Source organism: Peromyscus maniculatus, chromosome 3 (assembly GCF_049852395.1).
Source record: "Peromyscus maniculatus bairdii isolate BWxNUB_F1_BW_parent chromosome 3, HU_Pman_BW_mat_3.1, whole genome shotgun sequence".
NCBI classification, from domain to species: Eukaryota; Metazoa; Chordata; class Mammalia; order Rodentia; family Cricetidae; genus Peromyscus; species Peromyscus maniculatus.
This window is the reverse complement of record NC_134854.1, coordinates 51,747,176-51,819,264: the sequence shown is the minus strand read 5'-3', so window position 1 is coordinate 51,819,264 and position 72,089 is coordinate 51,747,176. Positions and strand designations below refer to the sequence as shown.

The 72,089-nt window shown below is 47.3% G+C and overlaps 2 pseudogenes across 1 annotated transcript; both read left to right on the top strand.

The window, feature by feature from the left end:
- Positions 1 to 30,281: 30,281 nt before the first annotated feature.
- LOC102907974 (splicing factor YJU2 pseudogene) lies at positions 30,282 to 66,412 on the top strand (annotated as a pseudogene).
- Positions 66,413 to 66,541: 129 nt separating this feature from the next.
- LOC143266823 (splicing factor YJU2 pseudogene) lies at positions 66,542 to 68,098 on the top strand (annotated as a pseudogene). Its single transcript, XR_013049589.1, has one exon. The product of XR_013049589.1 is annotated as a splicing factor YJU2 pseudogene (transcript).
- Positions 68,099 to 72,089: the final 3,991 nt, after the last annotated feature.

Sequence of the window (72,089 nt, the reverse complement as noted above, 5' to 3'; positions counted from 1 at the left end):
ACACACACAAGAGAAAAAGGACGAGGAGCAGGAGGAGGAGGAGGAGGGAGAGGGAGTGTTGATAGAAAGAGGAACAGGAGTGGTGCCCAGCTGTAGAGTGGAGGGTGCTGGGCCACAGTGCCCATCCATGAAGAGGAAGCTAATTCTTCCCAATAGTAGTGGGTCGGAGACATCTGAGATAATCCCTCAGTCACATTTTCTACACAAATCATTTTCTACGTTCTATAAGACTCAGAGCCGGGGCTGGAGAGATGGCTTAGAGGGTAGAGCATTCGCTGCTCTTCCAGTGGACCTGGGTTCAATTCCCAGCACCACATGGCAGCTCACAACCATCTGTAACTCCAGTTCCAGGGGATCTGGCTCCCTCACATGGACATACCTGCAGACCAACACCAATGTACATAAAATAATAATAAATTGAAGTCAGGAGCCACTGCTTACAAAAACTTGCATGTGTATGCATGTGCATGTTCACACAAGTGCACATTGGGATTTTACACACACAGGCATGTGTTTGTGTAGGCCAGAAGTCAACTTTGGGTATTGTGTCTCAGGACACCAGCCACCTTAATTTTTGAGATAAGGTCCCCTCAGTGGCTTGGAACTTGCCAAGTAGGCTTGGCTGACTGGTGCTGAGCCCTTTCCAGCTCTGAAGTTACAAGTGACAGCGTGTCACCACGCCCACATTTTCACATGTGGTGGTCTGAATAGTAATGGCCCCACAGGCTCATCTATTTGAATGCGTGGTCACCAGAGAGTGGAGCTGTTTGAAAGGATTAGAAGGATTAGGAGGTGTGGTCTTTCTGAAGAGTGTGTCACTGGGGTGGGGTGGGGTCTTGGAGGTTTCAAAAGCCCATGCTAGGCTCAGTCTCTCTATCTTGTCTCACTGCCTACAGATCAGGATGTAGAATATGCTGCGTCTCCAGTACCATGTCTGCCTGCTCTCTACCATGCTCCCCACCAAGACAATAATGGACTGACCTCTAAAACTGTAAGCCAGCCCCAGTTAAATGCTGTCTTTTATAAGAGTGGCCATGGTCATGGAGTCTCTTCACAGCAATACAACAGTGATTAAGACATATGTGTTCTGGAGATCAAACCTAGGCCCTCAAGCTCATTATACAATTATTATACAGTGATCATGTTCCCAACTGAGCTGTGTCCCCAACTTGTGTGTGATTCTATTTTTAATTCAATTTTATTATTATGATGATGATGCATACGTGACAGGGATGTACATGCATACCATGGTGGAGGTCAAAGGACAATTTTGTGGACTTGACTCTCCTTCCAGATTTATGGGGTTCCCAGGCATTGAACTCGGGTTGTCAGGCTTTCTTTCACCTGCTGAGACAGTTTACTGGTTCTTGGGGAGTTTGGGGGGGTGGAAGTGGGTTTTTTGTTTGTTGAGATAGGGGTCTTCCTATACAGCTCTGGCTGTCCTGGAACTCACTATGTAGACCAGGATAGCTTTGAACTCACAGAGCTCTGCTTCCTGCGTGCTACCACACACCATATAATCTCTTCCTGAGGATATCTACCCAAGTGGCTTTTTAGGGGATGACCAAAGATCACAACAAAGAGCTTAGCTCCAATAAAGCAGGCTGTGAAGAAGAAGGACACCGAGCAGAGGCTGGGGCCACAAGTGGACTCAAGATTACAGAGCAGGAAGCCAGTGAGGAGAGAGAGTGGGAACAAGAAGTCAGACCCCTCACTGTCAGGACTCTTCCCCCTCCTTGAACTCCTGAAGCACCGACAATCTACTACAATTTGTCCCCAAATTTAGGGACAAATACATACCTCAGATTCTCAAAGGAACTAGACTCTGAGACAGAGACTGGCGCTCTGGGACTGTCAGGAGCGGTTACTGTCCCGATGGAAGGAAGCAGCCAGGGCCAGTGGGAGGAGCTTCAACTGGCCCTGCAGAGATTCAAAGCTGGAAAGGGCCCTCAAAGCTGTTCCACATGGCAGGGAAAGAGGCCTGTATCCATCTGCTGACCAGCCATTGGGGGGTCCTGGAGAAAAGAGATGACCTTGATCAAGGGCATGATTCCTGGAAGACTCAAGTAAGAGCTGTCGGCCAACAAAGGTCCCAGCATCCTAAGTACACTGAGGACTTGACCAAACAGTATGATTGCATACTAAAGGACCAACCACTATCTGTTCTTCTCATGTTTCGTGTTAGCGACGAAACACACTGAGACACGGACTTGAACTTCCAGCCTCTCAGGGTAAAGTCTGTATTTACCCAGCCAGGCAGCCAGGGTACCAGCAAGGAGGAGTCCAGGTGTGACGTCACATACCTGTAATCTGAGCACATGAGAAGCTGAGGCAGCGGTTACAAGCTCAAGGCCAGTTTGGGTGAGTGAATTCGAGAACAGCCTGTGCTTCATATTGTACATCACTCAAAATCAGGTCATCAGACTTGGTGTCAAGTACCTTGATGCCCTGGGCCATCTGGCTGGCCCCTTCCATTCATTGTTTGAAATTCAAATTTAGTTGGGCATCTTGAATACTGGATGCTGCTTCCTTGGCCGGGAAAAGATACCCCATTACCAAACTGTCTTAAATAGACAAATTCTTTCCTCCTGGTGAGCTGGCAGCATTACAGTGGAGGCACAGAAGACGGCTTCCTGCCCTGGGAAGTGCAGTGTACAGTGTGACAGCTGAGGGCAAGTGTCTCCTGAACCCCAACTCCCTACTGACCCAGAAACTTCATCACAGCAGCTGTGGGGGGGATGTCCTTAGGCCAATGGCCTCAGTACCATCCAGAAAGGTGACAGACATGCCAATCCTGTCACACACACACCCTCTCTGCCAGCCCCACGTGATGAAATCTTCCTGGTAGGGACCATTTGTATTCTCTCAAGCTCTCTAAGACTCTTGTCTCCCAGGTTTGAAAGCGTGGCTCTGGAAATGGGGTGAGCTGGTGGGCAGTGGGAGGATAGCTCTAGGGTCACCAAAGGCACCCCCCTGCTCAGGGGAAAAGGACAAGGGCAGAAGGACAGACTATTAGAGGCCAGTGTGTTCCTCAGGGACTCACCCTGGTGGAGGGATGGGCTCTGATGTTCAGCCCTTGATTCCTCTTGAGATGAGGTTGAAGATGTACATTGAGGTAGACACTGTCATCCCTCCAAGCTCTGGTTGCCCTCCCCTCATTATAGTTGAAGGAAGGTGCAGTCTCTTGCATTCTGGGAAAAACAACTTCAGGCCCAAGCTACCCCTGTGTGGAAAAGAGAAGTGAAAAGTCTGGGGCTTGGAAAACTCGGGCCTTTGAGGGCAGGCCTGGGGAGTGGGGAAGGCCTGGGGCATGGTTGGGCGGGTGAGGAACAAGGGTAGGAACAGGAGCAAGGGTCTGGGAGTGTCGAGGGGCTGACTAGACAAGAAACTGGGGGACTGAAGACCCAAGAGGAGAGGTGTCAGGGGAGATGGGGCTGAGAGGATGAGAGTCTGGTGGGCTGAGGACCTGGAGGGGCATGGGCATGGCCAGGGTAAGAGGCTGTGGTAAGGCCAACCACAGGCAGGCTGCCCCGGACAAAGAAGGTGGCGGCTCCTCAGCTACAAGACAGTCTTTTGATTTCTCCACCCACGCATCCAGCTGAAACCCACCATCCCTGCTGGAAAATTCTAGAGCCTAGTCAGGAGGGCAGATGGGCTGATATGAAAATAAGCAAATGGTCCCGATGTGTATGACTGACATGTTTTTGGGCTCTGTGAGTTGCCTGCCTGCCTGCTTGTCTTCCATGAAGACTGAGGAAGAACACGCCATGAAGATGACAGAAATCTGGAGCAAAAGGCAGGAAGGAGGAAAGGCCAGGAAGGAACAAGAGGGCAGGGGATGCACTGCTCTAGGAGCTGAAGGCTGGAGGCAGGATGGACAGGGAGGCAGCAGATAGACTTCCTGAGAGCAAAGAGCTCTACAGCCGAGCCCAGTGTGGCCTCAAGGTATCTAGCACAGCAGCTTCAATGGGGTGATAGATGAGCACAGGATGCACCGTCAAATTAATTTCAATTTCAGCTAAACAACGAATAGCGGTTAGTTTAAGCATGTCCCGAATAGTGCAAGATGTGGCTGGGCATCTGCATTGGTAGGGCACTTGCCAATTAGTACAAGACTTGTTATTCTAAAATGTTATCTACTGATTATTTGGATTAAAAAAAACCATTTCTACATTTATCTATGTATTTTGTTGAGTTTGGGTGCATGCCAGGGTGTCCATGTGGAAGTCTGAGGTCAACTTGTGCGGGTTGGTTCTCTCCTTCACCCTGTGGACCAGGGTTTGAACTCAGGTCATCGGGCTTGGTAGAAAGCACCCTTACCTACTGAGCCATCTCATTGGGCCTATCATTTAATCATGTAAAATTCAAATTTAACCTGGCATCTTGAACTACATTTGCTAAATCAGACAACAACCAACATTTCCCCTGAAATCAGTGCATCCTATAGTTTCCCATTCCACCCTCAGTTCCTCCTTATGACCTAGGTTTCTTACCTCCATCTCCCCATTTTGCAAGTTAAATTTTAAAACAAAGTCATAGAGTTGCCCATTGCCACACAAGTACTGAATACCTCTCTACAGTCTGCCCCTAACCCAGGATAGGAGCAAAAGTTTAGCTCTACCATTCCTAGGCATGCGACCTTCAGCAAGTCACTGAGCATCTCTGATACCTGGTGCCCTTTGCAGGGTAACAATTCCTAACTTACAGCATTTTGTGAGGAGTAAGTAAGGTGATTGAACAGATTAAAAGTGATCGATACACAGTGATTTGGTGGTGATAATGGTGGTGGTGGTAACGGTGATGATGATAGTGATAGATGTCATGGGATGATAATAGTGCTGACAGGAATGATGATGGCTGCTGTGGTGGTTTGGAATAAAATGGACCCCATCAACTCACAGGGAGTGACTCTATTAGGAGGTGTGGCCTTTCTGGAGGAAGTGTGTCACTGGGGGCGGGCTCTGAAGTCTCAAATGCTCAAGTTGGGTTTGTGGCTCAGTCTCTTCCTGCTGCCTTTGGATCTGGACATAGAACTCTCAGCTACCTCTGCAGCACCATGTCTGCCTGCATGCCACCATGTGTCCCACGGTGATGACAATGGACTAAACCTCTGAACTGTAAGCCAGCCTGTGGTGGTTTGAATAGGTATGGCCCCATAGACTCATGTGTTTGAATGTGATGGTGCCTATCAGGAGGGGCACTATTAGGAGGTGTGGCTTTACTGAAGTAGGTGTGGCTTTATTAGAGTAGGTGTGGCCTCGTTGGAGGAAGGGTGTCACTGTGGGGGGCCTTGAGGTCTCCTATGCTCAAGCCATGCCCAGGGTGAGACACAGTTCACTTCCTCTTGCATGTGGATCCAGATGTAGAACTCTCAGCTCCTCCAGCACCGTGTCTGCCTGCATGCTGCCATGCTTCTCACCATGATAATAATGGACTAAACCTCTGAAACTATAAGCCAGCCTCAATTCAATATTTTCCTTGATAAAAGTTGCCATGGTCGTGGTGTCTCGTCACAGCAACAGAAACCCTAAGACAGAAACTGGTACCAGGAGTTGGGTATTGTTGTGATAGGTCTGATCATGCTTTTGTTTGGAGGAATGTGGACTTTGGGACCTTGAATTAGAAAAGCAGTTGAATGCTTTAAGTGGAACTTACTGGGCCACCCTAGTAGGAACATGGAGGACAGTGGTGCTGAGGGTGATTTGAACTGTGGAGGCCTGGCTCAAGAGGTTTCAGAGAAGTGGCCTAGAGACTGTTCTTGTGATATTTTGGCAAAGAATGTGGCTGCTTTTGCCCTTATCCAGAAAGTCTGCCTGAGGCTAAAGTGAAGAAATTTGGATTAATTACATTGGCAGAGGGAATCTCAAAACAGCCTAGTATAGACTCTGTCATATGGTTATTAGTGCTCACTCTACAAAGTGCTCACTCCACACTATAAATCTACAAAGACTTATAGTGAAAAGGAGCAAACTAAGCAAGGAAAAATAAAATCATACAGTTCAAAGAGAAAGGGGCACCAGGAACTGGAATGGAGCGAACTCCTGTGTTCAAGGAGATAAACAGATTGAAGAGAATCTTGATGTTAAATGGAATAAAGGGAGTGGTGACCTCAGGGCAAGGTCCCACCCAGCTAAGCTTCCAACTTGTGAGAAGGAATTAAAGAACAGCTTAGAGTGGCAGTGGTGGCGCACGCCTTTAATCCCAGCATTCTGGAAGCAGAGGCAGGCAGATCTCTGAGTTTGAGGCCAGCCTGGGCTACAGATCAAGTTTCAGTGCAGCCAAGCCTAGGCAGTGAAGGAAACCATCAAAAACAGAAAGCTGGGGAAGATGTCATTGAATGAGGGAACCATGTTCCACCCCCAGCAAGCAGCAGAACTTGGCAGTTTCAGCCACATGGTTCCGGCTTTAGAGTCAGGATAGAAGAAAGGTGCCTTGGTACTCCTAAGATGTTAGAGATGCCGGAGCTGTGGGATACCTGCTGAGGAGAGCTGCTAACAGGGAGTGGAACCAGCCCAAGAGAAAGAAGTGTGTTGCAGTCAACAAAGATGAAAGGAGTTGGAGAACTGGAGTGCTTCGGCATTAGATGTGAAGAGGCAGAGTTTGGAGTTTGCCCAGCTGGTTTTCAGTCTTGTTTTGGTCCAGTATTTCCTCACTATGCTCCCTTCCCTGTGTTTTGGAATGGTAATGCATATCCTGTGCCATTATATGTAGGAAGTATGTGATCTGCTTTTTGATTTTGATTTTACAGATGATTACAAGTAAGAGATTGCATGGCTGGGCGGCGGCGCACGCCTTTAAGCCCAGCACTTAGGAGGCAGATCCAGGCAGATCTCTGTGAGTTTAAGGCCAGCCTGGGCTACAGAGTGAGGACCAGGATAGGCTCCAAAGCTACACAAAGAAACCCTGTCTCAAAAAAACCAAAAGAGAGAGAGAAAGAGTGTGTGTGTGTGTGTGTGTGTGTGTGTGTGTGTGTGTGTGTGAGAGAGAGAGAGAGAGAGAGAGAGAGAGAGAGAGAGAGAGAGAGAGAGAGAGAGAGATTGCATGAATCTCAGAAGACACTTTGGACTTTGGCCTTTTACAGGGTTGATACTACAGGGACTTTTAAAATAGGAATTGATGCATTTCTGCAGTATGACATGGCTACACACCTATGGGGCCAGAGAGTGGAATGCAGTGGTTTGAAAGAAAATGGCTCCCATAGGCTCACAAGGAGTGGCACTATTAGTAAGTGTGGCCTTGCTGGAGTAGATGTGTCTTTGTTGGAGGAAGTGTGTTACTGAGGGCGGGCTTTGATGTCTCAGATGCTCAAGTCAGGTTAGTGGCTCACAGTCTCTTCCTGCTGCCTTTGGATCTGGAGGTAGAACTCTCAGCTACCTCTCCAACACCATGTATGCCTGCGTGCTACCATTGTCCCATGGTGATGACAAAGGCCTAAACCTCTGAACCGTAAGCCAGCCCTAATTAACTGTTTTTCTTTATAAGTGTTGTTGCCATGGTCATGGTGTCTCTTCACAGTCATAGAAACCCTAATTAAAGACAGGTACTTTAAATCCATAAGACACACTCATTCATGACACTATAGAAGCAGAGGAACCCTGGGCATGCTGGACTGGCTTCTTCCACCATCACACGCCTGCCTCCAACCTAGTACGCTGTCTGCACCTGCCCCCTCCCCCAACCCCTGCGTCAGCCACCTCTCTCTCTCCTTTGAGACAAGGTCTTACTATGTATCCATGGCTGGCCTGGACTTACAGAGATCTGCCTGCCTCAGCCTTCCATGTGATGGGATTAAAGGTTTGTGCCACCCTGCCTGACGGCTCCTTTCTCTAATTTATCTCCTGTTCCTCTCCACAGGCACTGAGCTGGCATCAGCCCACTGCGTCAGAGGCCCCGTGCCTGAACTATAGGAACCTCTGAGTCCCAGGTTTCTTACTGTTGACATCTAGAGTGGGCTGCCCAGACCTCCAGCTTAGGGTCCTGCCAGTAAGCCATCAAGGACTTTCCACTTGGCTGACAGTCCCTGAAATCACTGCCCAGATGTTCCTTCTCCCTAATTCTTGCTACCATCAGGAAACGAAATCCAACACACTGAGCAGTTTGTACCAATCTACAACTATGTGTGACAAATGGTTTCCCTTCCCTGTTACATAACAGCCTAATTCTGACTGCCAGTATGCACGCTCTGAATTACTTTAAACTACGCATCCACTGAGTAAGATCAAGACAGAAAACATGAGTTAATTAAGTTCCATTTTAGTCATTTCCTGCCTTCTCAGGAAACTCAACTCTAGAGACTTCTTGCTGGTCCCTCAGCTTCCCAGTGCAGCTCTCTCTTCGACCCAGAGCTATACAGCAGTGGGGTGTCCCTGACTAGTTCCCTCTGAGTTAGGGTGTCCAAGAAACTATGACGCAACTGGGAAAGATTACTTTCTATTTAAGTCCTGAAATAGTTTAGGTTTGTTTTGTTTTGTTTTTAAGACAGGGTCTCATGTATCCTGGGCTGACCTTGAACTCACTATGTAGCTGAGGATGACCTTGAACCTTTGATCCCCCTTTCCTCAACCTAGGATTACAAGGCTGTTCTACCATGCCAAGTTTTAGTTTGTGCTAGGGATTGGACCCAGAGTCTCAAGCATACAAAGCAAGGCAAACACTTCCCCGGCTGAGCTACAGTCATAGCCCCTAAATATTTATTCTTTATGATTTTTTTTTTACCACCAGAGGTATAAATTCTGGCAAGCAAACTGAAGAAAAATACATGATGGTTCTCCTACTGGAATTACCTTCATTCCCAGAACAGAAAGAGTTCATTTCATTTTCCTATGCGCACAGCCAGTCTTTCCAGTATCCTTCTGGGTGCCTGACCCTTGATCTCATCTCTGCAAACCTCGTCTTGGACAGTGTGGTATGCAGTATGGATGTAATAGAGAAAGCAGCAGAAGCAGCAGGCTCTAAATCTTAATACCCTTGATCCAGATTCCAACCATGTGGTGTCCCCTCCTCTCTCCACTCTCAGGCATTCTCTCTCTCTCTCTCTCTCTCTCTCTCTCTCTCTCTCTCTCTCTCTCTCTCTCTCTCTCTCTCTCTCTCATCATTCTGTGGGGATATGTGCATGTGAATGCAGGTGTTCACTGAGGCCAGAAGAGGAAGCTGGATCCTCTGGTGCTGGAGTTAAGGGTGGTTGTGAGCTGTCTGATGTGGATGCTGGGAATTGAACTTGAGTCTTCTGTGAGAACAGTACATGCTCTTAACTGCTGAGCCATCGCTTCAGCTCTGGTCCGTTTTCAGTTCATGTCTTATCTCGACTTCCAGAGTCAACCAATTTGGTGTTGGACTTGCCGCCAGGCTGTGGCTCATGCTCTCACAAATCTGTACCCGCTTATCCCTCCGCCGTGGCCCACACAAGATCCCGCCTTTCTCAGACTCTCCCAGCCCGGGTGCTGAGTCCTGCCCCAAGACCCTCAGCTGCCTTCCCCGCAACACTGACAACGTGCGGAGTCCGGCCATCTGGCCCTCATAAAATGTCCCAGGCTGCGTGCCAAGCTGCACTGTAGATTATGTGGCCCTTGGTTCCCTAGGAAACCGAAGGGTGGACTGGCTGCCAAGTCAATGGAGGATTTCGGCCGTGTGTTCGGCCACCTGGGCAGAAGCCTGGCTTTCTTATCTGGCATGTCGCCCTCTTAAGCCTGGGAGCCCAACCCTATCTGAGTCACCTAGGCTGTGGAAAACCTGTTCCTGCCGAGCCTTAGCCCTTCTGGGTCACAGGCACCTTGGCTATAGATGATGTCCTGCCTTTAATTTTTCTTTTCTGTTCTTCCTGGTGTTGCTCTTGGGGCTGGTAGGCCTGTGAGAGTGGACTCTAAACCGATCATCGTGTCCTCATAACCCAAGTCTCTGAGTCACCAGAATCTTGGCCACCTTTTCCGGATCAACAGAACCCCACAGTTGTATCAAAGTCCTGCTTTCGCTGCTGCTGCTGCCGCTGCCGCCGCCGCTGCCCTCTCACCTACTTTTTCAACAAATATTTGTGGAGTGTGTTTGGGAACCATAATGTGTCAGCTGGTTCCCAGCGAGGAATGTGCGAGGTTGGCCTGAAAGAGGTCACAGCTCAAGTGGAAGGCACCACAGGAAAGAATTTGTTTCCAAGTGTGAAGGGCCACAGCAGGGTGGAGGCAAGGTCAGGGTTCCAGGGAAACACCTAGGGAGGGCATCTGAACCATGCCCCATGGTTCAGGAAATGCCATCCATGGTGGGTGACCTGAAGGGTAAGGTACAGATACAAATTAGCACCACCAAGAGTTGTCAGTGGTTGTGGCAGGGACGTAGTCCACGCAAGGGAAACCCAAAGAGAAGAAAGAGCAAGGTGGAAGCCATAAACTGGACATGATGGACCGTGGAGAAGTGGGCAGGGCCTTCATAAAGAAAGGATTACTGGGATCTAAGAGACCATTTGCCTCACCTGCTCTATTCTGGTGACGTCTACACCCCAGGAAACTCATTCTGCCAGAGGATGGAGAATGACTCAGAGGGAAGGGCACAAGCAGCAGGAGGGACAGTGGCCGGGGTCCAAGATGTTAATGCCTGAAGCAAGGGATGGGGAAACTGGGAATGTGAAATGATAGGTCCTGGTACAGATCTTACAGGAAGTTCAAGAGGAAAGGAAAAGTCTGGGCTGATGGACAGCCTGGAGCACACTGGTATCAGGAGCTGTCTGTCAGGAACGGAATGGTAAGGAGGGCAAGTTTATAGTAGACAGGGGCAAGGCCTTGAACGGAAGGGCAATATTAAATGGCTATGGGTCGTCCTCTGAGGGAAATGTCATCCAGAGCAATCATGGCTGGGAATAGGTCTGAGAGGCACCAGAGAAGCCAAGGCTGATGATGCAGTCCAGGGAACATTAGCATTAAGAGACAGAAATTTGGGCAGTGGATATTGCAGTAGGTAATGTGCCCGTTGCACAAACAAGAGCAAGAGCCAGGAGTGCTTTCCTGAGTCTGTAACCCAGCACAGGGGAACTGTAGACAGGGAGGTCCCCGGAGCTGTCTGGCCAGGCGTCCGAGCCAATCAGTGAGTGTTTGGTTCCTGAGAGACCCTGTCTCTAAACAGAAAACAGTAGCTGTCCCTGTGGCCTCCACATATATGCACACACATGCAGATATTTCATATATGCACACACATGCAGATATTTCATATATGCAGCACAACCTTTTAGAAAAGAGACAGAAATGTGTAAAACCTCAGTGTACCTCCCATTCATGACACCATTCATCCTGAAGAAGGAAGTAGCCATATGGTGGAGAGAGCCGGCAGACACCATTCCTGGGTCATCAAAGTCACACTCAGCAGTCAGGCGCTGGGCAACATCAAGTGTCCCCTGATAGGGTCCACTGGGGCCACACAGCATTTCTGTAGTATTTCCTCCCAAAGGGTATAATCTGAATCTAATCCTGGGGAGCGTGAAACAAACCCACCTGGACAAGCCCCCAAATGACTGTCCTGTGCTCTTCCAAATGCCAAGGCCAAGAAGGGCAGAGTGACAGACAGAGGAGACTACAGGACAAATGTACCTGTGTACTTCAGCATGTGGTCCTAGATTAGATTCTGAACCAGAAAAGGGACAGCAAAACAATTAACAACCAAACCGTTCTCTCTTCCTACTAGAACAGCATCATTGGTAAGCACGGAAATAGAGTTTCCGGTTCAAACAACCATGCTTCATCGGTGTTGCTTTCCTCAATTTGGCCATTGTACTAACTTTAAAAAAAATGTGCTTTTGAGGAAATATGAATTCAAGTATTTGGGGGTGAAAGAAAATTAAGTCTGGAGCCAGTGAGCTGCTAAGTGGATAAACGCACCTGTCACCAAGGATGACAGCCTGGGTTCAGCTCCAGAACCTGCATGATGGAGGTTCCTGACTCCTGAAAGTTGTTCTCTGTCTTCCATACATGTGCCATAGTGCATATGCTGCCCCCAGCATGAGTAAGTAAATAAACACATGATAAAAATATGTAAAAGTGCACCAGGGTGTACACACACATAGATAAATAATAACAGATTTTATATTTATCATATATGATAAATGTATCTGTTATGTCTGTAATTTATTGTCTACAGTTTATAAAAAACATGCATGATAGGAGGGTGGTAACAAAATAGACATGACAAATGTTAACATTGGCAGAATCCGAGGACAGAAATATTGGAAGTCTTTCTAGCATTTTTTTCCAGTTTTCTACATGTCTATAATTATTTTTGAGGTGTGTATATATCCTAAATATTTACTAAGTAGATTGAAAAACAACCTGTCAGCTGTTCCTTTAAGATTTCAACGCCCACCTCTGCTCCTGCCTCAGACCATAATTGTGCCTTCAAGCATTTTCTCCTTTTGTTAATTTTTTAATTAATGTATGATATACATGCAGGTAAAACACACATACACATTTTAAAAAATCTTTTTTTAAGGTTAAAAAGGAAGAGGTCACCTAGAAGGCAACAGAAAGGACAGGCCCAGAGGTGGGAGCGGAGTCAGAACCTGGGTGGGAGGATGACTAAGGGGACAGGTTATCCCTGAGGGCCACTGCACCCAAGAAGTCACAGCCTCCAACCTGTCCCCACCTCAGAGAAACCACAGAAGTGCAAGAAGACAGACACCACCATGGGGGGACTGCCCTCGAAAGCATCCCCTCAGTCCTCCCACTCGTGCTCCTGAGGGAGGGGCCTAGAGAGTTCTTTAAACCACCGGCACCACAGAAGAGCTGACTTTGGGTGTGAGCTGCTGGGCAGGTGTGTCATGCCAGTAGGGTGTGTCCAGGGAGGCTCCCCTGCCTGAGTCGTCTTGGGTATGAAATGGAGGAAGTGAGTTTACATCTGATATGATGCAAATCAGACAGCTCAGCAAACCATGCGTGACTCAGAAATGAGGCCATCTCCCCGAGTTCAGAGGGAAGACAAATGTCTGCCCGTATTCCCTCTGGGGAAGGGGGTGGTCCACAGATACACAGGGGTGGTATATGTGTGCTTACACTTGTACACTGATCTCCACCGTGTTACAGGATGAACCAGGCACATTCGGCCCACATGTGAACTGAAATTGCTGACTGGGGTTGCCTGTGACCACGACGGGGAGTGGTTGTGGTCGGAGACTCGGCACAGCCCAGTTCACAGTTCCTCACAGGTGGGTGGGAAGGAGAGGCCACTGGGGAACGAGACAGCTTGGCCAGTCTTCTTGGCTGTGAAGAGGGAAGTCATCTGCCCAGAGATGAAAAGGAATTTATTTTGAAATAGCCAAGACTTCAGAACCTGAGGCTGGCCAGGCAATGGTGGCGCATTTAAACCTAGCGTGGAGGCAGAGCCAGGCAGATCTCTGTAAGTTTGAGGCCAGCCTGGTCTACAGAGCAAGTTCCAGGATAGGCTCCAAAGATTCACAGAGAAATCCTGTCTCAAAACAAACAAACAGACAAACAAACAAAAACAACCGGAATCTGAGGCTCATGGAGTGGGGACCAGTGAAGAGGCTGCAATACTTGGGGACCATTAACGTCAGTGAGATCTGCCTAGCTCTTTTCACCTGCACATTGCCAAGAACACCAGCCCATCCCTCCCACCCTACCTTCTGACCCCACCCTACCCTCCTGCCCAGCCCTGTAGTAAGTACTATTTGCTCTGCCCATGACTCTGGGCTATACAACCCAAAGAAGACAGTGCTTCCTGCCGGTTGTACATGAAGAGACCAGTTCCTAATCAGAGGTCACATTCAAGGGCGGGAAGCACCACCCGCTGTGGGCCTATAGGCCAGGGTCATGGGCGGAGCAAATACCACTACATTTCCCCTTTTTGTCTATTTTTTTTTTTTTTTTTTTTTTGGTTTTTTGAGACAGGGTTTCTCTATGTAGTTTTGTGCCTTTCCTGGAACTCACTCTGTAGCCCAGGCTGGCCTCGAACTCACAGAGATCCGCCTGCCTCTGCCTCCCGAGTGCTGGGGTTAAAGGCATGCACCCCCCCCAGCAAAGGTTCTAATCTTAATGCAAACTATATACAATAAGAGTAATTATCAAGTATTATCCAGGAAAAACAAAGGGTAAAAACATAAGCAAAAATGAAACTACAACCAACAAGAATAACATCAAACAAGAGACACTTACTAAAATCCAGAGAAGTCTGGAGCATAGATAAATGGCACATTACAGAGATCATTCCAAAAGGTGTCTTCTACTGAAGAACCTGAATATGTTCTAGCTAAGATACAAGAAGATTGTAACTGTAATTGTTAGTCTTTAATCCCATCAAGACCTGAGAAGGAATATAATAATACCTGAGAAACAGGAGAAGGACTGAAGCAACTTTCGGGAGTCTTGCAAGAGTAGACAGAGACAGCCGGCAGCCTGGACAGTCACCTAGAGTTTCTCAGTATCGTTGGCACATTCAAATTTGCTATAGGCCTAGAGTATCTGACAGATCACTTTCAGAAGCAGGTATTTTGAAAGACTATCTTACCCTATCTTGGCAGAGTTCAGTAGTCGCTTTTCCTTGTGTCCCACTCACTCAGAAGGAACAGTATTCACACTGTCAACAGTCAAGGCAAGGGCAGTTCTTTGCTTGGTAGGCCATTTTGTGCCAAAAGAAGACAAACTTCCAAACAGAAATGTCTCAGGAGCCCAACATTCTCTCGGGATCAGATCAGTGCTGCCAGGAGCAATCAAGTCTCACGCCAACAGAATTCTAAGTTATCAAAACATTTAAATGTCTGGCTGGGCAGTGGTGGTGGACACCTTTAATCCCAGCACTCAGGAGGCAGAGGCAGGCGGATCTTTGTGAGTTCGAGGCCAGCCTGGTCTACAGAGCCAAGATCCAGGAAAGGCGCAAAGCTACACAGAGAAACCCTGTCTAGAAAACCAAAAAAAAAAAAAAAATTAAATGTCATATTCTCTAGGTCTATGAAGTTTTTGAAGATTACCTATCCATCTGACATATGTTTTTGTGAGTCTGGAGAACCTAACTAACATAACTATTGACATGACAAGCATAGGTGACTATAAATCTGTAAGTCTTGTTTACCTAAATAACCTAAGGACTAAGGCTTCATGTAAACAAGGTAAACGGTCTGTAAGCAAATATACTGTATAAGGACAATCAACAAAATAGCTTAAGCAGAGGTAGGAATGTATAGTGCAATATGCAATATTGACAATAATCCTAAATATGTATTGATATACAAAATATCCTAAACGGAGGTAGAACATACACACAGTATGACAAATATAATTTTACATTTGTAACAATATACAAAATATTTCAAACAGGAGTAGGAATATTGATACAAATACAACACCTCCACCTTCACCATCATTTGTCCTCTAGAGCCCAAAATGTGTCCAGGTTAGCTGCAGAGTCAGAATGCTAACAATTTTTAATAAAATTGCTTATTTTATTTTATTTTTGAGACAGGATCTCATTTACCCCTAGCTGGTCTTATTAGGTAGCCAAGAATAACTTTGAACTTCTGATCTTCCTACCTCCAGCATGTGCCACCATGTCTGGTGTATGTGATGCTGGGGACCAAACCCAGGGCTTTGTGCATGCTAAGCAAACACTACCAAGTGAGCTATGTCTGCAGCCCCAATTTTATTCTGAGCCTCAAGAACAAATTGACCAAATCCCTAAGACTGGACTTTCTAACCTACCTTAACCTCCTCTATGGTATAGGATGCCAAGATAAACAGGTAACATTTTTTTTAAGTTATTATTGTCATTGTGTGTATGTACATGATATGTATATGGCAAGGGGTGCATGCCATGGCACAGCATGGAGGTCAGAGGACAATTTTGTGAAGTAGGTTCGCTTCTTCCACCTTTACATGGGTTCAAACCCATATCACCAGACCTGCACGGGAAGTATCTTTATCCATGGAACCGTCTTATGACCCTGAAGATAATGCTTACTCAAAGTCGATAAGCCAGACAGATGTGGTGGTCCATGCATATGATACTAGCACTTGGGTGGGAGAGGAAGATCAGAAGTTCAAGGCTGGACAGGGCTACAATAGCAGTCTGGGACCAGCTTCAACTACAAGAGACCCTGCCTCCTGCTAAGCCTGTGTACCCGATTCCATGTCAGTCTCACAGCAGCCCTCAGAAGAGGCATTCTGATTCTTGTTTCATAGACGAGGAAGCTGGGGCTCAGAGTAGTACCAGGTACATCGCCAACAAGGAAACCGGCCTGGATTTTATTCCGAAGTTCTCTGGCCTTTTCATCTGCTGGTGTGCCCAACCCACTGCCCATGCTCCAGGACATGAATGTAGATCAACACAAAGTTCTAATGAGTCATTAAAACTCATTTAATATATTACCAGGGCTGGAGAGATGACCCCATCAGAATCCACATAAAAAAACAAACAAAACAAAACAACCCCCACCCCCCCCCAGTGTGCTGGGGAGGTGGAGACTTTGGCAGGTCCCTGGCAGGGGTGGAGGTGTCAATGGCCAGACCAGTTAAGACTGCCTCAAAAAATAAAGTGGAGAGCAACTGATAAGGACACCTGGTGTTGACCTCTGGACTACACACACACACACACACACACACACACACACACACACACTCAAGATTTGGGGGCGGATTGTGTTTGTTTGTTTTGTATATCACCAGTTTATTATAAAAGGGAGGCGTGCAGATTATTTACAGGAAACATTTCACAGAACTTTAGTGGAACAGGCAGCTTCACAAGATGCATTTCAATGGTGATTTCAGTCTACCTACTTCCCAAGAATACCATACTCTCCAGAGAAGTAATCTCTGTGGGCTAGACCAGCCTTGGTGCCTCCATCTCCAGGGAGAACAAGTTCTCTCAGTTTCCAGAAAACTGGTTGTCTCTCTTCACTCATTCTTGATCCTGCAGCTGCTACTGTTTCCTTGAGATTTTTCTGGAAGCGTAAAGCCACGTTTGGTTACAGTATTAGACTTGCACCAACACTTCATCCAAGGGCAGAAGGGTCTTTCTAAATGATTGTCCGGCTATGGCGCTCACTGCTGGAGCTAGGACTGTGTTCTGGAGCCATAGCGCAAAAGGAGAACCTCAGTCTGGCCTCAGGACACAGGAAAGGGCATTTTGGGGGGTTTGCTTTTGTTTTCTGGGGCGGGTTGTACGATATCGGGAAATCGATTGCACAGTTCTCTGGTGTGAGCTTTGTAAATGACAACATCATGTTGCGGTGTCAAAATGTTGGGACACCTCCTGGGCCTTGGGAGATATAACGCTGCCGAGTGAAGACATGAGACGGCTGAATTATGAAAGTCTGACCAAGCATTTGTCAGCCGCCTACCTGGATTTTCACAACTGAAGAAGTGTGTCCCTTAAGACGAACCGACTTAACCTGCCCAGCTCGCTTCTCCCGCTTCTCCCGAGACCCAGACCTTCCCACAACAGTTCCAGCACCCTGGCCAGCTCTCCCAGACTCACTGCCCTGTGGCTCCTCCCAGCACTTCTCACCCCGCCCTCTGCCCTGTGGCTCCTCCCAGCACTTCTAACCCCGCCCTCTGCCCTGTGGCTCCTCCCAGCACTTCTAACCCTGCCCTCTGCCCTGTGGCTCCTCCCAGAGCTTCTCACCCCGCCCTCTGCCCTGTGGCTCCTCCCAGCACTTCTCACCCCGCCCTCTGCCCTGTGGCTCCTCCCAGCACTTCTAACCCCGCCCTCTGCCCTGTGGCTCCTCCCAGCACTTCTCACCCCGCCCTCTGCCCTGTGGCTCCTCCCAGCACTTCTAACCCCGCCCTCTGCCGTAAACCACTCTCTCCCGGGGCTGGGCTTCCGCTTCCCCTTTCCCTAGTCAAGATCCATCAGCCATTTTGGCTGCACAGCTCTCATGGTCCCCTGGCCCGAGCGGCCTCCCTCAGTTGGCTGCACCTCTCTTGGTCTCCCTCCTGCTCTCCTCGAATGGTCTGGTTTAATCTGCTGGCCGTGTTCAGCCTGGACTCTTCCCTGTCTGTTTCCCCCTTATATCTATAATAAAATCATACATTAGTAGGCATGTACTCCATTTTTTTAATTCACATCTAATTTTATACTCAAAAATCTGCCTACAAGTGAACTGGGTGTTCTTATTTATTTCACATAAAGAATTAAATCGTGCCTGAATATTCGATTCAGCAAGATATAGAACAGCTTCAACATTTTTTAGAGTCGATTGATATTTTCATTTTATAACAATCAATGTGGAGAATGATGCTTTGCATAAACATGAAGTGAAAAATGGCAGGGCTGGAGAGATGGCTCAGCCCTTAAGAGCATTGGCTGTTCTTTCAGAGGACTTGGGTTCCATTCTCAGTGTCCACGTGGCAGCTCACAACTTTGAAACTCCAATTTCAGGGGATCTGATGCCCTCTTCTGGCCTCCATGGGCACCAGGCACATGTGTGGTACACAAATATACATTCAGGCAAAATGATCATACATGTAAAACAAATTAATATTTAAACATTTTAAATGGCAGAAGTATGTTTCAGGCCATTTCAGAAATTGTTAGAAATACTGTGCTAATCATAAACCAAAATCATAATCCATTTAACTCTTTTTTATGAATCTTAAGTCTAAAATCCAACTTTTTTGTTTTGTTTTGTTTTCATTTATGTTTTTAGAGACAGGGTTTCTCTGTGTAGTCCTGGCTGTCCTGGAACTTGCTCTGTAGACTAAGCTGGCCTCAAACTCAGAGATCTGCTTGTCTCTGCCTCCCAAGTGCTGAAATTAAAGGCGTGCGCCACCACATCTGGCTAAAATCCAACTTCTAATATTCAACATTCTAACATAATACAACACAAAAGATACACTAACTTGATACTTATTTGAGTGACAGTATGACAGTAGAAAAATACTGAAAGTCCTTGTTTCCTGTATTAAACCATTTTGTTTCTATAAGAGCAGAAATATTTATGTCAGTAAAAATACTACACTCATACAATAATTTTTTGTTTTGTTGCGACATGCTCTCATGTATTCTAGTATGGCCTCTACCTTCCTACATAGCCCAGGATGACCTGGAATTTCTGGTCCTCCTGTGTACAGAGACTACGGGCATGTATCATCATGCCCAATTTTATACAGTGCTGGAGATCAAATCCAGGCTTCTGTGTGTGCTAGGCAAACAGTCTACCAAGAGTGCTAAACCACAGGCCCCACGCAAGTCTCAAATCTAAGTAGAGATGTTTCGGTCCCTGACCACCGGCATCACGTGACCTGATAGCATTCATAGTGCGAAGTGCTCGTGTCCTATGCTCAGAACCAAGGCTGCAGTGAGGACACAGGATGCAGTAAGGGTGTGAGCACTGCCGGAAACACCATGGATGCATTACATATTTACTTTTAAATTAATTTTAAACAGCCGGGTGGTGGTGGCGCACGCCTTTAATCCCAGCACTCGGGAGGCAGAGGCAGGCGGATCTCTGTGAGTTCGAGGCCAGCCTGGTCTACCAAGTGAGTTCCAGGAAAGGCGCAAAGCTACACAGAGAAACCCTGTCTCGAAAAACCAAAAAAAAAAAAAAAAAAAAAAAAAAAAAATTAATTTTAAACAAATTTTTCATGACTTTCCACATTTTGTGATGCAACCCCATAAAGGTTGGCAACTCTCAGTTTAAAAAACAGGGTTTTAGCCATGCGGTAGTGGCGCATGCCTTTAATCCCAGCACTTGGGAGCCAGAGACAGGTGGATCTCTAAGATCAAGGCCAGCCTGGGCTACAGTGTGATTTCCAGGACATCTAGGGCTCTTATACAGAGAAACTTTGTCTCAAATAAACACACACACACACATACACACACACACACACAAAAAAAAAAAAAAAAAAGGAAACTGGGCTCTAAAGTCCTCATCCACCCGCTGGCCCTAAGCATGGACTCAGTTTGGGTTAAAAAAAAAAATTTCTCTCTAACTACTGTAAGCAAAGTCCAGCAACACCCCACCTTGCCAAGTCAATCAAACAGACATCAATTTCTATAAGAATAAATTCAGAATTGCTGCTCCTGCAGCTACTCACAACCAGATACATAACCCTGAGGTCAAGTCATCCTGGACCTGTGATGAAAGAAGGCATCCATCGGTGCCCAGGGCCTATGTGTCATGAGCAAGAAATGGCCTATCAAAGATCAGACATAAGGATACGGGGTGGAGGATGCCAGAAGACTAACTCTCCTTTTACTATGTGGGAAGTAATGTCCCCAACTAAAAATCCCTGGGCCTGGTGGCCATATTCTGGAGGCTGAGGCAGAGGGTTTGAAAATCCAATTCCCACCTAGGCAACTTAATGAGACGCGGTCTAAAAACGAAGAGCAGGTGAGGAAGGAAAGGTGTAACTACAGCTCAGCGACAGAGTACTTGCAAGTCACCGAAGGCCCGGGTTAATTTCCAGCACTGCAATCAAAATGAAAAGAATCTAGAATTTAATATTAGCATATTATTAGCATAGTAATATTAACATATTATTTACAAAAATAATAGCACATATCAGAAAAAAGTTACAGAGTTGAGAAACCAAGAACAACTCTAATTTTTTATGCTGTTATGTATTTAGTCTATTTCATTTTCTAAATTATGTGCATATACCATTCCATTAGAAAAGGAGATAAAGTAATTTTACACAGAACTGGTCATCTTAGCCTCTGTAAGACAATGTTTCTAAAACCTTAAGACCCTATCCCAGACTTCCTTCCTCAGACTATGGTCCCTGTGTAGTGAGTGTATGGATGGTCTACCACAACACAGACCCAAAACTGACTGGCTCTAGAACCAGAACTCCAGGATCCTGGTGTCAGCAGATAGTTGACTTCTGTGCTGTGAAGATGAATCTGTCCGAGGCTCTCTGTCTGCTTCTGAGGTCTGCTGTCAACCATCCCCAGCTCGTGGACACATATTCCTGTCTGTATCTGTTTTCACACTCACACGATATTCTCCCTGCACATTCTCTCTGTGTGGTCTGTGCTCAAACATCTCCTTTTTGTAAGGAAACAAGTCAAAATGGATTAGGGACCCGACCAACTCCATCTGGTATGACCTCATCTTAACTAGTTACATCTGTGATGATCTAAATTCCAATTCACATCTGAAGAGGTTAGGGCTCCAGTATACAAATGGGGGGGGGGCAATCAACTCATAACACTGTTGAAAGTGTAAGGTATCAGCCAGGTGGGGTGTTTGTTGTGGGAATGTAATCCCAGCACATGGCAAGTAGAAGTCGGAGGAGCAGAAGTTCAAGGCCGTCCTAGGCTGTATATTGAGTTCAAAGCCAGCCTGAGTTACATGAGACACCCACCCCTCCCCTTCAGGAGGTGGGGGCAGAGAAGAGCCTGACAGGGTGGCAGGTGCCTTTAATCCCAGGACTCAGGAGGCAGAGGCAGGTAGGTCTCTGAATTGGAGGCCAGCCTGGTCTACATACTCTTTTTTTGCCTCTGGCTGCTGTGACCAACACCATGACCGAAAGCAACTTGGGGAGGAAAGGGTTTATTCAGATTCCACTCCTCCAGGAAACAAGCCGTCCACCACAGAGAAAAGTCAGGGCCTGGGCTCAGGCAGTAACTGAAGCAGAAACTACCTTTCTTTCTTTAAAGGTTCATTGTTTATTTCTTTCTTTTTTTTCTTTTTTTTTTTTTTTTTTTTTTGGTTTTTCGAGACAGGGTTTCTCTGTGTAGCTTTGCGCCTTTCCTGGGACTCACTTGGTAGCCCAGGCTGGCCTCGAACTCACAGAGATCCTCCTGGCTCTGCCTCCCAAGTGCTGGGATTAAAGGTGTGTGCCACCACCGCCCAGCTCATTGTTTATTTCTTAACTGTGTGTGCACATGCAGGACAAGGACAGGTGTCCAAGGAGGTCAAAGGCATCAGGTATCCCCTGGAGCTAGAGTTATAGGCAGGTGTGACTCAACTGAGATATGGGAGCTGGGAATCGAACTTGGGCCCTGGGCAAGAACAGTACACAGCGTAACCACTGAGACATCTCTTCAGCCCCAGAGCTACCTTCCTTGGCAGGCCTGACTCACCTGCCTAGAGACAGTACCGCCCACAATAGGCTGGGCCCTCCTACACAATTAGCAGGTCAGTCTCCTGGGCCGCCTCCTGAGTCTCCTACACCTCATCTGTCCTCGGTCACACTGCCCCTCACTCTGATCGTTTCTTTCAACCTTACATCAACATTTCCAGAAGACACACTCTCTTAAACACTTAACAAAACAAAACAAAAAAAGGTTTTAAAGCCAGGCATGTTGGCACGCACCTTTAATTCTAGCACCCAGGAGGAAGAGGCAAACAGATCCCTGAGTTTGAGTCCAGCCTGGTCTACAGAGTGAGTTTCAGGACAGCCACAGCTACACAGAGAAACTCTGTCTCAAAAACAAACAAACAAAAGCCGGGCGGTGGTGGCGCACGCCTTTAATCCCAGCACTCAGGAGGTAGAGCCAGGTGGATCTCTGTGAGTTCAAGGCCAGCCTGGTCTACAGAGGGAGATCCAGGAAAGGTACCAAAAACTACACAGAGGAACACTTTCTCGAAAAACAAAACAAAACCAAAGAAAGAAAGGTTTAGTAAGTAATGTCGAAATGTTAAGACAAAGTCAGTTACACTATCTATGTCAATAAAAGCAAAACCCCACATTCCATTCCACTCCGTCTCATGGACATCCAAGTCTCCTGCAGAGAGATGAACAGCTTGCCTCTGATAATATTCTCTAGTGGGGAAGGAAAGAACAGACAGCGTGTCGGAGCGGATCTCCATGGGAAGGCACTGTAAACTGTGTCTTGGAGCATCTTGTTCCGGAACTCCATCTCCAACACCGGGTGGAGGCTCCTCCAGCCGGAGAGACGCCAAACCCTAATCTACTGCTACCAGAAAGCAAGCTCCGCTGCCTAGGATTCTCGGAGCGCCTTCCACAGTCACAAAGAGAGCGTTTCAGCTCCTACTTGCAATAATGAAAGTATACAACGGGGAGAGGGGGCTGAGCAGTTAAGAGGTTTGATCCCTAGCACCTACGGGGTAGCTCATAACCATCCTTAACCCCAGTTGAGATCAGCAGGAACGCACCTGGTGCACACGCATGCATGCATGCAAGCAATAAATACCTTTATACAAATAAAGCAAAATAAATATAAAATATTTTTAAAACAGGTGCACCAAGTGTGGACCGGGTACTGATGTAAGCATTTGTATGGTTGGATTCATTTAATGAACCCAATTAACTCTCAGTGCAGGAGACGTGCAGGGAGTCTGGCTCTCCGTGACACGGCTTTGCAGCCAAGCCTCTGGTTTCTCCTCCATAAAGTGTGGACAAGTACCTGGCCTCGTGATTACTCTGAGGATTAAATACAATAACGTAGGCAGAGCTCTTCAGCCTGAAGTTTTTCCACTGTAATTTCCTAGACACGAAGAAATCAGTACATTTGAAAAATATGTACTGAATTGATGAAATATAAACAGGAAATGGAAAATTTTGAGGTGCTTTCTGGTATACCTCAATCTTCTTTGACATGTGCATCATGGCGGAGGTGAACTTGAAGGGATGATTGATCTATTGGTCCTGGTAGCTAATCTCTAATAAGCCTGGCTGAAGTCACCACCACATCAAAGGAGCCACCGAGACAACAGACTAGTGAAGTCACGGGAACCCAAATCCTGCCCACACTTCAAAGGGAGCTATTCTCCCTGAGGTTGTTACAGGCATCCCTTTCAAGGAGAATAAACAATACAGCCCAGGGAAGGCCCAGCGAGCTGCAGACACACCAAAACGGCATTCAGAGGCCCATGTCATACACTCAAGACCTATGATATCTCTCCAGAGAAACTTCAGTCCCTACCACCTTCTTAATGTCTGCTTGAGAAGTACCTAGAATGGAACAGGCTGTGGTGGATCAGGCCTATAGTCCCAGCACTTGGGAGGCTGAGACAGGAGGATTACCACCAGTTCGAGGCCATCCTGGGCTCCACATCAAGTGCCAGGCCAGCCAGTGGGGTACATAGCAAAACCCTGTCTAAAAAAAACAAACATCTAGCAGTGGGCAGGTGTACTGGACTGCAAACACATTTCACGAGTAGCCCTCTTCTTCCTGGGTGTCAACCCCTTCAGTCTGCACATTTGGTGTTTAAAAACCACAACCAGAGATAAACATTTCTCCACACTTTGGCTGGAGGTAGGATGGTGGAGACCACCGAGAGGTCTAGAAGGGCGCTCTGCTTTCTTCTGAGCAGGTACTCTGGAGCCCAGCCTTTGAATTACCCATTCCGTGCCCTTGGTGTTGTCTGTGGTGGACCCGCAATTCAACAACAGACTGTCTCCACTTATGTAAGGCCCAGTGTTTAGTGAGAGGGGCGCAAACAGACTGGGGAGGGGGGCGTTTTTGGCTCCTCTAATAGCCCAGGAAGCAGCAGCAGAGTGGACAGATTGTGGATATCGGATTCCCGGGAGGAATTCCTCCATCCAGCGCATCCTTCTCCCAGACCCTCGCGCATCTCCCCCGTCCTCCTGCGCGTTCACACCTCCCCGCGCACCCCCACCCCGCGCGTTCACACTCCATGCCTCGTAGCAGCCCAGCCATCGGCCCGCGGACCCCCCACCCCCGCCCCATCCGCGCGCGTGCCCTGCACCCCCACTGGGAGCAGGGAAACGTGCGGCACGTGCGCTGCACGGTGATTGGCAGCTGCGGACCTGCGGCTCCGTGCCCCCACCCCGCTTCGAGTCCTGCTGGAGAAGAGGCGTCCGGAGCTGCCGCTGGTCCACCCAGCCAGGCTTTCTCTGTCCTGAACCTAGGAACAATGACATCCTGATGGGACCCAGGGAGGTGGGAACTGGGCCAGTGCGCCTGAGTTCCGGAACTGCCTGAGCTTGCTTTATGGGGCATGGATACTGTTCTTGAGGGGTGGAAATACTTTCTCTAAGTGCTGAGAATGTATTTTCCACAGTTTTGCCTGGAGCCCAGGGTAATTTAACCCCAGCATCTTAAGAGACAGAGCCAGGAATACACTCCCGACCCCGGTAGGCTTAAAGGCGTTAGGAAAGAGCCTGAGAAAATAACAAAGACCCAGCTCCTGTGCGTAGCTAGGGAAGAGATGCTCCGCCTCACACGGGACCAGAAAGATGTCCATGAAAGGACCGCGTTGGCTTGACAGGGAAAGAGTCCCAGAGGAGGTGATTTGACAGAGGTGGTAGGGACCGGGCTAAAGACTTGGCAGAAGCATGGCTGCAACCCACAAGGAGTGCCTGGGAGGGAGCAGCCTCCAGTGGGCTGCCCGGAGTGTGAGGGATCTCTGTGATCCTCAGATAAGCAGTAGCTCCTGGAACCCTGCTGCACCAGTCAGTGTAGGCACGGTAGAAACCCGCCCCTCTGTAAGGGACTGACATCAGAAACCTGGAAACTGGCTAAGAGCCTTCCCTTGGAGACTTTTTGCAGAAGCCCGGGATAGGTGGGTATGACGTCCCCATCATGTCCCTGGCGTCTGTGATTTGGATCAGAGCGCCTCTCTCTGACCTCTGCCACACAGCGGCTAGTGGGAAGGAAGCCAGGCTGTGCTTGTCCTGTGTCACTTTTCCCTGCTGCAGGTGTTTAGTGTTTTATTGTTTTCGATTGCTGGCCACTGAATTATTTTATGCAGCTATCACTATAATCCACGGGGCAGGTATGAGTAGCATATGGGGCCTATGATAAATCAATCCACACCCAAAGTGCCACAGCCAGTTAGTGCTGGTTTGGGGCTGGAGTGCAGGTGTCCTGGGTAGAAATGCAGAGCAATTTACATCAAAGGAAGATGCGCTTAGCTAGTAGCCTCAGCTGAAGTGTGATGGAGGATGGAACAGGTTCTTTGCTCCCCTAGGCTTGTCCTTCAAACTGTCTCCATGAAACAGGAGCTGGCTCGGCTGTTCACCTGTGTGGGAAGATGACGCCATGACCCACTGCCAGGAAAACCAGTAACAGAGGGGAGAAGACTGGAGAGTGTGAGCGTGGGTTACTCCTGAGCATCTCTCCTAACTGCACTTCCAGGCCAATCTGAGAATGGTTAACTACTGTGATAAAATACCATGACCAAGGCCACTTAAGGAAGAGTGTGTATTGGCCTAAGTCCTAAGAGCCTCCCACCACGGTCTCTCCGGCAGGTGTGGGGCTACACCACAAGTATGTGCCTCAGACCCTGACTTAGGCAACATAATCTTTGCTTGTTTGAGACAGGGTTTCTCTGTGTAGCCCTGGCTGTCCTGGAACTCGCTCTGTAGACCAGGCCTGTCTTGAACTCATAGATCCTCCTGCCTCTGCCTCGAAAGTGCCAAGGTTAAAGCCAGTGCACCACCACCACCTAGCATAGGCAACATCATTATCTATCTAAGCCCAGGGCAGCCTTAGACTCATTACCTAGCCAAGGATGGCCTTGAACTCCTGACCCCTCTGCCTTGTACATGTACTTTTCATTATGGTGATAAAATACCATGACCAAGGCAACTTAAGGAAGAGTGTGTTTTGGCCTAAGTTTTCAGGAGGATAAAGTACATAATGATGGGGAGCCATAGCAAATAGCTGACTGGAATTGGGGCAAGGCTGTAAACTCTCAAAGTCCTGCCCTAGCGACATGCTTCCTCCAGCATAGTCACACCTTCTAAAGGTTCCATGACCCCCCAGATAGCACCCCAGCTAAGGACGGAAGTTCAAATATCTGAACCGATGGGGGCATTGTTCAGTTAAACCTCTAGGTGCCCACATAATCCTTACACCCACCTCCCCAGTGCTGGGACTACAGGTGTGTACCACCACAACCTGCTAATTATATATTTGATCTGTCATGGCCCAAAACATCATTAGGTGGCACATGGCTGTGGCCCTGAAGTGATTTACAGGAGCAGCCGGGTTTGGAACCCACCAACACAGTATGACTTTTTTTCTTGTTTTGTTTTTCAAGACAGGGTTTCTCTGTGTAGTTTTGTGCCTTTCCTGGAACTCACTTTGTAGTCCAGGCTGGCCTCGAACTCACAGAGATCCGCCTGCCTCTGCCTCCTGAGTGCTGGGATTAAAGGCATGTGCCACCATGCCTTGTATGACCTCTTTCTTTAAAAGCTGATATAACTCAAGGTTAAAGATGGAAGCCTATTGGGCAGCTGAAGAACTTGTTATTCAGATGTCCCCTGTGCTTAAGAATGTACAAAATGTGCTCCATTCATAAGAGACCCCAAAAGAGAACTAAAGACAGCCACAGGAACTTCCTGTGTTGTGTGATCTAAATGCTAGGGAAGTGAGACTGGGTGTGGGCTTAAGTCTATTTTCATAAAAATAAAACCAAATATAGGTGGTGATGGGACTCCTGCACTTGAGAGGCAGAGGCAGGCGGATCCCGGTGAGTTTGAGGCCAGCCTGGTCTACAAAGAAAGTTCCAGGACAGCCAGAGCTGTAACAGCTCTGTCGAAAGAAAGAAAGAAAGAAAGAAAGAAAGAAAGAAAGAAAGAGAGAGAGAGAGAGAGAGAGAGAGAGAGAGAGAGAGAGAGGAAGGAAGGAAGGAAGGAAGGAAGGAAGGAAGGAAGGAAGGAAGGAAGGAAGGAAGGGGGAAAAGGAAAGAAAACTAATCAGTACTCAAAATAGAAATAAAGAGCTTATAACTTACATAGTTGAGGTGAGCGGTGTAGCTCAATGGTAATACGTGAGGCCCTGGGTTCCACCCTTAGCACTGGAGAGGAAAAAGAAAAAGATGGTTTCGAAAAATTTATATTCCTATCAGTGAGTGCTGTTGGCGTCACTCCCATTTGCCGCTGTCATCCCTCGCTTCCTAGACCTCTGCTGTCTGCTACAGTAGCCACCAACCCCATGTGGCTACTGAGCACTTGACATATGGCCAGTCTGGTTGAGATATGCTGTGTGAACCTAATGCTGGACTCGAAAATCCCAGTAAGGAAAAATGTGATATCACATTCACAATTTCAGTACTAATTATACATTCAAATAATATTTTGGATCCGTTGCTTTAAATGAAAGCACATTATTAAACATTAACCTCAGCCGGGCGGTGGTGGCGCACGCCTTTAATCCCAGCACTCGGGAGGCAGAGCCAGGCGGATCTCCGTGAGTTCGAGGCCAGCCTGGGCTACCAAGTGAGCTCCAGGAAAGGCGCAAAGCTACGCAGAGAAACCCTGTCTCGAAAAACCAAAAAAAAAAAAAAAACAAAACAAAAACAAAAAAAAAAAAACATTAACCTCAACTGTTACTTTCTTCTTTACTTTTTTTTTTATTTTTTGGTTTTTCGAGACAGGGTTTCTCTGTGGAGCTTTGCGAATTTCCTGGAACTTTCCTGGAACTCGCTTTGGAGACCAGGCTGACCTCGAACTCGCAGAGATCCACCTGCCTCTGCCTCCCGAGTGCTGGGATTAAAGGTGTGCACCACCACCGCCCGGCTGCTTTCTTCTTTAAATGTTGCCAGTAGAACATCTTAACTTCCTCACGTGGCTTCTCGATGCTTTGTGGTCCAGAGGAATGAGATATGTGTGTTTGTCTGGAGGGCAGGGCTGAAGTTCGTCCATCTGTGACCTTGAGGTCTGTGCACTTCACTGTTGTATATAAATAAAAAATAAGTAAAGATAAAAGCAAAGCGGGCTGGAGATGACTCTGCGGTTAAGAGCGCTTGCTGCTCTTACAGAACTCAAGTCCCAGCACCCACATTAAGCAGTTCATGACCACCTGTGACTCTAGCTCCAGGGGATCTATCTGACGCCCTCTTCTGGCCTCTGCAGGGACCCACATACATACACAGGTGCAAACATACATCCTTAGACATACAATCATACATAAACAAAAATAAATATCCTAATAAGTATATAAAGGGCATCTTGATACATTTAAAGGAAAGGTTAAAAAAAAAAAAAAGAAAAAGGAAATGAAAAACAGCATTGTAATGGCTCACAGCTGTAATCCCAACATTCTGGAGGCTGAGGCAGGGAGATTGCCATGAGTTCCAGACTAATCTCTCAACTACAGATATCACTCTTGTCCCAAACAAAACAACTCAGAGGGCTGGAGAGATGGCTCAGTGGTTAAGAGCACTGGCTGCTCTTCCAGAGGATCTGAGTTCTATTCCCAGCACTCACATGGTGGCTTACAACCACCTATAATTCCAGTTCCAGCAGATTTTAGGCCTCTGGCCTTGGGCATCCTAGGGCACTGTACACACAAAAATAATAAAAGTAAACAAAAAATTTTTTTTAAGCCAAAAAGGAGGTCAGCAGCATTGGCAAGATGGCCCAGCAGGTAAAGTGCTTGTCATCAAGCTTGACAACCTGAGTTTGGTCCTCAGGACCAGCATTATAGGAGAGAATCAACTCTTTCAAGTTATCCTCTGACATGCACACAGATGCCATGGCTCCAAGCCCTCCCTCTAATAGATAAAATACATAAACATAGTTTGTTTTGCACATATACAAATCCAGGTCCCATGGTAATATATGATTATAAGGTAGCTGAGGCAGGTTTTAAAAAAAAGGTTGAGACCAGGCCAACCAGAAGACATAGGAGCTCTACCAAGGGCCCTTCAGCCAGGGGTGGGGGTGGGCTGGGGAGGGAGTTGGGGGGTGGGGGGAAACCATTGCTATGGGATGTCTTTCTGTATGCTGTGAATATGTGTTGCTCTGATTGGTTGACAAATAAAGCTGTTTGGCCAATGGTGAGGCAGAATAAGGTGAAGCAGTACATTCGAACTGGAGAGAGGAGAAGAAAGGAGAGTAGGGCAGACACTTCGAGCCACCACCAGGAGAAGCAAGATGTGGAAGTACCAGTAAGCCACAAAGCCACATGGCAATGATAGATTAGTAGAAATGGGTTGTAAGAGCTGGCTAGCCAGAAGTCTAAGCCATTAATCCATATAGTTTGTAAATAATATAAGCCTCTGTGTGTTTACTTAGGACCAAGCAACTAAGGGACACAGGTAGGAAAGATTGCCCAACTGTGCCCAGGCAGGACCAGAGAAGCTTCCATCTACACACCATTACAATGAACAAATGTGATGGAGAGATGGGAAAGATAGAAAAACAGCGCGGTGCATGCACTGTGGAGAGAGGCAGAACTGGAGACATGATGGAGGTGACAGGTGAGAGATAAGGCTGAGGTTGACAGATGTCATTGCCCAGTGCGGATGGTGGGATGTATGGCACCCTGGAGCTTATAAAGATGCAGACTCAGTCTCCAAACCTGCAGTGGCTATGGGATCCCCCTGGCTCTGGGCAACGGTGTAGGCCCAAGGTAAGGAAAGGTTCACTTTCTGGATTGGACCTCCTTGAAGGACCACCAGTGTCTATGAGGAGACCATGTTGGTGTCTGTGGTCCATGCTGCTGCCCCCGTGCCCTTGGCCATGTCAGAGGAGCAGCAGGTAGCAATCAAAGTTCAAGATGTCAGCCCACCAGAAGGTGAATCCCTGATGGGTGAATCTCAGATAGGGCCTGTTGCTAGAAGGCTTCTCTCCAGGTTCCACCAAGCCCCGCAGTCCCACAATCCACTTATAAAATAATCACTCAGACGCTTATATCACTTATAAACTGTATGGCCGTGGCAGGCTTCTTGCTAACTGTTCTTTTATCTTAAATTAACCCATTTTTATAAATCTATACCTTGCCACATGGCTGGTGGCTTACCATGTAAAGAACATGCTGCTTGTCCTGGCGGTGGCTGCAGTGTCTCTCCTCCTTCTTCCTGTTTCCCCAATTCTCCTCTCTCTTTGTCCCGCCTATACTTCCTGCCTGGTCACTGGCCATCAGTGTTTTATTTATATAGAGTGGTATCCACAGCAAGGGCCCTGAGATCCCAGATCCCAGAATGTCTTTTGTTTCTGCTGTGTCTTGACATATTTGCTGCTGCCCTCTTTCTCTGGTATCTGGTATGATGTGAATGGGTGTAGGGAGATCCCCCACTGCCTGTATTGTAGTGTGTTTATCTCATGGAGACATCTCGTTCTACAGGGCATTTTTACCCGTGGACTATTATGAAGATGATTTCTTCCTAAGCTGTGCTGTCTAATTGATAACAATAATGTTAGTTTAAATAGAGTTTTGATGATATAAAATAAAACAAGGAAGTGTCACACAGCTAGAACACATGAGTTTCTATTGAGGAGCCATATAGACTATAGCTTAAGTTAATAATTAAGAAAAACAATTGAGTCCCAGTAGCCCAGATAGTTTAAATTCTTCCAATTTTTTTGTTTGTTTGTTTTTCGAGACAGGGTCTCTGTGTAGCTTTGGAGACTATCCTGGAACTCAATCTGTAGACCAGGCTTGGCCTGGAACTCACAGAGATCCACCTGCCTCAGCTTCCTGAGTGCTGGGATTAAAGGCGTGCACTACCACGCCCAGCTAAGTTCTTCTAATCTTTTTTAAAGGCTTATTTATCTATCTATCTATCTATCTATCTATCTATCTATCTATCTATCTATCTATCTATCAATCTATCTATCCATTTGTTTGGTTGTTTGTTTGTTTATTATGTATACAGTGTTCTGTTTCTGTGTATGCCTGCAGGCCAGAAGAGGGAGGCAGATCTCATTACAGATGGTTGTGAGTTGAATTGAACTCAGGACCTCTAGAAGAACCTCCAGTGCTCTTAACCTCTGAGCCATCTCTCCAGCCCCCAATTCTCCTAATCTTAATGTTGGGAGATGTGTTCATAGGTTTCAGAGTGCATCATAGCTGAAACAAGCTTCGAAAATAACTTAGACTAAGATATTTTTGTCAAATAGTTTTGATGTGAAAAACACAAGAAGATAATCTAAAATTTTAGAAAGGCACATAGTTGAATGAGGAACTCGTTAAGATCAAGGAACAAGAACAAAGCAGCCCAATTATCATTAGCTGAAGTGCCTTTCTTGCTAGGATTGGTTGATGAACAAAGGTGATGATTAATTCCTTGTACCCATTTCTGCCCTCAATCTCCTGATATAAAAAACCTTTCTATTCTTTCCCTTGTTTTATATATTTTAAATTTTTTATCGGTGGATTATGCTGGAGTATCTGCTGCAGATAAGCACTGGAGGGCTCCTGTTGCAAATCACCCTCTGAAGCAATGGAAGGATCTTTCTACTGGCACTTGGAGGAGACCTGATCTGGTGTTGGTGCGGGCCCAGGGTTCTGTTTATGTCTTTCCTCAGGACAATGAGGTTCCTCTTTGGATTCCTGAGTGCTGAGTGCACCCTGTGGCTGCTGCTGAAGCCTAACATGACAGAGACCTATTGGGCCTTCAAGAAAACTCTCCCCTTCTGATGCCAATGGGGATTGAGAGCTCAACATGGCCAGCTTTGGCAAGAATTAACGTAAGCCTAGGAACTGTAGCCATGCCGTTGGATTCTACAGAAAGTAATGTATGGTAACTGCTTTTTCAAGTATGTTTGAGAATGTGTCACCCAGATACCTTGGAGATTAAGAATAACCCTGAAGGTCACTGACCTCCATTTGTTAACAGTAGCATGCCAGCTAAGCCTTTTCATTTTCACAATCCTCTTCAATACACTCAAATTCCATTTGCTTTTGGGATACCATCTTACAAGGACTCCAGTTTGCAGTAAGGCTCATTAAGGAAGGGAATGGCTCAGTTGCCTTTAGCCTACTGGCTATGGGTGGGTTAGGACTTCTGTTGGTCTTTTCTGTGTCGAACACACAGATTGCAAGCCCAGTACCACTTTGAGATCTTTGGCAGCAGTTAACTCTGCAGCTCACACACAATTGAGCCGGTATGATAATGAGTATTCAGAGACCTGTAATACCTGGGGGGCGCTCACCAACCTAAGACAGAGCACCTGTGTGGCCTGGGCAGGCGTCTCCATGATAGTTAAGGTGATCTGCTGACATCCCATGCAACCTAAGTCAGAAACTCATTTTTTAGTAAAAGGGGGACCTGTAGGGCCCTGCCCCCCGTTTTGGGTAACTGTTGCCTTGCTTGCTGACCTTGACCTTGATATCCTCCCTTTGCTAATTCCCTGCCGGTTTCCACCCTCCTGAATACTTAAGGGAAGTTCCTTGTCTGTGTATCCCGCATAATGAGCATTAACAGCTTAGATGCAAGATTGTAAAACACCGGTAGTGAACTTCTGCCCTCCTAGGTTCTCCCATTGTGCTGTAAGCCTGTATTTAAGACCTCCTCACTCCTTCAATAAATGGCATTCAGCATTAAATAAAATAAAATTAAATTAAAAATTAAAAAAAAGAATTCTCAAAAAATAAAACCAAACAAACAAACAAAACTATTGGTGAGTGGGTATGCACCCTAAAGATTTAAAGTAGAGCTGACTGATTGTTCTTCATGTATAAATGTGGTGATATTGTGTTCCCCAAAATATTGTGCACCCTAATAAACTTATCTGGGGTCAGAGAACAGAACAGTCACCAGATATAGAGGCCAGAATATGGTAGCACACAGGCCTTTAATCCTAGCATTCCAGAGGCAGAGATCCATCTGGATCTCTGTGAGTTCAAGGCCACACTGGAAACAGCCAGGCATGGTAACAAGAGCCTTTAATCCCAGGAAGTGATGGCTGGAAGCAGAAAGGTGTAAAAGGCATGAAAACCAGGAACTAGAGCTGGTTAAGCTTTTAGACTTTAGAGCAGCAGTTTAGCTCAGATCCATTCGGATATGAGGACATAGAGGCTTCCAGTCTGAGGAAACAAGATCAGCTGAGAAGTTGGCCAGGTGAGGTTAGCTGTGACCTGTTCTGTCTCTCTGATCTTCCAGCATTCACCCCAATACCTGGCCCTGGGTTTGATTTTATTAATAAGACCTGTTAAGATTCATGCTACATATAGAAGTTTAGGTTTGTGTTGGGCGGTGGTGGTGCATGCCTTTAATCCCAGCACTCGGAAGGCAGAGGCAGGTGGATCTCTGTGAGCTCAAGGCCAGCCTGGTCTCCAGAGTGAGATCCAGGACAGGAACCAAAGCTACATAGAGAAACCCTGTCAAAAAAAAAAGTTTAGGTTTGTGATTACTTTAAGGTTCCTTATAAGATTCCCTTTCAAGATAAGTAATAAAGTGATGGTCCTTTCTTTGGAACTGCAAAATGCAGCCTGACAGTGAAAGAATACCTTGCTTGCTACATACTGTCAATCTATAACAAGTTGCTTGGTTATGAATGTATGTGGGTTCTTGGGATAATTTGTTTTTCACCTGTAATACATAAAATGTTTAATCATATTAAAGGATATAAAAACATGCTGTTTTTTTACTAATATTCATTGTAATCTTTCACTTGAAAAATAGTAACCACATTGTAATTTTTATATTACCTGAAAGATTTTGCTGGGGTATATAAGCTGTAAGGGGAAAACACAGAGTTGGAAGGAAGGAAAAGGAAAACATCACGAATGAGAGAATTAGAAGGAAAACATCAAGAGAGACAGAAGGGATATTTCTGGATAGAGATAAGATTAGAGAATGGAGAATACAAAAGAATAAAGAAAAGTTCTGAAGGAAACCATCAAGGGAGTGTGTGAGTGTCTTTTTCCTTACCCCCTCAGATAGAAAAGTCACAATTCACACAGACTCCCTGGATTCCTTTTGAGCCCTTTGCTGGAGGCTGGCACCCCAGGCAGCAAAACCCCAGGCTTAGTGATATCCTCAGGCTTTGCTGCCTTGGGGGGCCATCCTGATGTGAGTAACATGTGTAGCCACCTGAGGCCATGTTGAGACCCATGGCCTGTGCAGTCAATGAGGGCCATGAGTGGGTCAGTGGTCCTGATATGGCCAAAGACCATGTTGATGTCCACAGCCTGTGTTACTACCAAAGCACATGAGGGTGTCTGTGTTCTGGGCTGCTGCCTGAAGTCATGCTAGTGTCTTAGGGCTCCGGAGAGCTGGCCTGGACCCTCTCAGGCTCTCCCCAGTTGATGGCTTCTGGCATGGATGCAGGTAGAAAAAGACTCATCCTTCCTTGGGAGGCTGGCCACTAGGAATTTGATCATACTCCAGTGAGTACATGGTTTCTTTCTTTTCTTTTTCCTTTTTCTTTGGAGGAGGGAGGTCACAGGGGAGGGGTGGTAGACATGAGAAGACTGGGAGGTGAGCACGATCGGGGGCTGGGGATGTAGCTCAGTTGGCAGAGTGCTTGTTTAACATGCACGAAGCCATGGGTTCAGTCCTCAGTGCTGTGTTAACTGGGCCTGTCACTTGTAACTCCAGCACTCAGGAAGTGGAGTTGGGAGGATCAATACAATGTCACCTTGGCTACATAGTGATTCAAGGCCTGTCTGGGCTCCATAAAACCCAGAGTGGGAGAGGGGGAGAGGAAGAGAGAGGAAGAGAGAGGAAGATGGGGAGAGGAAAAGAGAGGGAGGGAGGGAGAATGCAGGCATGTTTCAAGACTTATTCGATCTGGACAGATACAGGCCGAAATGGAGAAACATCTGTTAGTAAGGAGACAGTGTCTTGGTTCAGGCTTCATGAGCTCACTTACCATCCTGAGCTGGAACCACTTAAATACTCTGCCCAAAGTTCCAGCGAGTTGTCAGGGGAGTAATGGAGGGATGTGTCCCCATGGGTGGCCCGCTCCTAGAACTCATTACCCTAAACCGAGGTCAGGCTGGCAATACAAAGTCTTGGAGGCTTTGGCTGTCGCCAGAACCCTAATGACTCAGTGAGGGATGAGGATGCTGGGGATATGGGATGTGTTCTTTGAGGCTGCTGACAGGGATAAGGCTTCTGTTCACAGTTCTTCCTTTATGGCCCTTCAGAAGAGTTCTGAGCAGGGCAAGACAGGCAACCAGGCTGCCTCGAAGGCCTGGGCAGTCTGGAAGGTTGCCTTACAGCAAGGATCATCCCCATAGATGAAAGCTAGGCTCTCCCAATGTGGTTCTCCTTAGACCAGTTACAACGTATTGCTGGGAATTTCAAACACTGAGTTTATGGAAATCTGACAAATGTGTTTGCCCACTGGGACCTCTGGGCTGCCACTATAATAGCTAGCATTATTGATTTTGATTATGTGTTTGCTCACTTAATCCTTAAAACAACCCTCAAGGTTTAACACCATCTTGTTTAATAGACAAGAAAACTAGGGCATGGAGAATAACTCTTTGAGGTCCCATAAGTGACCCAAGACTCGAACACACATCCACTGACTCTAGAATATAATTGTCACTTCTCCCTTGAACTAACGTTGAAGTCACCCTGCATCACTGCCGGGAATACTTCATCCCCTTCCTCCACCCCCTGGAGTGTATGACATGTGTGACTGTGATGGAATGCAGATCTACTGTGGCGATAGACAGTCTTCCAGGAGAAGCCATGAGGATAGCCCCCGGGTGGGTAGAACAAATCTGGCTAAATCCAGGGGCCCAACCTCTGCCCTACCAACACCAGTGCCACCTTATGGGTAGGCTGCTGTTGCCATCCTTTTCCATGTCCGTGGGAGATGAACTGCCAGGCATGTACTCTAGCAAAGTAAAGGAGACTAGCTGGACAGACACGAGATTGCAAAAGCTGGTTGGGGTGGCTCTGTGTCTGGGAGTCTGTCCCTAAGGAAACAGACTTCACTGTCCTATACCTCAACAGCCATTGGTTTTCTCTCTAGACCCCTGGCTACTCTAGGATCTTATGAATGCTATCGAAGAAAGCTATATGTAAGGCTGGAAGGCCGAAGGAAAGAAAGATGTTGGATTTGGAGAAAGATGAGCTCTAAGTAGATGATGAGCTGGCACACAAACCAGAATCTAAAGAGTGCCGAGAAGCCAGGTGGGGTAAGGAGTCTCTTGAACCTGGGTTTGTAAGTCGAACCTTCTTCCAAGACCGCAGATGGGGTCCGACAGGCAGGACCCTGAACCTCAAGCTCCCAGGAAGGACTATAAACTTTGCTAGCTTATACAAAGGCACTGTCTGCTAAGTTGTCTGCTCAAAGAAGCCCAATTCACACAGGTTCTCCTGTGCCCAAGGGGTCCTCAGACACACTTCCCCATGCCCCTATCCTGTCTTTTCAGCTTCTCCACCAACGAGAATACAGATGAGATGTAGGGGACCCAGAAATGCTTGGATTCCACTGTGGCTCTTCCGCCCCATCCCCTCATAGAGGACAAAAGCAAATGGCCAGATCCTAAGGTGACATTTCAGGCTGAATTCTTTTTTTTTTTTTGAGCCAGGGTTTCTTTGTGTACCCCAGACTGTCCTGGAACTTGCTCCATAGCCCAGGCTGGCCTCAAACTCACAGGGATCTGCCTGCCTCTGCCTCCCCAGTGCTGGGACTAAAGGTGTGAGCCACCACAGCCTGCCTCAGGCTGAATTCAGTGATGGACAAGCAATCGAGGATGGCAAATCCAGGAACCAGAGACTCCCTCCCTGCTCCCCGCCCCCAACCTGACAGGGCTCCAGCAAGGAAGAGAAGGGAGGGCAAGTCAGCCCACTAAGGGTTCAGATTCCTGTCCCCAGAGCTGGAGAAGAGCCAGGAGAGCCAAGTCCAACCACCCCAAGAGCAGGAAGTGGGAGACCAGCCACACCAGGGCCCCAGACCAAGCGCTTAACAGCTGTTCCCGGGAGGGAAGCCAACCCAGGTCAGGGTGTGGTGAGCCTCCAACCCCTCCAGGAACAAAGTTTCATTTAATCCTCATTCCAGCCTTGTTTACAGAGAAGGAAACGGAAATGCACGCTAAATAAGGATCAGAACGAGGTCAAGGTCGCCCAGCTGGTGTCGACCAGAGCTGGCTTGAATCTTGGTAGACCCTGTGACCTCCAGTACGGGTTTCCCTTGGGGACTGACGGTCGCTCACAGCCAGTCCCTCCCCAGGAACTGCCCTGCTCGAACGAAGGTGCCAAGGACAGAGCTGGTCCCCTCTTAGGGCCAGATTCAGATCAGCTGTGTTGCCTTGGGAATGAGGAGCTGGGGTGCAAAACCCTTCTTTTGCCCCAATACAGGCCACACTGACTTCAGTCCTCCTGTGGAATGGAGAGTGGGTTTGTTGTTACTGTTGGGTGTGGGTTTTTATTGTTTTTTTTTTTTTTTTGTTTGTTTGTTTCTTTGTACAGTCTCATACTGAAACCAGACTAGGCTCAAATTCACATTAATCCTCCTGCATCAGTCTCCGGAGAACTGGGATTGAGCCACCACACTGCTAAAGCCAAAACGTTTGTCATAATTGCATTTCTGTTCTTTCTCTCTCTCTCTCTCTCTCTCTCTCTCTCTCTCTCAATATGGAATGAGATAGGCCTTTAATCCCAGCAGAGGCAGATGCATCTCTGAGTTCCAGGCCAGGCCAGCCAAGACTCCAGAGTTGTTATGAATTTGCACAAGTGGGGACCCAGCTGGCTGGGCCAGGGCATCCCACTCCTGAGGGAAAACAATGCTGGGCAGATGGGGGGGGGGGGGGGGCACGTGGAAAGTCATTCACACCCAGGCGCTGCATCCATGTGGAGAGTTTATTATAATAGATGAAGAGAAAGATAGGAAAGGAGGAGACAGGAAGAAAGAGAAAGGAGAGAAAACGGAGGTGTGTATATGAGGCGTGAAAACCAGGAACTTGCTGGTTAAGCTCTTAGGCTTTTGAGCAGCAGTTCAGCTGAGATCCATTTGGATGAGGACTCAGAAGCTTCCAGTCTGTGGAAACAGGATCAGCTGAGGAACTGGCAAGGTGAGGTAGCTGTGGCTTGTTCTGCTTCTCTGATCTTCCAGCATTCACCCCAATACCTGGCTCCGGGTTTGTTTTTATTAACAAGACCTTTTAACAATTCATGCTACACATAAGTAGATAACTAACTAACTAAATCAGTAAAATCCAGCCCAGGGCGGGAGAAATGGCTAAGTGGTCACTCATTGCTCTTGCAGAGAACACAAATTCGGTTCTCAGTACCCATATGACAGCCAACAACCATTATTCTGGTTCCTGGGGATCCAGTGCCCTCTTCTGGCTTCCATGGACATTACATGCATATGGTGCACATACATTCTAGCAGGTACATACTCATACACATAAGATAAAATTTAACCTTTAAAAATAATCCTAGCCCAGAAGAGAGTTTCAGTGGTTAAGATCCTGTACTGCTCTTGCAAGAGGACCATTATTGGGTGGCTCAGAACTGCCTGAAATTTGATCTCCAGGAGCCTGATGCCTCTGGCTTCTATGGGCACTTGTACTCAGATGCACATAACTCTACCCAGACAAACACAATTAAACACAATTTTTAATATTAAAAAGAAAAAGAACTCTATCCAGGTGGTCATGGGGCATGCCTTTAATCCTAGCACTTGGGAGGCAGAGTCCAAGGCCAGCCTGGTCTATAGAATGAGTTCTAGGACAGCCAGGGCTACACAGAGAAACCCTGACTCAGAAAAAAATAAAAAAATAAATTCCATCCAGGTTAACAATATTTAGTATGAGGGTTACCACCACAGGCAACATTTCATCTATATAGAAATAACTTCAGATATGAATGTAAAATAGCAATAAACCTGGCTTAAGGCCAGTGTATGACCTCAGGTAGGGCCTCACTCCTCTCAGAATTTTTTCTGGGAATCCCACACACAAAACATATTATATTATATCATATCATATCATATCATATTATGCTGACCTGAGTTCCATCACCTGGACTGACATGGTGGAAGCAGAGAATCAACTCTTCAAGTTGACCCCTGACCTCCTCATGCATGTGCAGAGATACATGAGAAAACATACACAATCAATCAATCGTTTAAAAAATACTATAAGCTAATTCACAGTAATGCATCCTAACTTCTTGCTTTCCTATGTCTAGTGTTTTATGTAACCAAGTGTAGGATTGGGGATTTAGCTCAGTGGTAGAGCGCTTGCCTAGTAAGCCCAAGGCCCTGGGTTTGGTCCTCAGCTCCGGGGGGGGGGGGGGGGGGGATCAAGTGTAATCCTGCCTGGCATGACTCTGGAACCAACTATTGTGAAGACAACTGTGGCTCTGCCCTTTGCCCTAAGTGCCTCTCTTTCTATTAACCCCGTGTGGTGGTTTGAATAGGAATGGCCCTGTAGACTCCTGTGTTTGAACACTAGGTCCATAGGGAGTGGTACTATTAGGAGGTGTGGCCCTGTTGGAAGAAGTGTGTTACTGGGGGGTGGGCTTTGAGGTCTTATATGATCAAACTCAGCCCAGTTGGCACACAGTCTCCTTCTGCTGCCTGCACATCCAGATGTAGAACTCTCAGCTCCTTCTCCAGCACCATGTCTGCCTGCACATCCAGATGTAGAACTCTCAGCTCCTTCTCCAGCACCATGTCTGCCTGCACATCCAGATGTAGAACTCTCAGCTCCTTCTCCAGCACCATGTCTGCCTGCACATCCAGATGTAGAACTCTCAGCTCCTTCTCCAGCACCATGTCTGCCTGCATGCTGCCATGCTTCTCCACATGCTGATAATGGACTAAATCTCTGAAACTGTAAGCCAGCCCCAATTAAATGTTTTTCTTTATAAGAGCTGCTGTGGTCATGGTGTCTCTTCACAGCAATAGAAACCCTAGACACCCCTGTGTCGTAGAATATTTTAAGGTGTGTTACTTTTGTTTATGTTGCATTTGCTTAACTCTGTGAAGCTGTGTTACTGTGTCGTGGGTGGCTGTTTGAGCCATGCCCTGAAGCGCCACCCCTAGTGAGGCAGCTGTAGTTGTTACATCTGCCCATGACTTTGAGGTACCGGCCTCTGGGGCGTGGCCACTGGGACCCTTAAGACCTGGGATGCAGGCACGCTGGGCCTCTTGGCTACCTCATGGCTCTGGATGCTGAGATCTTGGACCAAGCCGTTCAGCATGGGACATAGGTCAGCTTTCCCAGACCCTACAATAACTCTCCTGTGGTTGTGAGTTTACCCCCAAATAAATTCCTTGGATCATTAAATAGACTCCATGGATTTATCCCATTATTACACTACCTGTGTAAAACACCTGTTGGTCTAATAAAGAACTGGCCAATAGCAAGGCAGGAGAAAGGATAGGTGGGGCTGGCAGGCAGAGAGAATTTATAGAAGGAGAAAACTGGGAGGAGAGAGCAGATCTAGCAGCCAGAGGAGGAGGAGGACTCCAGGGACCAGCCACCCAGCTACACAGCTACACAGCCAGCTATGGAGTAAAGATAAGTCAGGATAATTTAAGTTAAGGAAAGCTGGCTAGAAACTAAGCCAAGCTAAGGCCAGGCATTCATAATTAAGAATAAGCCTCAGTGTGTGATTTATTTGAGAGCTGGGTGGCAAGCCCCCCTCCCCCAAAAGACCAAAGACCAACCAACAACAATACCTCTGTTCTTAAATCTGTTTAAAATGTCTTATAAAGAGGCTGCAGAAAGCACTGTTCATAATAGCTAGAACCTGGAAACAACCTAGATGCTCGTCAACTGAAGAATGGATTAAGAAAATGTGGTACATATACACAGTGGAGTACTACTCAGCAGAGAAAAACAATGACAGCATGAAATTTGCAGGCAAATGGATGGAACTAGAAAATATTCTGAGTGAGGTAACCCAGACCCAGAAGGACAAACATGGTATGTACTCACTCATAGGTGGATACTAGATATAAAGCAAAGAACAATCAGACTGCAACCCACAGAACCAGGGAGGCTATATAGCAGGGGGACCCTAGGATGACTGTGGCTTAGAATAAGTTTTGGTTTTACTCAATTACTGGGCAAGCCTCAATGAAACATTTCACTATTAGGATAAGAATTTACACTGTATCCAGCTGATTAAAAAAAAAAAAAAAAGAGCCTGCAGAGATGGTTCAGTGGTTAAGAGTACATACTGTTCTTGCAGCAGACCAGAGTTCAATACCTACACACAACTCACAGCAGCCTGTAACCTCCAGGAGATCTGATGCCTCTCTGGCTTCTGAGGGCCACTGCATGCATGTGCACCTACCCTGTAAGGTATAGTGGCATGCACCTTGAATCCCAGCACTCAGGAGGCACATAGATCTCTGTGAGTTCCAGGCCAGTCAGGGATACACAGTGAGACCCTGTATCAAAAAACAAATAGGCCAGGAGGTGGTGGCACACGCCTTTAATCCCAGCACTCGGGAGGCAGTGGCAGGCGGATCTCTGTGAGTTCCAGGCTAGCCTGGTCTACAGAGTGAGTTCCAGGACAGGCTCCAAAGCTACACAGAGAAACCCTGTCTTGAAAAAACAAAACAAAAAACAAACAAACAAACAAACAAATGCAAACACGGGCCTCCAGCTCTAGCTGGGTTGGCAGAGTGCTGCCGCGAATACACACAGTCCTGGGTTTAAACTCCGTACTCCCGTAAAACCAGACACGACGGCCTATGCTTCTAATTCCAGCACTTGAGGCAGGAGGATGAGAAATTCAAGGTTATCCTCCAATACATAGCAAGTTTGAGGACAGCGTGGGCTACATGAGACCCCATTTCAAATAAAAATTAAAAAAAAACAAAACTTCAGCTCTGCTTCATGCTGACTCTGCCTCAGATTCTTTCCTGCTGTGAAATCAAGGATTGGGCTTCCATAGCAGAGGTCCATAGTCAGCTAGCGGGAAGCTGTCTCCATTCCCCCACCGCCACTGACAGGGATGGAATACAGGCAATAAGTGGTAACTCTGTTATCATCATTATTATTGTTGTTGCTATTATTATTATTATTATTATTATTATTATTATTATTATTGAGAAAGGATCTCATTATGCAGCCTTTGGTTGGCCTGGAACTCACTTTGTAGACCAGGCTGACCTCCAACTCATAGAGATCCACCTGCCTCTGCCTCCCCAGTGCTGAGATTAAAGGTGTGCACCACCTCACCTGGCTTTCTTTTGTTTGTTTTGAGACAGTCTTGTATCTCCATGCTCGCGATATAGCTGAGGATGGCCTTGAACTCCTGATCCTCCTGCTTCTACATTTGAAGATAAAATTTTTAAAATGGAAGGAAGAACTATCCCCTTACTGATAAAGACACTTGTACACTCCCAAAGCCGCCTCCTCTCAACAGCTGTCTGAAGGTCTCATGGCTGAGCCTTCCTGCTTTCTGACTCTTCAGGGTAGCTTTCCCTCTTCCCAGCTGCCTCCCTCCTCCAGGCAGCTGCCTCGTTCCCAGCCTTGACTGTCCTGCTGTGTATTTCCCTTGACTCTAATAACTTGTGAGTTCTTCTCTACGTCCTTTTTAAAATTCTTTTATCTATGGGACTAAGAACCTGCAAAGGGAACCTGGTGTTTCCTGGTGACAAGTGTATCCTCACACAGCAGTTGTTAGTGAATACTTGTGAAATGTACAGCACTTATTGCCACCGAGGATAGCTGGGGGGGGGGGTGGTGGCTGAAGAGCAAACCTAATTAGTCTTAATAAAAACCCAGAGTCAGATATCAAGGGTGAGAGCTAAAAGATCGGAGAAGCAGAGCAGCAGCCACTAGAGACTTCCTACCTCTACGAGATCTCAGACTGGATGGGGGAGATCCTGTCTCCGCCTCCCTAGTGCTGGGATCAAAGGCTTGAGCCTCCTATGTGCTGGATCACAGGCGTGAACCACCACCGCCTCCGGCTCTGTTTCTCTTTTGGACTGGTTCAATCTCGGGTGGCCTTGAACTCCTGATCTTCCTGCTTCCTCCTCCCAAGTGCTGGAGTTATAGGTGTGTGCCACCACTGCCTGGCCTCTATGGTAAACTAGTGGCTAGCTCTGATCTCCAGGCAAGCTTTATTTGTCAGAACACAAACAAAATATTATTCAACAGGTGGCTGCATGCAATTTATATCCACATAAGGACAGAAGGGAAGAAAGGTCCCCTGGCCTGTCCCTGGAAAAGGAACCAGGTCGCTGTGAAGAGATGAGGACCGAGAAGCATAGCCTAGCTTCTGGCTCCAAGGAGTCCAGGCCCAGGTTGAAGACAATTCTTATCAGCTGCCGCCCATTTCCCATGGTCCCCTAGGCCAGGACCTGGGCTGCAGGGACATCTGCTACTGTTTGTTTTTCCCTTTCCCTTGATGTCACCCCCATCACCCCACCCTGGGACTCCCTGGAAGAGTGCTCACCTCACCTCAGGACTCCATTTAGGCAGTTCTTGTTGACCCAGGGAGGGAGAAGGAAGGGGGAGGGGAGGGGAGGCCAGAGACTGGAGTCCTGGCTTAAAGGCTCATTACTAAGCACAGCCTGGACCTTGCTGAGACCCTGAGGTCGAAGTGGAGAAAGAAAAAAAAAGGGGTCAAGGGCAAACGTCCGTGCTAAGAAAAACACCAGGGGACCAGTTGTTGGGGTGAACCCGAGCTGTGAAGAGAAATATGACTCTCACCTTCGGGTCACCCCGAGGCTAATAGCCATGACTGGAAATTCCTGTTGGGAGCAGGAATTTCTTATTGAGATAATAGTCACTGTTGAACCTGGAACAGTTTCAGAGCCGGGTCTTGGCTAGGAGAAGCCTTCTGCAGAAGGGGCCTTTGAGCAGATCAGGAAGGGGAGCTCTTTTCCCAGGCAGTGACAGCCTCCAGCTTGGCCAGGGTCTCTGCTTCTCCAGCACCTTGTAACAAAGACTACCTGGGCAAAAGCACCTATCCAGAGTGGCACTGACACCCCAACCCCCCATCACCCTGCTTCTCCTACTTCCTCTAAGCTGTTGCTGGCCCAGACTGCTGGAGTTGACATGCACACAAATCCAGGGGGTTTTCTTTTGTTGTTGTTATTTTTCAAGACAAGATTTTTCTGTGTAGTCCTGGCTGTCCTGAAACTCATTCTGCGGACCAGGCTGGCATCGAACTCAGATCCACAAGCCTCTACCTCCCGAGTGCTGGGATTAAAGGTGTGTGCCACCACTGCCCCGTGTAAATCCAAGGTTTGAATAGTACTCCATTCTCTCGTCCCAGAAGGGGCTTCTGGTTGATGTGGAAGAGCTTTCTTGTCATATCCCTGGCCTGATCAAGGCAGTCCTCAATGGTGGTTTTGGCAATTTAGCATTGACTGGGCCCTGTCAACATCCTGTCAAGGAAAGGGAGGGACTTAAGAGCCTTCACCCTCCCTGAAGATCTATAAGCAGTTAAGGCAGCTCCTCTGGTCTGAAGGTGACCAAGATCTGCAGTGGAAGGAAAGAACCAGTTCCCACAAATTGTCCTCTGATCTACACACACACATACACACACACACACACACACACACACACACACACACACACACACACACACATGCCATGGCACACAGGCACCATCCCCATGAACACACAATAAATAGGTAAATGTAACATAAAGAGGAAAAAACAAATTTAAGAAGTGCATCTCGTATAGTGCAGCAGCTGGTTCTCCCACTCATTTGGTAGCTGAGGCTAACCCTTCTGCCCCACCGCACCAAGTACTGAGATTGCAGGCATGTGACACCATGCCCATCTTTTTAATGTTATGTGTATTGGTGTGTTGTCTGTCTGTGTGCCTGTGTGTACCACCTGCATGTAGGGCCTGCGGAGACCAGAAGACAGAGTCAGCAGCCAGTGATCATTTTTTTTTTTCCTGGTTTTTCAAGACAGGGTTTCTCTGTGTAGCTTTGGAGCCTGTCCTGGATCTCACTCTGTAGACCAGGCTGGCCTCGAACTCGAACTCACAGAGATCCGCCTGCCTCTGCCTCCCGAGTGCTGGGATTAAAGGCGTGCGCCACCGCCGCCCGGCTTTGTTTGACTTCTTATCTGTTGTTTTCTAGGGAACTAGGGATCTTCTTCCACATCCTCCTTACTTGCTTCGATTGGGATTTTTGGCAGAATCCGCCGCAGCAGTGTGGGGCCTGTACTTCCCATCTGACACAACCTTCTTTTTGCTTTTCTGGGTGATAACTATTGTCCCATCTTCTGTTTGGCTCTCAGTGTACATGCTGCTGATAACCTGCATCCTATCTAACCCAACAGGTTATCTAGACATGGATTTCTTCCCCCTTGAAGGCATCCTAGAGGCCTCCAGCCTCCCAGTCCACACTCGGTCTTCCTGCTTCCTGTGTTTGGATTTATTTACTCCTTCATTCTCAGGAAATATGTCACACAGTCGTCACCAGGAAAAGACTGCCTGTGAGATACTAGTTTGAGTCCTTACATTTTCCGATAAAAAGTCTTTAGTTTACTTTTACACTTGTATGTACTTTGGCTGTGTGCCGATCAGAAACCACACACACCTGAAACCCCATTTGGGAAACAGAAACAGTACATCAGGAGTCGAAGGCTATCTCCTGCTATGTAGCAGTTTGAGACCAGCCTGGGCTACATAAGATCTCACCTTGGGTGGGTTGAGTGGCGGGGAGCTGCTCTTCCAGAAGACCAGGGTTAGTTCCCAGCACCCCAATCGGGCAGCTCACAACCATCTGTAACTCCAGTTCCGGGGAACCCAACACCCTCTTCTGGTCTCTGTGGGCACCTACATGAATGTGGAGCACATACGTACACTCAAGCACACACACACTCATACACACAAAATAAAACTCATAGGCCAGGTGCAGTGGTACGTGATCTTAATGCCTGCTCTTGGAGGCAGAGTCTAGTGGGTCTCTGTGAGTTTGGGGTATGCCTGGAATAACAAATTCCAGGTAAGTGAGGGCTATATAGTGAGACCTTGTCCCATTACACAGACACAGACACACAGACACACACAGACACACACACAGACACAGACACACACACACACACACACACACACGTTTTTAAAAAAAAAACTCTCACATAATGACAAAGAACTCTGAAGCTATTCATTCAGGGATAGGGTGGGGTGTGTATGCATGTGTGCTATGTAGCCTGTATCCTATGTAGCATGCATGGAAGTCAGAAGACAACTTCCACGCGTGGGTCCTAGGGACTGAACTCAGCTTTGGTGGCAGGTGCCCTCACCCTCTGAGCCATCTCTCCAGTCCCCAAACGTCAGTCTGGCCTTACATAATAGCTCCCAGTGCTTCAGTTAAAGTCATTCCGGTTCCTGTGCCTCTGTCCGCCCATTATCCATCATTACTCTGAGATTTCACAATTCTGTGCCTTAAGACATGTAAGCCCTTCCAATCTAAAAATATATAGCCTTCCTTTAAAAAACATCTGCTTGGATTATTATTCGCTATAATATGACTTCTGCTTTCCATTCCCTACCCCCCCCCTCTCTTGGAGAGTGTCTCACTATGCAGCCCAGGCTGGGAGCCAGCTCAAGTGGTCTTGCCGCTTCAGCCTCCTGGGTGTTAAGATTACAGGTCTGAGTTGCCATATCTGTATTCTATTCTCTTTTAATTGTGTGTGTGTGTGTGTGTGTGTGTGTGTGTGTGTGTGTGTGTGTATGTGTGTGTTCATGTGTCTGTATAAGCACATGCACATGCACATGGAGGTCAGAAGAGTTTATCAGATTCCCTGCAGCTGAAGTTACAGGCTGGAAGTGGTGAGCAGCTCAGTGTGGGTGCTGAGAACTGAACTCGGGTCCTCTGCAAGAGCAGTATTTGCTCTTAACAGCATAAGAGCTAAGCTGTCTCTCAAGCCCTTCCTATTCTCTCTTAATGAAACTCTATTTGCTCAATTGCCGAACCTCAAAATTTACCCCTGATTTGCATATCATCTTTCTTCACTTTGTGCTTTGTTTTTTTTTTTTTTTTTAAGATTATTTATTTATTATATATACACTGATCTCATTACAGATGGTTGTGAGCCACCTTGTGGTTGCTGGGAATTGAACTCAGGACTTCCCCAAGAGCATCCAGTGCTCTTAACCTCTTGAGTTATTTTTTCAGCCCCTGGTTTTTGCTTTTTGAAACCATGTCTCACATAGGCCCAGTCAGGCCTGCAACTTCCTAGAGTTGAAGCTGGCTTTGAACTCCTGAACCCACTGCCTCCGGCTCCAGAAAGCTAGAATTATAGGGTCGCTCCACCCTGCCCCATGTCCACTCTGTTCTGATCTCCCCACCACCATAGTATTTCTCTCTACTTGGCTCAACATTTTAGTTTCCACTATGTCAGCTCAACCTTCCAAGAATTCCTTGAATATTCATTTAAAAAGTGATAGCCTTGGAGATCCACGCTCAGGGAAGGAGAACGTGCTGACTCCATTCTCCCTTCTGTTCTGCCTATCTCAGTGGAGGACTGCTGCCTTGCTTAAGGGCACAGCTGCCCACGGAGAGCCCAACAACGGACCAACCCAGGGATAAACACACGTGGCCACCTAGGATCTGCTGGGCGCCACTTTGGGTCCATGCCTCCTCCCTCACACCCTATGGGCTTGGTTGGCCAAAGCCTCCCCAGCCTACAGCACAGTTCCGCTCCCCCTCAATCTGCTCCCGCCTCTTCCTTTGCTATCCAAATTTGGTTTGAGCATCTGCTTTGCTTCTGCGGAGCACCGCCCGTGACCATGCTACTCTTGGTCTCTGTGAGCTCTGCAATCTACTTTTATCCCTCGGAGCATGTTTATACTGGGGTTTGTTCCTTAAGCTTTCTGGTGTGGTCTTTGTTGCCTGTCTTCCCTTAGTGCCCCCAACCTTTTTTTTTTTTTTTTTTCAGTTGAGACAGGGTCCAATGACGTCTGATTCTCCTACCTCTGCCTCCAAAGTGCTATATTTATAGGTGAGCGCCACCACACCTGCTTTATTCAGAGCTGGGGATAGAACCGAGAACCTGGTCATGCTAGGCAAGCACTCTGCCAATTGAGTTACATCCCAAGCTGTCCCTTGTATTTATTTATTTATTTATTTATTTATTTATTTATTTATTTATTTATTTACTTATTTATTTATTTATTTATTTTTCTTTTTGGTTTTTCGAGACAGGGTTTCTCTGTGTAGTTTTGGAGCCTGTCCCGGATCTCATTCTATAGACCAGGCTGGTCTTGAACTCACAGAGATCCACCTGGCTCTGCCTCCCTAGTGCTGGGATTAAAGGCGTGTACCACCCTGCCCGGCTATTTTATTTATCCACTTGTCAATTATGTGTATGTATGAGTGTGCCTGTGTGTGGGTATGTGTGCGTGAGTGCAAATGCCCATGGGTGCTAGCAGAGGGAGTCAGATCCCCTGGAGCTGGAGTTCTAGGCAGTTATGTGTGGGTGCTGGGAACAGAACTCTGGTCCTCCGCAAGAGCAGCAAGGTCAGAGGCTAGAGAGAGGCTTGGTAGTTGACAGCGGAACGCTCTAGCAGAGGAAAAGATTTGACTCCCAGCACTCATTTGGTGGTTTATCACCACCCATAATTCCAGTTTCAGATGCTTTCTTCTGATCTCGGGCACATACATATGTGCAAGCAAAGCATTCATACACATAAAATAAATAAATTTAAGGGGAAAAAAGGAGCCGTAAGCACTTTTAACCACTAAGCCATCTCCCAGCCCCACAAGTCACACAATTTTAAGCCCAATTTCCAAAATTACTTTGGGCCTCTTGTGGTTGGTTCTACCTTTTCACTAAAAATAATTGTCTGACCAGAGTGTGTGGACACGGTTCAAACTCAAGCCCCAGCCTGGGGCCCTCTGAGGAAACACCAGTGCCCACACAGGGAAGGCCGCCTTCTCTCCCCCTCCCTCCCCTCCCCTTCCCCTTCCTCCTTCTCCCTCCCTCTCCTTCCCCCGCGGAACAAATAGGAAGGTCCCGGAGGCCTGTGGTCTTGGGGCCATCATCCACGCCTCTGATTTCTTCAGACCTTTTCTGAGAACGTAGTCATTGCGACACCGTCCCCAGCACAAGAAAGAGCCGTGCCCGCGGTGTGAGGTTTGGGGGCCGCGAACTCCATCTAGGTCAGCAATGAGGTTCCACAGCACCGTTCCCAAATCTAGCTCCTTGCACCTCAAGCGCTGACCGATTTCACCCTCTCGGCAGGGAATCTTGTGAAGCTTAGAAAACAAGGCCCCTCTGTGGGTGATTAAGGCACAACACTGGCGGCTAAACCACCGGCTGACTCGCGTCTCAGCCCAGAATATTACATTCTGCACAGAGCTCAGGGTACTTGAGGACAGCAGCACTCAGACCTTGCCTTGAGACATGTGTATATATTAGGACAAGAGGAGGTCTGGCTTTGTGGCTCAGGTGCGCCGACCACTTCGGTTTCTCTCCTTTCATCCTCGGACGCCGACGTGAGCCAAACCCTTCATTCTTGGCTCTCTTTCCGAGATGGCTGTAAGAATGAATGGGTTATGATCTGCCAGTTAGCCTTTCAGAAGGGACAGCCAGAGAGCCATGTTCTCACAGGGCTGCCTGCAAAAGTGTTTCCCTAGGTTTAGCTCTCCACTACTGCTGGCTGCCAAAAGGATGATAACACCTGTTCAGAGAACAGACCTTCTCAGTGTACAATACAGACTGTGCAGGGGGCAATAAGCGGGGCTTTATAAGCACACGCAAAGCCATGGAAAAGTGCGGGGCGGCTACCCACCAACCCTACAGCTCCCCAGAGTTTTCTTGAGTGAGAGTAGCAGGAAATATTAGATAGAAGGATTTAGATTGTGGAGATAAACAGATAGAAAATAAAGAACAGTCTCAAGAGAGCCTGGCACCTATTCCAACGAGCCCCGACTGTCTCTGCCCCATGGTATTTATAGAAATGCCAAGAGGTGGAGCAAAAGACCTCCCCCCAGCACAGTGGGGGGGATTGGACTCAGGCCCGTGGTCCAATCATCCTTTCTATGAGGACCTGCTGGGTAAACCATGAGGGACCTGAAAATGGGCTCCCACAGAAAAGATGGAGAAGAAATAGTTACCTGGAGAAGAAATAGGTCATCGGCATAAGAACTGTCACCACACAGTAGGCAGACATGAGTACACATTCAGCGTCACGGGGGAACTTGAGGAGTATACCATGCTGTGTCTATGTGGCAAAGGGGAATACTATCAGTATTCTTCCTGTGAGCCCTGACACATGACTGTTACCTAAGACTCTTACCATTCTTTATAACTATGTTGGGTTGGTTTACAAAACAGCAAGCCCAATGGATTGTCTAATTATAAAGAAAAGAAAAGAAAAGAAAAGAAAAGAAAAGAAAAGAAAAGAAAAGAAAAGAAAAGAAAAAGAAAGACTGAATGGTCACACAGCAGATGGACGGTCCAGCTGTCTACCTAGACACTGCCTTACAGAAGAAGCGTTCACCCCAGTCCAGATGCTGGTTCCAGGGTGACACTGGTTAAAGCCCCAGAGACTGAATCATGTGAAAATTCAAAACCAACTCAGCAAATATTTATCTGAGGGCCTGCTGCTCTCCAAGGTTTTGAAATGCAGTTGTGATAACAGGAGTTATTGCCTCCTGAGGGCTCACTGATGAGAGCAGGAAAACCAACGTTCTAGGAAATGGTGGGTTTTGTTTCCTTTTGGTTTTGCCCCCGGACACCTGTTTAGCCTTCTCCTGGTCAGAATATCCGGAGCTCAAGTCTCCATTGTGTGCCTTCATTGGAACCAAACATCCTTCCAGCTAACAGCAATATAGAGATGGCACATGACCTCTGCAAGCCAGAGCTATGAATGAGCATTCTGCTGATAGCCACAGGAACTGTGGGTTGAGATTGCTCAGTGGTTAGAGCACTTGTCAATCTTGCAAGGGACCTAGGTTTGTCTCCTAGCACCCACATAATCCATCCATAATTCCAGTGTCAGGAGACCCATTACCCTCCTTTGGCCCCTATAGGCACCAGACACGTACAGGTACACAAACATACTTGCAAACAAAACAATCACACACATTAAGTAAGTCTAAATTTTCTTTTTTATAGATACAGGGACTAGGAGTTTCTCACGAAGGTTGCTCCCAATAATTTGTTAGTTAGATGGAGTTTCCTACCATTTGTGACTAAAGGTCCATGGAGTGGTTGGGAAATGTCCACCCCTAAATCTACACTCACCCAGAACTTTAAAATGTGATGGGCTTTGAAAAACTAAGGCCTTTGCGGCTATGATTAGTCACTGCTCTTTAGATTAAGTAACCTGGGCAAGAGATTAGGCCCTAAATCTACAAGTCCTTATGAGGAGAGAACAGAGGCATGAGGATGCAGCAGCAACCTTAGGAGAGGGAAAGGGAGAGGGAGAGGGAGAGGGAGAGGGAGAGGGAGAGGGAGAGGGAGAGGGAGAGGGAGAGGGAGAGGGAGAGGGAGAGGGAGAGGGAGAGGGAGAGGGAGAGGGAGAGGGAGAGGGAGAGGGAGAGGTTGGCCTTCTGTTGTCATAGCTGAGGAACCCAGGGCCACATACAACCAGGAAGGGACAAGAAAGGTCTGCTCTTAGGGCCTTCAGAGGGCTCATGAGCTCTGCTGACTCCTCCACTTCCAACTCCTCATCTCTAAAACTGAGTGGGCCAGGGGTGGGCCACGCCTCTAACCCCAGTACTCAGGAGGCAGAAGCAGGCTAATCAATGTGAGTTCACGGAGACCAGTGGTCTCGCTGGTCTACCTAGCAAATTCCAGGTCAGCCATGGCTCTTCATGAGATCCTGTTTCTGAATAAATAAATAAATAAATAAATAAATAAATAAATAAATAAATAAGAGAATCTGTGAGGGCAAAGTTTTAAACCACCCAATTTATGAACCTCTATCATGGCGGACCAAATGTGTGTGAAGAAGTCCTGGGCTGGGCACAGCAGCACATGTCTGCCATGTCTGTACTTAGAAGGGTAAGGTAAGGGTGTTGAGTGTGGAGACACATAGCAAACCCTGGGTCAGGCAGAGCGACACAGCAAGACCCTGTCCTGAATAAACAAACAGATGGCTTTGTCTGAGCTTCAGAGCAGCCAGGAGAATGTAGAGACTAGTTCAACTAGTCCAACACCAGGACTTCACTCAGCAGGCCCTGAGCTCCATTTGGTAGAAACTGAGAACCCTTGTCCCAGATTATTCTTTAACTTGGTTCATAGTGACCTTTACCCAGTGGAGTTTGCATATTTTACACAATCAAATGTATCAATGCTCTTATGGCTTATGGTTTTTACATTTAAAAAAATCCTATTTCCTTGTTTTTAAATCTAGTACTCCACATCCGGGAATAGGGACTCTCTCTTTGGTTCATAGTGACCTTTACCCAGCGGAGTTTGCATATTTTACACAATCAAATGTATCAATGCTCTTATGGCTTATGGTTTTTACATTTTAAAAAATCCTTTTTCCTTGTTTTTAAATCTAGTACTCCACATCCGGGAATAGGGTCTCTCTCTTTAGAATTGATCTGTGCTCTCCTCCTGCTCCATCTCCTCCCCTTCAGTGTCCCCTGGCCTCCCAATAGCACCCGTAAACTCCGGCACCACACCCTGAGCTTTCTGTCCTGAATCTTCCAGTAACTCTGCAAGGTAAGTGGTATCCTGCCCATTTTTTCAGATGAGGGAACTGTGACCCGGAGAAGCTGTATAATTACCCCTGTGAAGTATGACATGGCTCCCAAATGCAGGAAGGAGACATGTTTGTGTCCACTCCAGCCAGAGGAAGAAGCCTTCACACCTCACAGTGCCCTTCTGGTGGCTAAAATATTGTCACCCCCACTTGACTCTCATAGGATAAATAACCACAATAGGCGCACGCCTTTAATCCCAGCACTCGGGAGGCAGAGGCAGGTGGATCTCTGTGAGTTCGAGGCCAGCCTGGTCTACAGAGTGAGATCTAGGACAGGCACCAAAGCTACATAGAGAAACCTTGTCTCAAAAAAAAAAAAAAAAAAAAAACAACAAAAACCCGCAATAACTTTATTGTTCTGCTTTGTAGTTTAGTTATAAAATATAACTTTATTAATAGCATGGGGGAAGCAATTATGAAAATCTAATTCTGTTCCAGGGATCAAAGTTCTGAGATGGGTGCCACCCAGTGGTTCCTGGTCACATCTGTACCCACTCCCTGCTCTCTCCAAGGGGCATGATGGCCTCCAGTGGCCAGTGGGTTTTGTCCTTACCACAGGAAAACATCCAAGAGTTTGAGGTTTGCCTCATCTAGACCCTTTTTCCCAGGGAGGAGCTGAGCCTTGCTTACTTGGTGTAGACAACGGTGAGTGGGTCTTTTACTTTTATATGAGAAGAAATACAAAGAGTATAGCTTATGTACCAGAAATGCATCTTCTTACAGTGCTGGAGTCTGGAAATCTAAGATCACAGGTCAACAGACCCCCTTCTTCCGAAGCCTCCCCTTGCCTTCATAGACGGCCATCTGGTGTCTTCTCATCAGTATGCATAACTGAACACAGTGGATTCAATTCTTGGTGAAGGCCAAACCAACAGAGGCATGGCCAAGAAGCATGGCGACACATTTATTACCTGAAGCTCTTCGAAGGCAGGCACATCCCTGAGCATGCTCAGTTTAAGAGGAACATTGCTGAACACACTCAGCTTAGGATTATAGTTCAAGCAAAGAGGAAGGGCCGTGCACAGAATAATGTCATGGAACACGTTTAAAGGGTTAAAATGGTGTGGGTTGGAGAGGTGGCTTAGCAACAGGAGCATTTCACTGCTCTTCTGAAGGATCTGAGTTCGGTTCCCAGACCCCACAGCAGGTGGCTTACAACTGTCACACCGGTAACTCCTGCTCCCAGAGAACCAACTCTTCAGGTAGCTGTGTTCACATGTACAAACCCATACACACACAAATACACATAATTAAAAATAATGAAAATAAGGCCGCACAGTGATGGCGCAAGCCTTTAATCTCAGCACTCAGGAGGCAGAGACAGGTGGATCTCAGTGAGTTCGAGGCCACAGGTCTCCAGAGTGAGTTCCAGGAAAGACTCCAAAGCTACACAGATAAAACCCTGTTTCGGGAAAGAAAGAAAGAAAGAAAGAAAGAAAGAAAGAAAGGAAGGAAGGAAGGAAGGAAGGAAGGAAGGAAGGAAGGAAGGAAGGAAGAAAGGAAGAAAGGAAGAAAGGAAGAAAGGAAGAAAGGAAGAAAGAAAAGAAGCCAGGCACATCGTTAGTGGTGTATACCTTTGATCCCAGCACTTGGGAGGAAAGGCACATGGATCTCTATGAGTTCAAGGCCAGCCTGGTCTACACAGTGGATTCCAGGCCAGTTTGTGTATTCCTTGAGCCTCTTTTTTTTTTTTTTTTGGTTTTTCGAGACAGGGTTTCTCTGTGCAGCTTTGCGCCTTTCCTGGGACTCACTTGGTAGTCCAGGCTGGCCTCGAACTCACAGAGATCCACCTGGCTCTGCCTCCCGAGTGCTGGGATTAAAGGCGTGCGCCACCACCGCCCGGCGAGCCTCTTAAAATAAAAAGGCTTTTGTTTGTTTGTTTGTTTTTGTTTTCTCCAGACCTGACGTTACTCTCCTCCAGTGTCTATATCCACTTTTGGACTCGCTCAGAGGGGCAAGCGTCACTGAATCTATCCTTACTTCCAGACATTTGTTGTCATGAAAATGTTCAAACATTGAGATGTTGAAGCTGGATGTGGCTGTATACGCCTGTAATCCCAGCACTTAGAAGGTGGAAGTGAGAAGATTAGGTGCCAAGGCTGTCCTCAGCTACTGAGAGAGCTGGAGGCAGGGCTTGGGACTCCTCAGCCTGCCTAACAGTGCGGGCCAGTTCCCTGATGTCAACCTTTCTCTGTGGACACACACCTTACTGGCTCCCTTTCCTCAGAACCCTAACCATACAGAAGCCATGGGGCTCCCTTCACACTCAGTCTTGGCTGAGAAATGAAGGTTCTCAGACTAAGCTTAACCACTTGAGGCAAGAATGGTTCACATCCCACGACATCAGAGAGACAATAATGTCCTGGAGTCCCTTCACAAATGATGCTAAATTGGTCACCTGATCACAAATATTTATTTTATAAAGTTACTTTATTTTCTCCCCTGATGGAATTTTCCACTCAGGGAAATTTCCAAAACTCAGCTTGGATGGAATTTTGGCACCATGTAAATGTCCTTCCGTTCGGCTCCTTTTCCCCACAGCTTCGGTACTCATTAACAATGCTTGCCTGAGTCATTTCTTTCATTGGGTCCCCTCCCAGTAATTCAAACTTCTGAAAGTCCACCCCCCCACATAAGATGACAGCATAGGACTAGCTTGCCATCTGCAATGAATCCACCCAACAGGATGAAGCCGAAGCTCTCATCCCCAGAAGACTTCCTGTGGCCTACAGAATCTTCTCATCGGTAACGATCAGGCCTGGGGTCCCGGTGCCAAGAGAGTAAACCTGGAGAGCATTTTGGTATTATGGCTGTGACATTGGGAGGGAAGAGCAGAACCACGTAGGCCGCACCAAGGGCAGCTCAAGGTGACAGGTCTCAGTGGTAGCAGGATCCATGGGAGGAAGTGTCTACTGTGGAGCGCCTACAAAGAGAGCCCCCACCCTCGTGGAATTCTAGAGCTGGTCCTCCAGGGGATACCTCTGTTTTTCTCCCAAACACCTGCCAGACTGGAGCAGAGTGGAGACGTTGTGAGCAGGTTCATTAGAAAGGTCAAGGAAGGACAAATGAGACCGAGGATGTAGTGTCTGGGGTCACCCCCAATTCCAACCCAGCAGACAGGGGAGGCAAGGCTTCCTGAGGCCAAGGAGGGTCAACAATTCACACACCAAGTAGGACAGACTTGGCATTCTGGAGGCAGAAGCAGGAGGATTGCTCTAAGTTTAAGACCAACGTCCTACATAGAAAGTTTGAAGTCAACTTGGGCTACAAGGCAAGACCCTATCTCAAAATAACAAAAGAAAGCGGGATATAGTGGTGCACACCTGTAATCCCTGCACTTGAGAGGAAGAGGCAGGATTGTTTCTAGGTCAAGGCCAACCTAGGCTACAGAGTGGAACCCTGACTCAAAAAAAGAAAATAGAACAAACAAAAAGGAATGGGTGGAGCCAGGCATGGTAGCACAGGCCTATAATCCCAGCATAGGCAGGATCAGAAGTTCAAGACCAGCCTAGGCTACATAGTGAGTTCAAGGTCAGATGGGGATACATGAGACTGCCTCAAACAATAAAATGAAATAAAAATAAAGCTAGGGATGCATCTCGGTGGGCAGAATGCTTGCTTGGCATGAGACCCTGGATTCCAATCCCAGCATAGCATAGAACCAGTAGTGTTGTATGCCTGTAATCCCAGCACTCAGAAAGATTAAAAGTTTAAAGCCAGACTGAGCTCCATAAGACTCTGTCTCAACAAACCAAAAGAATGAAAAGAAAAAAATGGGTGAGGGGAACGGAGGTTGGAGGTACCCACAGAACCATACACTGTTTTCAGAGGGACCATGAGCCCTTCTAGAAGGAATCCGGTTAACACCTGGTACGCCGGAAAGCAGGCTTCTGTGTGCAGGTCCCGAAGTAGGGCCGAGGCAGGGCTCCCAGGTGGTTAGCAGTCCCCCACTCCCAGCACAGGGGCCGCTTTGCTGGAGCTTGGAGCCCGGCAGCGCAGCAGGCTTTCGCTTAGGCTCCACGTGACTCCTGCCCCTTCCAGGGCCCTCTTCCGGTGGCTGCCAGCAACTTCTGCAGCGCCTCCGCTTCCCCTTTTCCTTAGGATCTGGGCACCTGGAAGAGATTAGGCTCTGGCAACCCTGCAGGGCTCGTTGTGCATTTCCTCTTCAACAAGATTTGGGGGGGGACGGGGACGGAATGAGATCAGTTCCAGCACTTTCCCCCAGAGAGCCATGTAAACCCGACAGAGAAGTGTCCATTTATCTCTACACTAGGCTTTCCTGTTTTGAGCCTGACCTGTTCTTGGCAGGACTCCGCGCTCCTGTTTCATCACATTGAAGGACCAGGACAGGCTTAACCCTCTCTCCTCCCCCTCCCAACGGTTCCCTGCCCGGCTCCTGAGGGTAAAGAGACCAGAACAGGGGCGCAGTCCTCTGGGACAGGAGGGATAGCCAAGCCACCTGTAGTCCCGCCCTCTACCCCTACAGTCCTGGTCTCTGCGTTCTCACCCTCCCCCCTTCCCAAGGTGACATTTGGCAGAGGTGGTGCAGGGGGATGCAGCCACCTGCTACAAGCCTGCCCTGGTGTTTTTAGAGGCACGGGCTGTAGGTTACAAAGGGCTGTCAGATCAAGTTCGAACAAACACCTGGCCCAGCCTGACCTGCTCGGGAAATCAATAGGGGGACCGGCCATGAAATGAGAGGTGACTAATGACACTTCCTGGTTGCCCTGCAAAACCGGTGGGGGTAGTGACAAGCTAATTTCACTTCTGCATGGTTAACTCGTGATTATACCCTGACCACACAGCATAGACGGAATGGTGTCTCTCCCTGAGCTGGAATCCCCAATGTGGCTGTATTTGGAAACAGGTCCTAAAAACCAAAAGCCCAAGAGACTGGAGAGATGGTTTAGCAGTTAAAATGCTTGCTCCTCCTGCAGAGGACCTGAGTTCAGGGTTCCCAGAGCCTGCTCTGGGCAGCCCAGGCTATCTCTAACTCCAGCTTCATGGGATCTCACCCCCTCTCCTGGCCTCCTAGAACACCTGCACACACACACACACACACACACACACACACACACACACACACACACACCTATGTTTTTGGTTTTGTTGTGGTTTTGTTTATTTGTTTTTGAAAAGGTTTTGAAAGGGTTTCTCTGTGTAGCTGGGATTAAAGGTGTGTGCCACCGTCACCCAGCACAAATAAATATATTTTGTTAATCAGGATCTGGAGAGATGACTCAGTGGTGTTACAAGCATTTGCTACTCTTGCAGAGAACCTGAGTTCAGTTCCCAGCACCTACATGGTGGCTCACAACCATAATCAGTACTCCAGTTCCAGGGGATCTGATGACCTCTTCTGACCTCCCAGGGCACCTGGCACGCAGGCAAAACACTCATATAATACCGGGCAGTGGTGGCTCGTGCCTTTAATCCAGCACTGGGGAGGCAGAGCCAGGCAGATCTCTGTGAGTTTGAGGCCAGCCTGGGCTACAGAGCGAGATCTTGGACAGGCTCCAAAGCTACACAGAGAAACCCTGTCTCAAAAAAAAACAAAAACAAAAACAAAAACAAAAACAAAACCAACCAACCAACCAACCAACCAAACAAACAAACAAAAAAACCCACTCACATAAATGCTTAAATAATAGACAAGCAAATCAAAGCTAAGCGAGGCCACAGGGGTAGAACATGGAACTTTGACCCTACAAGGACAAGTCACCAGAGAGCTATTTGTTCCACCTTCCACCATCAACACCAAGTGGAAGCCACAGCAAAAAGGTAGCTGAGTGCAATCCAGAAAGAGAGGGATCAAAGGCAGCTGCCACGTTGATCTGGGGCTTTGAAGGCTTCAGAACCCATAGAAGAACCTAGGTGTGGTGGCACATGCCTGGAATCCAGCATGTTTTGTTTTGTTTGTTTTGTTTTGCTTTAAAAAACTGTGAGAAGTAAGTTTGTGTTGTTCAAGCTACTCAGGCTGCCCAGGTTTGGAATCCTTGGCTGACTAAGAGTCTATGTTACCCTGTTGTTTCTAAAGCCCATTTGTAATTAAGTGGCTCCAGTTAATCCCATGATCCTCCAGTCACCGATACAGGAATGCCTCCCTGTAGGGACAGTTAAATCCTAATTAAAAAAAAAATGTCATGGGCAAGGAATGTAGAGCACTTGATTGGCATGTGCAATGATCTGGGTTCAGTCGCCAGTACTGCGAACGGAGAGCAGGGAGCAGCCAGGATAGCTACATGCCGACCAGGCCAGACGACAAGGTGAGCTGCCCAGATGTGACACTCCATTCCCTTGTCCACGTGACACCAAGTCCAGAGACCTAATGCAATGAGGTAAGCACGGGACCAGCAAGAGGGTCCACTGAGTAAGGACAAGGATGCTTGCTGCCAAGCCTGACAACCTGGGTTTTGTCCCCAGGACCCACAGGGTGGAAGAACCAATGCCTGGAAGTTGTCCTTTGACCTCCACGTGTCCTGTGCCACATGCTGTGAGGGCCAAAGTTATGCTTTACGTTTTAATACTGTGCCTAAGAGATCCATGAAACAAAAATGCCTCTAACATCTAAGCCCCTTGCCCAGCTACTTCCTGAAAGGCTGGAGGCTGTTGTTTATGGGAGATAACAAGCCATGTGTTTTCACATGACCCTTCTACACTGGATGTGCTGGATCACATGTAGGCGGGAGGTACCTGGATAGGTAATACATCAGGACGTATGCTTGCTCCTGATTGGCTGTAGGTGGGGGTATGCAGACAAGAACTAAATCAGAATGTGTGCTTGCCCCTGATTGGACCTGGTGGGACATATGATGACCTTATAGGTTTGCTTTTTTAAGTCTCTGCAGAAAAAAAATGTGACTCATGGCCATTCCCTGGGAACCTCAGGATGGTCCTGGCCAGAGCCCATCCTCCTGGTTGGTATTTAATTAAAGCATCAAATTTGGCTCAAAATTGTGGTAGTGGTCTTATTCTCTGGTGGGATTAACAATGCCTACACCAACTCCCTCCTCCACCATAAATGAATAAATACATGTAATATAAAACTTTTTTTAAAGGGAGCATGGCAGTTGGGCATAGTGATCACCCCTCTAATTCCAGCACTTAGGAGATTCAGGCAGGAAGATCAGGCGTTCAAGGTCACCATTGGCTCCATAATGAATTAAGTCTACCCTAGACAACATGCGACACTGTCACAAAACAAAGAAACAAACAGCCGCCCCCCCCCCGCCCCCCGAAAAAAAGCCAAAGAATCAGGTCCAATACGCCAACAGGATGCCCGCTCTGGTTTTCACTTCCATCCTTTCTTTTGAACAGACCTCCAACTCTGTTGCTGCTGTTTGAGTCTGGGTCTCATTTATCCCAGGCTGACCTTTCTTTGTTATGTAGCCAGGGATAACTTTGAACTTCTAATGATTCTCCTGCCTCTACCTCCTGAAAGCAAGGATTACGGACATTTGTCATCACACCAAGTATATGTGATGCTGGGGACAGAACCCAGGGCTTTGTAAGTGCCGGGCAAGCACTCTATCATTTGAGCTATAGCCCACATCCACTGCAATGTTTGTTTTGTTGTTGTTGTTTGGGTTTGTTTGTATTTTTGAAGCAGGGTCTCACTAGGTAGCCTTGGCTAGCCCAGAACTCACTAAGTAGACCAGGCTGGCCTCGAACTCACAGAGTTCCACCTGCTTCCGAATACTGGGATTTAAGATGTGCAGCCCCACATCCTGTAATGCACTGTAATGTTTTTGACTGTGGTAAGATTCACCTTAACCAATTAAAAACACTCTTTAGCAGTTAGTACTTTCACGAGGATGAGTGCAAACATCACCACTGTTCTCAGAACACTTTCATCACCCAGACCTCTGAGTTTACTCAAGCTGGCCATGCTCCCAGCTGTAAGACTCCATTTCCCAACTTCCTTTGCGGTTAGGTGTGGCTTCGTGACTAGTGCATGCAAGCAGAAACCGGAGGGACTTACAGGAGATCACAGTGAAGGAAGCACGCACCCCTATTGTCCTCTCCTGTTTCCTTCTTTAGTCAGAGACATGAGGGCAGAGGCTCCGGCAACCCCGTGGACTATGAAGGATGTTTCTGTGGACTGGGGCTAGCAGAGAAGTCAGGTGGGAATCCAGGTCCCTGATAACATATGAAGCCAAATCTACATCGCTTCTGGGAAGGAAACCATCTGAGCCGTTTGTATTTGATGGCAGGGAGTCTAGTCTATGCAGCTGGACCCCATTCCAACTTCATCAGGAAGGGTGACCACTTTTAAATGTGGTTCCTCCAGGACCCCCTTAAGTATCAAACTTAATGTTCATGTGGGGTTTACTGTGGTCTGAGTGTGTCCCCCCAATTCAAGCATTGGAAACTTAATCCTCAATGTTGCATTTGGGAGGAAAGTTTTTTTTTTTTTTAAATCCCCCCATTTTACTAACACTTTTCTGGTTTCAATTTTCACATTTTAATACTGTTGAGTCTGCATCTTGTTTTAGGTTAGGCTGTGGTAAGCAGGCCAGGTCTAGCCAGAAGCCCAAGGCTTTTAACTGAACAGCAAAGATTCCAAGTGTCTGTCACAAATTATAAACTAAATTCCTGCATATATTTGGGTCTGTCCTAGCTTTTAAATCTATCCATCAAGGTATCTATCCACACATAGCTAGAACTACATTTTAAAAATCCATGTAGAGACTTGGAGGAATGGAGTTAGAACTGACCTGGAAGCAAGCCTCTTTCCTGAAAACTAGCTCTCAGAGTATTGGAAGGTGCTGGGAAAGCTACCAGGGGGGAAAGCGATCATCAGTCCCCACCCGTGAAGCCTATGAACCACAATGACCATCCCAGCAAGATAGCTCCAAGGGCACAATAGTGGCATTTATATCTTGGCAGTAACCAACAGCTGCCTAATTGGACTGACTTAAGGCCCACTCAGTAGGAGAGAATTCATGCCTAGTACTGTTGCCCTAACTTGTAGCTAAAGAGGTCATGGATCCAAACCTACTTCTACCACTTTCCTAAACCAGTATTATTTCTAACGGTATTCTAAATACTTATCCTCATACTCACAAATAAGTATAACTCTCACTCTTTTGCAAAGAACTTTCTTTTTGCAGCAGATGGAGACCATTACAGAAATCCCCGACTGACCAAAATGGAGAGAAAGACCAGGCCCAGTGAATATATCTTCAACACAATCCTTATACCTGTGGTTCAAGGAATAAGGCCAGCGAGAGCTACATATAAAGACTGCCTCAGAAATCAAAAAGGAGGGGGAAGAAGAGGAAAGACAGAAGGAAGTTGCGTTAAGTACAGGGACATTAGGCATACTCTATGCCCAGCTTCTACATAAACTTAATGTAAAATATGGCCGGGCGGTGGTGGTGCATGCCTTTAATCCCAGCACTCAAGAGGCAGAGGCAGGAGGATCTCTGTGAGTTCAAGGCCAGCCTGGTCTACAAAGCGAGTTCCAGGAAAGGCGCAAAGCTACACAGAGAAACCCTGTCTTGGAAAAAAAAAAAAAAAGTCTTCCCCAAACTTACTACCAGAACCTATTCCCTGGGGCAGCCAGCAATAACTATGTTCCTATTTTCTCAGTAGCATGCTTCTATTAGCTTGTTTTGATTTATCATGTTTACTTATTTTTATTTATTCAGTTATGGTTGTTTGAAACAGAGTCCGGCCATACAGCCAAAGCTGACCTAGAACTCACAGTGTAAACCAAGCCTTCAGCTTGCCATGATCCTCCTGCCTCTGCCTCTTGTGTGCTAGGATTACAGGTGTGTGCCACCATGGCTGGCTTTATTATTTTTGAATATTATTCATCAACATGGATAGATGACCGTGTAACATCCAGTTGAAAGGAAATTAACCAATTAGTTTGGATTGAACCCCCTGCCGAAGGCCCAGTTGGCCAAACCAAAATGGAGTCTCCCATGCTGGAGCTGCATGTCACTGATGGAGGTTGTTGATGCGACTGTCTCAGAAGTCAGGAGAGTGGGAGGCAAGAGTCCAACCCCTCAACAAGCCAATCTCAGCTTGGATAAGGGAATCCCTCTGCTTTAATCTTTACAAGAAAAGCAGCAATCTGCTCCGCTCTGCCTGTAAACTCAGTTTCTTTGGCTTGGCTTATCAGAACACTCATTCTCCTCGGGGAAAGGGGCGTCGCCTCACTCGAAAGTCATGGATAAGGGCCAAGTAAGATCTTTAAATCTGCTGTAAGTTTATCTTTTGATATCCATCAGCTTCCCCCTCCCCCAGCATCATCCCAGCACAGCTTTATCACATTCTTTAGAGGAAAACTCCTGTTATGTAAGGCTGGACCAACTGGAGGGGTCTCAAGGGTTTTTTTCTTTTTTTAGACCTGGGCTCATTATACAGCCTAGGCTGATCTTGAACTCATGACCTAGCTCACATAGCCTTATTCTAATGTGAACTTTCAATGTTCCTAAAGTCAACAGTGGCCTTCCCCCCACCCCTTTTTATGCAGATGGGTGTTTTGGCTACATGTATGTCTGTATACCATGTGTGTGCTTTGGGGAGCTGGAGGTAGAGAGAGCATCAGATCCTCTGGAACTGGGGTTATGCATGGTTGTGAGCTGCCATGTGGGTGCTGGGAATCAAACCTTGGTCCTCAGGAAGAGCAGCCAGTACTCTTTACCACTGAGCCATCTCTCCAGGCCCACTGATGGTCTTATCTTGAAATTCTTGTTTTCTATACCTTATCATTAGCAATTTCTAGAAGCTTTAATATTTTTGCCCAAAGCCTTTCGGTGATGTTTTCCATATGCTCAAGGATGTGAGTTCCACATCTTCCTTTGGGACCCCTCCTCAGGAAGCCTCCTTTTTCTGGGCTTTGGGATGGCACGGCTCTTGTCTATCTCTCCACTGTGGTCCAGGGATTCTCCATTTTCCCGTGCTGGATACCCTACACTCTGTTGTGGAGATTCCAAATCTCTTCTTTTTCTTTTATTTTATTTGCTCCCTCTCATTGAGGTCCTAATAAAAATGACCTGGGAGTGAACTTGGAACATTTTATTCCTCAGTGAAAATGTGTGAGTTATTTATAGCACGCTTTCTGAGTTACCTGAGTCTGAGTCCATGGGGGCCAGGTCTGTAGCTTTCCTTGCCTTTAAACCACGTAAGAATCCTAAATCGTAGATAGTGATAATAAAGCAAAATAATAATTAGTATAGGGTCTTATATTGCCTAGACAGCCTTGAACTCACTATATAGCTGAGGATGATTTTGGACTCAGAATTATCCTGCCTTCACTCCCAAATGCTAGGATTCAAGGTCTGTGCCACAAGGCCTAACTTAATCATTCTTTTTTTGTTTGTTTGTTTGTTTTTTGTTTTTTGTTTTTGTTTTTTTGAGACAGGGTTTCTCTGTGTAGCTTTGCGCCTTTCCTGGAGCTCACTTGGTAGCCCAGGCTGGCCTCGAACTCACAGAGATCCACCTGGCTCTGCCTCCCGAGTGCTGGGATTAAAGGTGTGCGCCACCAACGCCCGGCCTTAATCATTCTTATAGACATGTAAATTATCAATCCATACTCTTCTCTGCATCTCCCCTCCAAAAAAAAACTTATTTGCAAATTTGCTTTCAAATTCCCTTATTCTACACAAATCTGTGCCTCCTTAATATCTCCTTTAATTTGACCATTTTTAAGGATTATCTACTTTAAAACTATTTTTTATCGTTATTACATCTTTGTTTTGTGCATACATGTGAACGAATGTGTGTGGGCATGCGTGCTGGAGAGGTCAGAGGGCAGCTTGCTGGAGTCACTTGTCTCCTTCCACCATGTAAGTCCCAGGGATGGAAATCGGGTCACAGCTTGGGCAGCTACGGCCATAATCTGCTGAGTCATCTCCAACCTGAAAATTATCTTTTGACAGACAGATTCATTTTAGATTGATTTTGCTTCATGTGTATGAATGTCTGGCCTGTATGCAGATGTGTGCACCATGTCCATGCCTGTGGGATCCTTTGAAACCAGGGTTACAGATGGCTGTGAGCCACCATGTGGTGCTGGGAACTGAAACTCAGGCCCTCTGCAAAAGCAACAAGTCTTCTTCATCACTGAGCCATCTCTCTAGCCCAGTAGAAGGATATTTTTCAAGTTACTATATTAAAAAAAACAACTTTGCTCTATCTTCACACTGATTGATACCTAGACTGGGTTGAAAAGATTCAATCCCCCAGTAGTGAGTAATGTGGCCGATGTAATAAGTCAGATCCGGCCGCATTATTAAGTTCAGGTTTAATGAGCAGAGCAAAGCACTCCTGGGTGACTCTCGGAAGGCAGGGGGATTGCACAGAGCAGGTATGGCAACCAGGTCTTAAGCAGCCTGTAGGCGTGGTCCTTATTGACTCCAGGTAGCTTTCTTTGTGCTTTCCAGCATGGTGCACACGCACACTCTCCGAACTTTATTTACTGCCTCACCTACACACGCGACCGTGATCGACAGAGATTGCAGCCAATGAGAACACTAAAGCCCGTAAGCTACAGCCAGTAAGACCTCCGAGGAAGCGACATCAAGAGAACTGCTGGTCAGATAGACCAAAGCAAACTGCTTCTTCGCTTGTGCCACGGACAGGAAGCGAAGATTTCGGAATGTAAAGTTCTAAACAAACACTACCCACCTGACTTCGACCCGTCAAAGATCCCGAAACTCAAGCTACCCAAGGACCAGTACATGGTTCGGCTGATGGCCCCCTTCAACATGAGGAGTAAGACATGTGGAGAATATATCTACAAGGGGAAGACGTTCAATGCACGCCAAGAAATGGTCCAGAACGAGGCCTGTCTGGGCCTATCTTCCGCTTCTATATCAAGTGCACACGCTGCTTGGCTGAGATCACCCTCAGGACGCGGACTACACCATGGAGCATGGGGCCACACGCAGCTTCCAGGCCGAGAAGCTCCTGGAGGAAGAAGAGAGGCGTGTGCAGAAGGAGTGTGAGGATGAGGAGTGGAACAACTCCATGAAGGTCCTAGAGAACCTCACGAAGGACTCAAAGCTGGAGATGGGGGTGCTGGAAAACCTGCAGAAGCTGAGGTTGGTATTCGTGGGCACTGGCCACTCCCCCAGCCACATGACCACGCATGCGATTGCAAAACGGATAGTCATCCCTTACGTCATACATAATCCCTGCACTGCGTGGTCACTTAATTTGCTCCTCCTCTCTCTTCTGCTCTCTCCTTCTCACGTGTCTTTTGAACAGGCCTGGTCACATCCTATCCCTTCCTCCTTCTAATGAAACTCTGAGAGTGAATTTTGTTGTGCCTCGTGACCTTTCCTCACAGAGTAAAAGAGCCACATTAAAACCTACAGCTGGGCCGGGGGACGGTGGCAGCTCATGCACGTCTTTAATCACAGCACTCAGGAGGCAGAAACCGGCCGATCTCTAAGTTCGAAGCCAGCCTGGACTACAGAGTGAGTTCCAGAAAAGGTGCAAAGCTACACAGAGAAACCTTGTCTCGGAAAAAAAAAAAGAAGAAGAAGAAGAAGAAGGAGAAGGAGAAGGAGAAAACCAACAGCTGAAGGAGCTGAACCAGCGGCGGGCACACGTGGACTTCGAAGCGATGTTGCTGCAGCACCGCCTGTCGCAGGAGCAGCGGCGACAGCAGCAGGAGGAGGAAGACGAGGGAGAGGCTGCCGTCTTGCTGGAGGAGGCTCGCCACCACAGGCTTCTGGAGGATTCCAACTCAGAAGACAAAGCTCCCTGTTCCCGACCACAGGCAACAGCAAGACCCAACCCCACAGCTCTCCTGGACGAGGCCCCCAAGGCCAAGAGGAAGGCAGGGGCAGTGGGCAGCAGGGCGCAGCCGGCTGGCTTGGTTGTGCCAAAGGAGGTGAAGGCGGAAGCCATCCGGGGCTCAGAGCAGGTCCCGATGCCCGCAGGTGCCCCTGAGAGGAGGAAGGCAGCCAAACTTGCACCCTAGACATCGGGGCCTCCTCCCTGAGCCAGCTGGGTGCATATGGGGACAGCGAGGACAGTGACAGCTGAACCCCCACAGGGCATCACAGACCCAAGAAGCCAGATGGGATCAAAGAAGGCTGAGAGCCCAGTGTTTCTTTGTATGCCACCCCGGTCCTCCCACAGTTGGCTCCTGCTTCTCCTTTGTCCCTGTGATCTAGGAAAGTTGGAATAATGTGCCTTGGTGAAGGTCTTTTTATTCATTGTATCAAGTACACTAAAGGACTTTCAGAGGCACCTGTTTTCAGGTCCAGAAATATTTTATATTATATCCTTCATCATTTTCTTCATTTTTTGTTTGTTTAAAGATTTATGTATTTTTTATGTATACAGTGTTCTGTCTGTATATACACCTGCAGGCCAGAAGAGGGCACCAGATGTCATTACAGATGGTTGTGAGCCACCATGTGGTTGCTGGGAACTAAACTCAGGACCTCTGGAAGAGCAGTCAATGCTCTTAACCACTGAGCCATCTCTCCAGCCCCTTATTTATTTTTGAGGCAGGATCTCACTATATAACTCTGGCTGGACCTAAACTCAATACTAGACCAGGCTGGCCTTGAACTCACAGAGACCCAAATGCCTTCTAAATGCTGGGATCAAAGGTGTGTGCCACCATGGCTGGCTTGACCTTGAACTTCTGATCTTCCTGCCTCCACCTCCAGAGAGCTGAGATTACAGGCCAGTACCGCCATGCCCAGTTTACGAATTCAGTGCTAGAGATCAAACCGGGGACACGCTCCGCACGCAGTCTACCAACTGAGCTACAGCCTCAGCCCTGATCGTGACTAAATCTCAGTCCACTGTTTCTTGCACGTTAAGTAGTCTTTCGCTTTTGGAGACCGTGGTGAGACACTGTCTTGGCCTTCACTATGTAGTCCGGGCTTTCCTCAAACTTGTGATTATCCCGCTTCAGCTTCCTCACTATTGGTATGCAGCATCACACCCAGCTAACTATTTTAGAAAAAAAAAAAGTGCATATTTTCTAAGCTCCGAGGGTGTAATAACTGATTTCATCTTATAACAGTGCAAGGAGATACGTGCTGTTATTATCTGCCTTTCACAGATAAGAGCATTGGTCTAAAAGCTTAAGTGACTGAGCTGAGCTGACTCCAGCAACCACACTGTTCCAGATGCCGGCTCAGCTCACGTGCCGATTCTGATCCAGCTTCAGGAGACATCGGGCACACACTGTTGCAGAATCTGTGGTATCGTCTAGACATGGGGGGGGGTATAGGGAAGATAAACTGCCTTGATTGATTATTGATATCTGCTACCAGCCCAGGAATGAGTGTTAGGGACTAATATTACAAAGCAAAACAGCCAACCAACTCTGCTTAATCATTCCTTGGAGAGAGAAAAAAAAAACTCTCTTTAGGGTTATACACAGCTGGGGTGCTCTGGAAATGAGGGCATCTTGACATGTGGAGCATTTAAGACTGCTTTGTTTCCTGGCTGTAGCAGAAGAGTCCTTTACTGTCTGTTTGTAATTTATGAGAGAAGCACTGGTGATTAACACTGGCCTCCGAGCACTCCTCCCATTCCCCCCTTTTCCTGCGGGAAGAACAGAAAGTTGGGAAAACGCTAAAATGCTCACATTGCGTCACAATGCCGGTAGGCCATATAAAAAGTCCCATGATGCCATTTTTCCAACACTGGTCTCCTCAGCAGCTAGCGCTGAGGCCATGCCAAACGCCCTCCCAGCAGATAGTCAGACTGGTCACAGGATCTGGCTCTTTACTAACCTTTCTACATCCCAGTTTTACAGCTTGGCTTCAGCTGCAGGGCGGCCCACCTTTCAAAGGAGTTATATCCTTTTCCCAGACTCTCCATTAAAAAGAACTTAATACTGGCTTCGGGAGAAAGAGAGACTTCTGCATCTCCACCCATTTTCCAGAGCTCATTTCTCTCTCTCTCTCTCTCTCTCTCTCTCTCACACACACACACACACACACACACACACACACACACACACAAGATTTACTTATTTTTATTCTTATTCTCTGTGTGTGTGTGTTTGCATGTTTTTGTGTGTATAGGTGCAATATGGACGCACATGTTCACACTTGTCAAGCATGAGGTCACCTTGGGTGCTTCCTCAGGAAGTTGTTACCACCTTGTCTTTTGAGACAGAGTCTCTCCAGATCAGCTCACTGATCTGGCTAAGCTGGCTGGCCACGGAGTGCCAGAGATCCTCCTGTCCTTCCTCCTCAGCATCTGGTTTTACCAGCATACCTTGCCATGGTGGCTTTGTACTAGGTGCCAGGGAGAGGTCAAACTCAGTTTCTCTTGCGCACGGCAAGCACCTTACAAACCGAGTCAGCTCTTTGGCCTCCAGGTTTTTTTGAAACAAGGTCTTCCTAAGTCATCATCCAAGGCAGGCTTTGAACTGTTGATCCTCCTGCCTCAGTCTATTGAGTGGCTGAAATTATAGATCTGAGCCACCAGACCTGGGTTACTTATCTGTTGACACAGTGTCTCATGTAGTCCTGACTGGTCCCCCTGCCTCTATCTTCCTCCAAGTGCTGGGACTGTATAGGCATGCACTGCCATACCCAGCTTACTTTTATTTTTTTAGTTCAAGTGAAATCTATAGTTGAGAAGTTTTTGGGAATAACTGTTAATACCTCTAACTACAAAGCAAAGAACTAAGCAGAGGAATATATATATATATCACTCACATGGTGGCTCACAATTGTCCATAACTCCAGTTCTAGGATGCACACAATACCCAGATATACATATAAGCAAAGCACTTATGCACATAAAATAAACCAATCTAAAACTAGATAAATAATTTGGAAATTCCACATTGCCCTGACATTTCTCACTGAGAGGAGTCAGCAGGCCAGGGTCAGTGTTCGGGCACCACCAGGGGTTTGAAGGAGGCCGGGGATGATGGAGCCCTATGACCTCATGTTGTGGGATGTTCTGTATGTCCCGTGGGAGCCTGTTCTCGGGTTCCTTGTGGCTTTACCCAGCAGGTCCACATAGAGGATGATTAGGACCACAGGCCTGAGTGCAGGTGTCTGAGATGGTCTGTACTTGGCTGTGCTGGGAGATGGTCTGTATGTCAAATTGCTCTGATTGGTCAATGAATAAAACCTGATTGGCCAGTGGCTAGGCAGGAAGTATAGGCGGGACTAACAGAGAGGAGAAAAGAAAGAACAAGAAGGCAGAAGGAGTCACTGCCAGCCACCGCCAGGACAAGCAGCATGTGAAGATGCCGGTAAGCCATGAGCCACGTGGCAAGGTATAGATTTGTGGAAATGGATTAATTTAAGCTATAAGAACAGTTAGCAAGAAGCCTGCCACGGCCATACAGTTTGTAAGCAATATAAGCCTCTGTGTTTACTTGGTTGGGTCTGAGCGGCTGTGGAACTGGTGGGTGACAAACATTTGTCCTAACTGTGGGCCAGGCAGGAAAACTCTAGCTACAACCTCACGATGGGTATAGCTTGTTTTGTCTCCACTGCTGACTCTGTGGTTCACCACTTCCTTCAGAGACCTGCTCTGGGCAACCTTCTTCCCGGAAGCTCCCAGTCACTCACAACTGTTTGGGTCTGAAAACGAAATGCCCTGGACATTTATTTCATCTGTTGGATGCTCATCCCAGGTGGTGGCACTGTTTTGGGAGGTAGTGGACTCCTTAGGAGGTAGGGCCTACCTGTAAGAAGTAGGTCACTGGAAGGGTGCCTTTGACCAGGTCTCTGGGCCTTGCTCTGCTTCTTACCTGCCATGATGTTCTCCCTCACCATTGGGCCCAGGACTGCAGCCTGAAACCATGCAAGAGAAGAAATTCTTCCTCAAGCTCTCAGGTGTTTCGTCTCATGAATGAAAAGTCTAACTAGGGGTGGGGGATTTTTTTTTTTAAAGTATAACTAAAACACATGACCAAAGCATTCCCATCAAACCACCCAGGTCTCCTTCAGGCGGCTTCTCACACAGAGGCCAACGTTTCCCATGTCTCCACAATGCAGGTTAGGAGGGCTCTTAGGAACTTTCTAAGGAACGTATGCAAGTCTCAATCTATGGACAGCCTTACTTGGAATCCCTAGTCCAGAACCTTCCCTGTGGGCCTGGGGAGGAAGTGTGTCCTATCTTCCATGGCGACCGCCACAGGACCGGATGCTGTCTGGTCCACGGTAACTTAAAAACACAGTAACTGCTGGGCAGTGGTGGCGCACGCCTTTAATCCCAGCACTCAAGAGGCAGAGGCAGGTGGGTCTCCGTGAGTTCGAGGCCAGCCTGGTCTCCAAAGCGAGTTCCAGGAAAGGCGCAAAGCTACACAGAGAAACCCTGTCTCGAAAAACCAAAAAACCAAACCAAACCAAACCAAAACAAAAAAACACAGTAACTTAGAAGAGCCACCAAGCGTCACTCTTTGATGTTGCATTAGTGACTTTTTCCCTCAGTGGGAGGCCAGCTCTCACCTTTTAAAGGGTTCCTGTGAGGAGGAGAGAGGGATAAGAAACTTTTAAATAGAAATATAGCGAAGAGGAGAAAGACAGAAACACAGACAAGCTTCGGGAGGACCTGGATCAAAACCCAACGGCCCCTTCTGCCTCTTCAAAAGGGCTTTTTATAACAATGCCAAGGGGCGGGGTAAAAGACCCCCCCCCTTGCTAGATCAAAGCCAAGTGTGGCCCCTTCCAAATGCCTGGTAACCATGCCCATGGTCAAATCATCCCCTTATGCAGCCCTGATGGGTAAAGCAAGCTCAGATTCTCAGACCCTAAGTTCTCACTAGGAAACCTCTGTGGGTCTCTACGTCCCTCCCTGCCACCAAGTACAACAGCAAGGCAGGGTTTATTTTGGCTGACAGTTTGAAGGTACTGCCCACCACGGTGGGGAAGTTTTGAGACAATCAAGGTCATTGCAGCTACAGTTGGGAAGCTGAGAGGGAGGGTGAGGTGCGGGTAGAGATACGCCGCCGGCTAGCTTTCTCATTTAT